We start from the raw sequence: 60,948 nt of genomic DNA on the forward strand, positions 1-60,948 counted from the left end.
AGGGGGAAATAGCAGGTATTTTCATTGTCTTTGAAGCATAAATCTTTATTGATTTATTTTTTTAAAGCCAGCTTAGCCAGGCCACAGTGGCACGCCTGTAATCCCAGCACTCAGGGAGGCAGAGGCAGGCAGATCTCTGAGTTCGAGGCCAGCCTGGTCCTACAAAGCAGTCCAGGACAGCCAGAGTTACACAGAGAAACCCTGTTTTGAAAACAAACAGATGAACAAAGCTTAGTTTGTGTCTTAAATATTGCATGTGGCATATTTGTAGAAGTATGTCGTGTGTGTGTGTGTGGTGTGGTGTGTGTATATGTGGGGTGTGGGTGTGGTGTGGTGGGGGTATGGATGTGTGGTGGGGGTGTGGATGTGTCTGGGGTATGTGTGTGGAGTGTGTGGTGTGGTGTGTGTATATGTGGGGTGTGGGTGTGGTGTGGTATGCATAGGGGGTGTTTGTATGTGTCTGGTTTGTGTGTGTGTTGTGTGGTATATGTGTGGGAGTGTTTGTATGTGCCTGATGTGGGTGTGTGGGTGTGTGGGTTGGGTGTTTGTGTCTGTGTAGTGTGTGTACATGTGTATGTATGTGTGGTATATGTGTGGAGATGTTTGTGTGTGTGTGATGCGTATGTGTGTGTGTGGTGAGGTATGTGTCTAATGTGGGGGTGGGGGGTGTGGTGGAGGTGTGTGTCTGATGTGTGTGTGTGTTGTGGTGGTGTGTGTGTATGGTGGGGTGTGTGGGGGGATGTTTGTGTCTGATGTATGTGTGTGTGTGTGTGTGTGTATGGTGAGGGGGTGTATGTGTTGTGTGTGTGTGGTGGGGGGTGGTGGGGGTGTTGATGTGTGTGTGTGGTGAGGGTTGTGTGTGTGTGTGTGGTGGGGTGTGTGTCTGGTATATGTGTGTGTGGGGGGGTGTGTGTGGGGGGCGGTTGTGTTGATGTATGTGTGTGTGTGTATATGGTGAGGGTGTGTGTGTGTGTGTGTGGGGGGTGTGGTGGGGGGTGGTGGGTGTCTGATGTGTGTGTGTGTATGTGTGTGTGGTGAGGGTGGGTGTGTGGTGTGTGTGTGTGGTGTGTGGTGGGGTGTCTGTTGTGTGTATTGTGGTGGTGTGTGTGTCTGGTGTGTGTGTGTTGGTGTGTGTGTGTGTGTGTCTGGTATATGTGTGTGTCTGGTGGGGTGTGTGTGTGGTGGGTGTGTGTGTGTGTATGGTGAGGGGTTTATGTGTGTGTGTGTGGTGGGTGGGTGTGTGTGTGTGTGGGGGTGTCTGATGTGTGTGTGTGTGTTTTGTGTGTGTGTGTGTTGGTGGGGGGGGGGTGTCAGATGTATGTGTGTGTGTGTATAGTGAGGGTGTGTGTGTGTGTGTGTGTGTGTCGTCTGTCTGATTGTGGGAGGGGGGTGTAGAGCGAGAGAGGAAGGATTGTCAGTGTCCTGCTCTGTCCATCTCTACCTTGTCCCCTTGAGGCGGCTCTCTGATGAACCTGCGGCCAGCAAGCCCAGACCTGCTTTCTCAAGCCCTCCCAGCCGTAGAGTTAGGTTACAGCCACAAGCAGCTATGCCTAGCTTTTATGTGAGTGCTGGGAGTCAGGACTCCAGACCCTAAACTAAGTTTTGAAAAGCCGCAGTACTTTGCATGCAAACCTTGGTGGTGTGGAGAAGCAGAGGCTGGGCCTGGCATGTTGTGTCTTCTGCCACCTTCTCTTTTCTGCCCCGGGGAACAGAGTAGCTGAGGTGACTTTTTCTGGGGTGCTCTAACGTGCTGCTCCTTTAATGTTATAACTGTGTCTTACATTCATTCTCATACCAAATTTGTGGCCCCTCACAAGCATGACCTCGTGGTGGAAGAGTCCTGGCTGGTGGCAGGGTGGAGGAGGAGCGGAGGCCATACCAGCGCATAGCTGGTATGCCGCTTGCATGGTAGGCTGCGAGCCAGCGTTCCCTGTCTCTAAACGCAGGTCACACCTGAAAGATGAGCAGGCTACAGCAGAAGAGGAGACGGACCGCAGCGGCAGCGTGCAGAAGGCCGTGAGGTAACGCCCATCCAGAGGCTTAACCAAGGCTCCCCATTTGCTAGGAGACAAACAGACAGGATTGCCAGGGCCCAATCGGGCACAGAGAAACGGATCCCCCTCCCCCACCGTGTTCTAACCGCATCGATAAAATAGTCTGACCAAAGCGAGTCAGAGGAGGAAGGGTTTTTTCTGGCTTGCACTGTAGGTTCGTTGCTGAGGGACGCCAAGGTGGGAGCTGGAAGGCATGCCTGCTTGCTGTCCTCACATATGACCTCTCACCGGAGAGGTCAAGAAGTGCCAGCAGGAACCCTAGGGAGCACTGCTTTTGGTGCTTTCACAAGCTTATGATGCTCAGCTTTCTTAGGCAGCCTATGATCGCTTTCCTAGGGAATGGTGCTGCCCGTAGTGTGCTGAGCCGATTAATAATCAAAACAAAATCCAGTCTTATCTGGTCAAATCCCTTAGCTGAGGCTCCCTTCTCAATGAGGATGGCCTGTGTCAAGTTGACAGAGGTAGCTAAGACACACCTCCCTCCAGAATGTGCCTTTCGGTGACAGCACCCCAACCTCAGGACTACCGTGCCTTTCCCAGGGTTCGCGCTTGTAACGTGTGACGATAGAAAGGAGAGAGCGGGTTACAGTTAGCGCAAAACATGGTCTGCTGGGTGTTGGGGGGAGATGCATGTAGACTGTGTTCTTCCTGTCACCCTGACCTCTCTCAAGACTGTGTTTTCTTCCCCTGGGGTTTCTGGCCACCCTGCGACAGGTGTCACCACCACCAGAAAACAATGGCCAAGGAGCTGTTGAGGGTCGAGATGGCACCAGGGGCCTGAGAAGGACATTGAGAGTAAAGGTGAAGGCAGATCTGAAGGGAAATTGTGGCTGGTGAGAAAGTTGGGAATTAAGAGGAGGAAACCATCCCTGGAGAGGAAGTGGAGTCCATCAGAGCGCTGCCCCAGGAACAGATGTGGAGTCCATTGGAGAGTCCATCTCAGGGTCAGAATTGGAGTCCATCGGAGAGGCTGCCCCAGGAACAGACGTGGAATCCCTCGGAGGGACTTCTCCAGGAACAGACGTGGATACATGGAGGGACTGCCCCAGGAACAGACGTGGAGTCCATCGGGAGGGACTGCCCCAGGAACAGACGTGGAGTCCATCGGAGGGGACTTGCCCCAGGAACAGACGGTAGAATCCATCGGAGAGGCTGCCCCAGGAACAGAAGTGGAGTCCATCGGAGAGGCTGCCCCCAGGAACAGAAGTGGAGTCCATCGGGAGAGGCTGCCCCAGGACCAGAAGTGGAGTCCATCGGATGAGTGCGCCCCAAGGAACAGAAGTGGAGTCCATCGGAGAGGCTGCCCCAGGAACGGAAGTGGAGTCGGTCGGAGAGGCTGCCCCCAGGAACAGAAGTGGAGTCCGTCGGAGAGGCTGCCCCAGGAACGGAAGTGGAGTCGTCGGAGAGGCTGCCCAGGAACGGAGGAAGTGGAGTCCGTCGGAGAAGAGGCTGCCCCAGGAACGGAAGTGGAGGTCCGTCGGAGAGGCTGCCCCAGGAATGGAAGTGGAGTCCGTCGGAGAGGCTGCCCCAGGAAACGGAAGTGCACATCAGTGGAGAGTCCACACCAGAATTAGAAGTTGGAATCGATTGGAGAGGCTTGCCCCAGAATTGGACGTGGCCTCCATTGAAAAAGGCCATCCAAGAAATGGACTTGGAATCCATTGGAGATGCCACACCAGAAAGGGAAGTTGACTACGCCGGAGGAGGCCGTCCCTGAAGGGGAGGTGGGATCCATTGGCGAAGCTTGTCCCCGAAGGGGAATCAAGAAATTGTTGAGCTAGGGCAACCTGAAGAGACTGTCGTCTCTGAGGCGGGTGAGAGTTCTCTGAAAGGCTCGCCTCTCTCGAGGAGTTCACCTACTCAGATATCAGTCCTGGGAAATGACTTCAGAGGAAGCCAGTGCTGCCTATCTGTATGACCTACCCAGACCCGAATCTGCTGACACAGCCAAGCAAGCCCCAGGCACGCACGAGATGGCAGAAACACATAGAGAAGGCAGGGTGAGTACCCCCTCGGTGTTGTGCAACCTCTTTCTTCCCATGTGGTCCCTCGCCTTGTGACAGGAGCTTCAGAGCCTGCCACCAGGGTCCTATCTCCAGGGTAAAACACCGTGATCAGAAGCCTCTTGGAGAGGAAAGAGTTTATTGGCTTTACACATCCTGTTTCATAGTCATCATGAAGGGCAGTCGAGGCGGGAACGTGGAGGCAGGAACTAAAGCAGCTTGCTCCCCTGGGCTTGCTCATGTTGCTCTAAACAAAACCAAAGCCGGTACCTGCCAAGGCTAGTGCAGTAAGTTTGCTGGGCCCTCCCCCGCCCTCCCCCACCTCCCTCCCCACCCCCGGCCCCACCCCCGGCATCAATCATTAACTGGAAATGTCCCACAAACTTGACTACAGGCTAATCTGATGGACTGATTGATTTTTTCAAGTTGCCAAATGCTCGGCTGGGGACATTCTGTAGCCACTCTCCGTGCACATGAATGCATCCCAGCCTTCAGTCTTCCAAAGCAGTGTAGCCCAGAAAGGGTCACAGATTACAATGGGTGGGGGGAGAGTGGGGGCTCAGCCCATGAGCTCATTTTATGAACACTGGAAATATGAATAATGAAGGAAGAGGACTTGAAATTCTTTTTTAAAAGACTTATTTATTTTTATGTGTACAGTGTTCTGCCTGCATGCACACCTGCAGGCCAGAAGAGGGCATCAGATCACATTATAGATGGTTTGAAATTTATGTTTATCAAAATTCAGATTAGGCTGGTGTACCTCTTTAATCCTAGCTCTTGGGCAGCAGAGGCAGGCAGATCTCTGTGGCTTTAAGGTCAGCCTGGTCTACAAAGCAAGTCAAGGACAGCCAGGACTACAAGAGAAACTCCATGTCAAAAGAAAAAAAAATTAAATTAGTTGGCCATGATAGCACCCCCCTTGTCATCCCTGCACCCAGAAGGAAGGCTGAGACAGGGAGATTCTGAATTCCAAGCCAGCCTAGGGCCTTAAACTTTCTAGACCAGCACCAAAATTTAAAGCAATCACAAACTTACAGGGAGGAAAAATGAAATACAATAAAAAGCATATTTTATTCTTTTAGGTATCAGAAGTAAGTTTCAAATCTGATTTATCACTTCCAAATGCTTTTCTGTTTCTCAAAAAGCATCGAGCGGCCTTTTCCTGGGGGAAACTAACAAATGTCTCCTGGCCCCAGACGGTGAGCCAACAGCAGGCAGAAGTAATGATCCACAAAAGTCCAGTTTGGAGACACAATGAGTTTTCCTAGGGTCACTTACAGGAGTATGCAGGTGTCTCCCCAGAAAGCACAGTTCAGCATCCCTGGGGCACCCTGCAGGACCTGTAGGCAGCCATCCTTCCCCAGAGTTGATGCTCCGCAGCTAGTTCTATTACCGTTACCGTTACCATTACCCATATAATTACCGTTACCATTACCATTACCCGTATCGTTACCGTTACGTTACCATTACCTGTTGTTACCGTTACCATTACCCATATAATTACTGTGACCATTACCATTACCTGTATCGTTACCCATATAATTACCGTTACCATTAGCATTACCGTTACCGTTACCGTTACCATTAGCATTACCGTTACCGTTACCGTTACCATTAGCATTACCGTTATCCCCATACCAGTATACCATTACTGTTGGTGTTGTTGTTGTTAATACTGATGCTGCTACTCGACCTCATATGCGACCTGTGGGGCCTTGTGAGTTCTACAAGTTTCAGCCTTCCTGAACTGCTAAGTTTCGTTACCTTGGTGAGTCTCAGAGAACCTCCCCGCAGGAGGGATGCTTCAGCTCTGAGGAAATGGCTCCATCACAGAGAGCTAAGAATGGCCAAGCCTTTAGAGGTTGAACTGGGCCAGGTGTAATGAAGGCTTTCCTACCAGGGTGGAAGACCTGGGCTGGGAAGTCTGGCAGGTTCTACCCACGTTTTCCTTGCCGAAGGTCTAACGATGACTCCCGGTGCCTTGAGTGGTCCTTTAGCTACGCTTCCGTCTCCCCCTGACCTTTGAGAAGGCCACAGACCACTTGCAGAGTGGCCGTCTGTGTGGGTTTCCCAGCAGTCTCTCAGAGACTGAGCATCCCAGGTGGCACTGTGTCCCTGCTCTGCCTGCCTGGCATGCTGGTGAGTGACAGCCAGAGAAAAGGTAGAGAGTAGCTTGGTCAGCACTGGTAAGAGATGAGGAAGGCCGGGCCACCCTCATGGCAAAGCCACTTTTTACCCTTTTGGATCCATACACATTTTCATGGGAAAACATTTCCATTGCTTAGAAAATAAAATGGATGGTTACGCCCGGCATGGTGGCACACGCCTTTAATCCCAGCACTTGGGAGGCAGGGGGCAGGTGGATATCTGTGAGTTCAAGGCCAGCTGGTCTACAAAAATGAGTCCAGGGACAGCCAGAGCTGTTTTTACAGAGAACACCCGTGCTCTCAAAAAAAGAGAGTGGTTAGAATGAAGGAAAAGTCACAATTACTACTATTTATCTGTAGTCTCTCATCTTCTGCCGAGCGATGTGCCACGCAACTTATCCCTGAGTTAATCTCTCAGTTTTGTTGTTCTGAGACTGGGTCTCTGAATGCTGGTCCTGGCTATCCTGGAACTCAGTGTATAAACCAGGTGTTTTTTGGTTTTTAAAAGATTTATTTATTTATTATTTGTACAGTAACACATTCTGCCCACATGTGTGCCTGTCCACCAGAAGACGGCACCAGATCTCATTATAGATGGTTGTGAGCCACCATGTGGTTTCTGGGAATTGAACTCAGGACCTTTGGAAGAACAGCCAGTGCTCTTACTTCTGAGCCCTTTCTCCAGCCCCGGCAGGTTTTTTTTTTGTTTGTTTGTTTTTGGTTTTGGTTTTGGTTTTGGTTTTTTTTTTGTTTTGTTTTGTTTTGTTTTGTTTTGTTTTGTTAGGTGTATTTTTAAAAGCTTCCAAAATAAAAATAAAAATAAAATCAAAAAGTAAAAGCTTCCATTTTATTCGAAGCTTTTACTCTCTTCCCCGCCCCCCCGTTGATTTTTAAAAAGCCACCTTATAACCCTTATGTTGCTAAGCTCCCTACTCTTTACAGTAGCCTGTTTGGAGAATCCAGTCTTTTCTTTTCTTTTCTTTTCTTTTCTTTTTTTCAAGACAGAGTTCTCTGTGTTATCTTGGCTGTCCTGGACTCACTTTGTAGACCAGGCTGGCCTCAAACTTACAGTGATCTGTCTGCCTCTGCCTGTGCAGGGATTAAAGGCACACGCCACCACGCCTGGCTGAGAACCCAGTCCTTTTACAAGGATATCCTTCCTATGAGAACAAGAGTGGCTAGCTCCCTCCTCCCTCCACTCCTGTCTGGTTACCTGTTCTTCCTTCCCAACCTTGGCCAGCAACCCACCCCACCCCATAGCATGACCACTGCAGGAGCGTGAGAGCTGTGTCCTCTGCTCCCCAGCCCTCTGGAGGATGTTCCCATGGGGGCAGGGACGGGACCTTCTATCGGTTTGATCCATTCAGGGGACTCCTTCATCCTGAATTTTTCAGGTGCGATGGCTTTTTGTTTTTTGCCATGAAACAAAATCAGTTTGGGTTTCTCGGGGTTTTTTCTGTACTGTATGTTTTCTGTATTGTGTTGCTGAAATGATTAGAGGGGGCTTGTGTGTTGCTTGTTTTTCTAGTTTGTTGATTTGGTAGATAATACTGATAGGTCTTGTGTGGTGTGTGTGTGTTCACGAGTGCATGTGCATAAACATAGGTGTACACTCACGTAGCTTGTGTGCATCCAGTGCACCCAGGCATGTGACAGCCAAAGGTTGATGTCAAGGTATCTTCCATTACATTTCTCCATCTATTTATTTATTGATTGTGGCTGACTGATTGAGACAAGGACTCACTGTGTAGTCCTGGCTCACCTCAATACCTTATTATTTTTTTAATTTTATATATTTGTTTTTATGTGCATGGTGGGTTGCCTGCATGTACGCCTGTGTGCCATGTGTACACCTGCTTCCTGTGAAAGCCAGAAGCTGGTGTCTGGTGCCCCTGGGACTGGAACTACAGACAGTTGTGCACTGCTGTGTCTGTGCTGGGTACCAACCCTGGGGCTGTCTGGAAGAGCAGCCAGGGCTCTCAACCCCTGGGTCATCTCTCTGGCCCTCACTTTATTTTTTTGATGCAGAGTCTCTCACTGGACCTGGAACTGGCCAGCAAGCTGGTCCTGTGACTGCCCAGCCAATGCTGGAATCAACAGTATGCGCGTGCACACCTGAGTTCTTACGAGGGAGCCGGGGATTGAACTCACGTCCTCCTTATGCTTGTACCACGAGGCCTTTACAGGCTGCCCTCCAGCCTCCTGGTTTTCACGTGGGAAAGCAAATCTGACGTGTGACATGAAGCACATTGGGACCGTTTTGATGTCTGACACCTCACTGACTCATCTGTCTGCATGGGCTGTGCCCCTCTTCATTTCCTGGGTTATGCCCCTTTAACAGTATTTATGTCTTTATGCTCAAATGGTCCTCACTTGGCCAATGGGAGCACATCCTCTCTGGCTTCTGTGGCCTTAGGATGCTACCCCCCACATCCACACACCCACACACATACACACACACATCCCCCACACACCACACACCACACCACACCACACAGATACACCACACACACACACACACCACACACACACGGTACACACACACACACCCACACACAGATACACACACATACCACACACACACACCACACACACACACAGATACACACACAGATAAACACCACACACACACACACACACACACACACACACACACCACACATTCTCCAGCCCAGATGCCTCTGTTGGAGCACCAGGTAGGTTAAGAGAAAATCAGTTCAGAGATGAAGACCCGCGTGCAGGGGTGACGGCTGCCGCTGGCGTGCCGCTGTCCCCAGGTCATCAGTCAGAGATGAAGACCTGTGTGCAGGGGTGACGGCTGCCGCTGGCGTGCCGCTGTCCCCAGGTCATCAGTCAGAGATGAAGACCTGTGTGCAGGGGTGACGGCTGCTGCTGGCGTGCCGCTGTCCCCAGGTCCCTCTACAGTCTGGATGCAGACACATGTGAAGACGTACATGTATGGCTGTTTCCAGGAACACACATAGTGGGACCCAACCTGGACCCATTCCCATCCCAGCACCATGGAGGTCTCCCCTGGCCCCTGCTGTTACTTTCCTCTCCTCGATGCCGAGAGGCCTCTCCCTGACCTCTGACAGTAGTTTCTCTTCTTATTTTTGTTTTGGTTTTTTTAAAGACAGGGTTTCTCTTTTAGCCTTGGCTGTCCTAGACTCGCTTTGTAGACCAGGCTGGCCTCGAACTCACAGTGATCTGCCTGCCTCTGCTGGAATTAAAGGCATGGGCCACCATGCCCGGCTCCACCCTCCGCCCTCCCATCCCCCCTCCCCCACAGGCTCTACCTCAGCCTCTCTCCAGGCCCAGTCCCTGCTGGGCTTTCCCTGTGAATTGCTCTGGACGCAGAGAGGGGAGGGGGAAAGATGGCAACGGTCTCTAAGCATCAGCCCAGGGTGTGCACAGTGTTGTCCAGACAGCAGCCTTGTGGTCTCCACTGTGCAGATGAAGAAACTGGGAGGTGGGCTGGAGAGATGGCTCAGTGGTTAGAGCAGTGGCTCTGATGCAGACCCTGGTTCAGTTCCCAGCACCCACATGGTGGCTCGCAGCCACCTGTAACTCCAGTTCCAGGCGATCTGACGCCTTCTTTTAGCCACCATGGGCACTACACACCTGTGGTGCACAGACACACGTGCAGGCAAACACCCAAACACACGTGGTGCACAGACACATGTTCAGGCAAAACCCAACACACGTGGTACACAGATACACGTGCAGGCAAACACCCAAACACATGTGGTGCACAGACACACGTGCAGGCAAACACCCAAGGTGCACAGACATATGTGCAGGCAAACACCCAAACACACATGTGGTGCACAGACACATGTGCAGGCAAACACCCAAGGTGCACAGACGTACGTGCAGGCAAACACCCAAACACATATGTGGTGCACAGACACACGTGCAGGCAAACACCCAAACACACGTGGTGCACAGACACACGGGCAGGCAAACACCCAAACACACATGGTGCACAGACACACATGCAGGCAAACACCCAAACACACATGTGCTGCACAGACTACGTGCAGGCAAACACCCAAACTTTGTTTTTTTAATTAAAAAGAAATTGAGAGGTAAAGGGGATTCCTTGCCCAGGGTTTCACTGCTGTCATGGCATATAGTCGCTTTTCCTCTGAAGCCGCTGTCCTGAACCATGAAGCAATGTCCTGCCTTCTCCCCAAGCCCATGAAAGCTGAAAGAGTTCCGAACTTTGGAGGTTAATGGGATTCCATGTGTGAGCGTTTGTTAGGCTTAATGACCAAACCCACTCTTAGCGGCTGTGCTGCGCTTCTGTGGTAAAGTGCCCGCCTGGCTGCTATGGGGACTTGGATTCAAACGACAGCGTGGCGAACAAACATGTTGTGAATCCGGTGAGGCGAGCAACAGCTGACCAATGCCTTCACCTTTGTGTGGGTGACCTACGCACGGCTTCCAGGCCCCATCCTTGGGTCTAGTTCCTAGAAAATTCACCGAAATGAAGGTTTCAAAGATGATCAGCAAGAGGGCAGAGGCACCTAAGAAAGTCATGCTTGCCTTCTGCCGTCTGGCTTTCAGTCTACAGAAATACAGACAGTGTTGGATACAGATAGGATGAAGCCAGCGGAAGTCTTGGGTTCATTGTATGCATAAACACCCCGTTATAGACACCCCGTTAGCTTCTCCGTAGAAGCCCTTCCTGGAGGCTTTGGCCTCTGAGCCCTCCGTAATGTCCCTCAGGATCTGGGTTCCTCGGAACCTCAGAACCCAGAGGTGTGGTGGGGAGAGGGCGTGGCCTGGGGTTTGAGGCCCTTAGCCTTTAGATGATGCCGGCGCTTAGGCGAACTTTTTCACTTCAGTGTATCTGTTTCCCCTCCCCTGGTTCATGTGGACGTGGAGCTCATGGCCAAAGAGGATGGTCACACTTTGCTCCTCATAAACAGGCCCGTGTCTCACCAGCTTCTGGGCCAGCGTTTACCTCAGCTGCTGCCGCAGGATGCTGGTCCATCTCAGCAACCATGGGAATCCCTTCAAATGCTAAAAATAAAGCCAAGGAGGGGTTAAAGCGCAGGCCTATAATTTCAGCTCTCAGGAGGCTGAGACATGAAGGTTGTAAGTACCCAGGCCAGCCTGGACTACAAAGCAGACTCTATCTCAAGTGGGGAGGGGGAGGCTTGGGGGGGGGCCAGAAACCAGACATCTTTATCAAGGCAACGTATTTAGAAGGAGGAGGGAGGAGGAAGTGGTCCCCCTAGAGGGCCCTGCTGGCAGCGCGGAGTGAACGCAGGTTCCTATGTGGAGTGTGTTCAGGACACGCTTCCAGCCTCTGACATACGGACAGCAGAGAAGAGGGTCTGTCCACGCAGAACCCTGGGCAGGAGGGGACACAATTAAACCGTAACCAAATCACAGTAGCCCTCATTCGTTTGTTTCTGTTGCTCTGTCTGCAGCCAAGACCCCCAGAGGGCCCCACCCAAAGAGCCTTTCCCATGGGGACACGACACCGTCTCAGGCTGAGCATGGTGGAAAGTGTGGCTTCCTCAGATGTCGATGACACAGAGGAAGCTCCTGAGGAACAGTCAGGTAGGATGCGTCTGCCAGGGTTGCCCTGGCAACAGCCACGCTGGCTCTGTGGGGCATCTACCATGCTGCCTCCGCTAGTCCTCACACCATCCCATCGAGGTCACAGCCATTCTCCATTGTGCAGAGACAGACCCCAGGATCCATTTCGTAACTTATTTCAGATCCAGTGAGGTCCCAGCACCCAGGGGCCCTGACCTCATCCACTTCCAGCTGCCTCCTGGTCTCCAGAAGTGGCGGCCTTTGACAGCCCCCCCCCCCACACACACACACATGCACCTCTGCTGAGTGTGAAGAGAACACCTCTGTCCTCATCTGACTGTGTGCACCAGGGACACTATGCGTAACCTCCAGGAAGCAAACGCATGTGTGGTTAGGTTCACAAAGCTCCATGTTAGCTTTGAGTGACAATAAAATACGGCAGGTATGGCCTACTTAAAAATAAAAAAATAAGAACAAAACTCGGGACAGCAGTTAGGGATGCAACTCGCTGGTGGAACTTGCTTGGCTCACACAAGTCCAACAGTAAGGAGCCCCCTTCTGTTGCAGTCTTCACATGTAAGCCTCGTCTGCGGCTAGGATGTGGCTCCTTTGTTCGACGGCTTGAGTCAACGGTGGTTGACACCATGGATGAGCCTGAGAACCCGCTCTCAAGCTCTCCTTTCTGATTTCCAATACATCCTGCAAGGGTGGGGCCAGCCTCGATGCCGGCTCCCCCAGAATATGACAATCAAGTCTTGCTGATTTTTGCTGTGTCTCGGATTGGCTATTGCAGCTCAGCCCCCACCCAGGCCCCAGGAAGAAACCCGGATTCGGTTTCTAGACCACGTCCAGACCCTCAGCCCTGAGGAAGAGGCCCTGGTCCAAAGAGCGGCATCCGAAGGTAGTGACGAGGCAGATGACGAGGGTGCCCAGCTGGTGGTTCTGGACCCGGACCACGTAAGAAAATGGCCTAGGGTTTTGCTTTGCTCCCTGCGCGGGAGGGAAATGACCCGGGGGCCCTTTCTGCATCCAACCAACTCCCGATGATGTCTGCTTCGCGGTGTTGCTCATTAGTTAGGCCTCCTATTTTGTTTGCTGGATGTGTTCATTTATTTTCTGTCCCTGTGAGAAGCAATGTGACCTGGGGAGGAAAGGGTTTATTTCTGTGGACTGTTAGAGTTCAGCATGAAAGGAAGTCATGGTAAGAACTCAAGGCAGGAACCAGGAGGCAGGAACCAGGAAGCAGGGGCTGAGTAGAAGCCAAGGAGGAGTGGCTTGCTTGGTTTGCTTTTTTTCTTTTTCTTTCTTTCTTTTTTTGTTTTAGGGTTTTGATTTTTTGGTTTTTGAAGACAGGGTTTCTATGTGTAACAAGGCCTGGTTGTCCTGGACTCACTTTGTAGACCAGGCTGGCCCCCAACTCACAGCGATCCACCTGCCTCTGCCTCCCGAGTGCTGGGATTAAAGGCGGGTGCCATGCGCGCAGCTCTTTGTTTGCTTTCTTCTACACCCCAGGGCCACCTGCCCAGGATTTACACTGTCCAAAGTGTGCCAGGCCCTCCCACATCAGTCATCTATCAACCAATGTCCCACAGTCTTGCCTATAGGCCAGTCTAATGTGGGCATTCCTTTTCAATTAAGGCTCCCTCTTTTCAGATGACTCTAGTTGTGCCAAAATGAAGAAAAAAAAAAAAAAAGAAAGAAAGAAAAAAAATGAAAAACAAAAAACAAACAAACAACAACAAAAAAAAACTAACCAGGCCAAGGCTCTTGACTCTACTGTTTTTGGGTTTTTGTTTTTGTTTTTGTTTTTGTTTTTTGTTTTTGTCTTTTTTTTTGTTTTTGCTTGTCTTGTTTTGTTTTTGTTGTTTTGTTTTGAGGACTGATTGTCCTTTGTAAAGGATTTCCGTCCTATAGGCTGTTGAGCCTCCACTCTCCACTCACTTCTTTGTCCTGACAACCAAAATGTATCCAGACTATGCCAGATCTTGGAGAGAGACAGGGGTAGGGTCACCCCCTCTCAACTGTAGCCTTAACTGTGTCAGCCACACTGAGGGTCCTCGTCCCAGACCTGCAGCACAGCAGAAGAAAGGCAGATTTGATTTGAGTGACACATTTGGAGAGCTGCAGTTTTCCAGGAAACTCAGAAGGAGCCCAGAGCACACTGGGAAAAAAATCCCCTGAGCCCTCATTTGATGCTGGCTCAATGGTTGTGCTTAACCTTACTGTCCTCTGGTGAATCTAGACAGACAGAAACACACACGTGCACGCACACGCGCACACGCACACACACACACACACACACACCGCCTCAGCAGCCACAACCTTGCACCAAATCTCTGCAGTGTCTCTCATGGACCAAGAGGTTCCCAGGACTCGTGGCTTCCACAGTAAAAGTCTTGGTTGGGATATCGTCTGTGTGTCCATAGCACACCCCATCCACGCCAACTCCCACAGACAGACAGACAAACCACCAGCCACTGGCTCCCTAGGCTGAGCACCGCTGCCTGGGACATGAAAGTGACTGCTGCTGTGGTTTTCTGTCCTTAGCCCCTGATGATCAGATTCCAGGAGGCTCTGAAGAGCTACCTCAACCGTCAGATGGACAAGGTGAAGCTGGACATCGAAGAACTGGTGCGTATGGGCCTCCTGTCCTCCTCCCAGCCTGGGGGGCACCCGTGGACCTGCCTCCTCAATCCTCCTCCTCCCTCTGGTACAGGATGTGGCCACCAAGCAAACCCGAGTGCAGAGGCAGGAGCTGGGCGTGAACCTCTACGGGGTCCAGCAGCACCTGGCTCGCCTGCAGATGCAACTGGAGAAGAGCCACGACAGGCACTCCCTGGCCGCCTGCGAGAGGCGCAAGAAGGAGGACGAGCTGCTGACCACCCGCGCCCTCTACAGCAAGACCTGCGCCACCGCCAACGAGGAACGAAAGAAGTGTAAGGCATCCTGTGACCCCTCCCATGGCTACTCCCCACCCCATCCCCGAGTGTCCGCGTGTCCTTGAACATACTGGCAAAGCAAGTACGCGTCCACCTTTCTTAGGAAAGGAATGCCCAGCGGTGCCGCTCACTGGGTAGAGCAGCAGAGACTGAGGCCAACAGGGGTCAGGGGCAGAGACTCCAAACTGGAAGTGTGGAGGGGCTGTGGTGGTCCAAAAGATAAATCCAGAAAGGCTGCAGAATGGGCAGGTGGGGCTCAGAGATGGGACAGGGCCATGCTGCTGGGCACCAGAGCTGATGAGGACAGCACCCCAAGCCAGCCAGCAGCAGCCCAGAGGGGCTGAGGGACAGCTGAGAGGAAACCAGGTAGCCCGGGATCGCGTGAGATGGGCCGCACTTGTGTACGTCATAAGCAGGGTCCCCCACGAAGCCACGCCCCCCTCAGGACCAGAAGGAGCATCGCGCTCCCATCTGCCACGGCTCACATGCGCTTCTCTCTCTGCAAGGGCTGACCACACCTTTATCTCCCCTTTGACATATAATAGACTATAGAGTAACACTGAGGGGCACAGCATGGGAGTTGTGCAAGAATTCACGTTTTCAGGACACAGGGCACTCTCATCACTTTCATGAGCCAGCCAGCAAGAGACCGACACTGGGGAGATAAGCAAGCGCTCCCAAGCAGGAAACCGGCTTCAGGGCAGTTAAACTGTGAAATCAACTCATGCTCACTAACACCTGAAGGGATAAAAACGTAGAAGAATAATTAAAATATGGACTCAGTTACTCACGTGGGAAAGATAAGGTGACCTTGGCACACTCAGGAAGTGTGTGATACACACCCTTGCTCACTCAGGTGGGAGCGAGAGGTAGCCTGCTTCAGTCCCCACTCTGAGCTCCTAGCAGGACTGGGTCCTCCTAGGCCCTTCACATCTGTAGTGAACAGAGTTTTCTCCCTGTGTCCCCCTGTGGCCATCACTCTGTCCTAGAGCCGAGGACCACCACAGTGACCACATCCAATCTTGTTAACCTCTAAAGGCCTTGTGCTCAGACGAAGGTGTAGTCAGGCAGCACTTGCCCCCAGCGCACGGTCTCCACCCACCTTTTCCACTTGGAGAAACAACTCCTAAGTGAGGGTTGAAACGGACAAGTTCTCTGAATAGAAATTGCCCCAACCTGGGCCCGTTCACCCCTTCTTAGGCAACCTGGTGGTGCCATCCCCCGACCCTACCCCAGCTCCCGAGAGGTCACCATATTGATGCCGAATGTAGTGCAGACAGACATCTGCAGCCCAGAAATCCTGGACTCAAGCGATCCCAAAGCATGTTCCAGTGGTGCAATCGGTTAGCACGCGGTACTTATACAGAAATTGCCCCAAGTAAATCAGACAGAGGCAGGGGAACCCATGAACTCTGAGCTCCTTTGAGTGACCTCACACATGTGTTAGGCAGACAGAAGACAGGATAGAGAGAGCAGCCGAAATGCTTTAAGACATCACAGATGAAAAGCTTTCACACTGTTAACTGTGACACATGGGCCCACGGAGCTCAACAGAGGCAAAGCCCCAGATGTACAACAGGCTCTTGGCAGGCAAATGACTAAAAGCTGCCACAAAGAAAACCCCAGCAGCCAGATGAGCCCCTGGTTGTGCAGAGACAGAGGCAGAAAGCACCTCAAACCAGTTCCAGCCTGGCTCTCTCCTTCCTAGGCCCCCTCCCATCTTCCCTTCCAAGGCGTGCTCCAGTGCACCAGGGTTTTCCATCTTGTTTTTTGTTTTTTGGAGGTTTTGTTTGGTTGGTTGCTTGGTTTGGTTTGGTTTGGCTTTGGTTTTTCGAGACAGGGTTTCTCTGTATAACAGCCCTGGCTGTCATGGACTCACTTTGTAGACCAGGCTGGCCTTGAACTCACAACAATCCGCCTGCCTCTGCCTCCCAAGTGCTGGGATTAAAGGTGTGTGCCACCATGCCCGGCTTCATCTTGTATTTTAAGACTCTTTCCCTTGGGCTGGAGAGATGGCTCAGCGGTTAAGAGCACTGACTGCTCTTCCAGAGGTCATGAGTTCAATTCCCAGCAACCACATGGTGGCTCACAACCATCTATAATGTGATCTGATGCCCTTTTCAGCACTGTATGCATAATAATAAATAAATATTAAAAAAGAAAAAAGACTCTTTCCCTCCTCAAGCCTAAACTGCGCCCTTTGAGGATACCTGAGTCCAACAGTCTTTACCCAACAACTGACGTGCAGTTCAGCTTTCTGTGTAAACCCATCATCATTTGAACAGGCAACGTTCTGGGCTACTGCCCACATCTTCTATCTATTTATCATCCGTCCATCTGTCTGTCTGTCTCCTGGCTATCTATTCATTTTTTCTTATTTTTGAATATTTGTTTCTATTTTATGAGTATGGGTGTGGTTTTTTGTTTTGTTTTGTTTTGAGACAGGGTCTCACCATGTAGCTTTGGCTGGCCTGGAATTCACTAGGTAGATCTGGATGGCCTCAAATGAGTGGAAATCTGCCTGCCTCTGCCCCCTAAGTGCATTGAGCTTGCCTTGTGAATGAGTGTTTTGCCTGTATGTATGTGTGTGCACTGTGTTCATACCAGAGCTCACATAGGTGAGAAAAGGGCATTAGGTCTGGAGTTAGGGGTGGTTGTGACCTGCCATTGTGGTGCTGGGCGCAACTGGACTCAGGGTCTCTGCCAGAGCAGTGAGTGCTCCTAACTGCTGATAAACTGTACTTACTCATCAGAGGTTATTTATTAGTTTATTATTTATGACCCATGGCTCTTTTCTTATTTATGTTTGCAGTGCTGGGGGTGGAGCCGGGGCCATGCACACGTTGGGCAGGTGCTTGCGGCTGAGCTGAACCACTGCTGATGGGAGTGTAGCTTCCTCAGTACCTACCTCATCTCCCCAGCCTCACAGCAGTCCCCTGTCAGTTTTGTTAAGGAGATCCACTGAACTGTAAGTGATGTGGCTTGTGCCCCCAGGAGGTTCTCTCCCTGAGGGCAGCCGCCATCCCCAGCCTCACCAGCATGGGTCTGTCCGTGCGGGTTTCAGTGGCCCTAAGCTGCCTGATGAGCTTAGGGCTCTTCTGGGGGACGAGGGAGACCTTCGGGTTCTGCCTAAGATGCCTCACTCTTAACTGGTAAGAACCTGTGAGATGGGTGCGAGGCCTTATCTAGCGCGCGTGTGCGTGCACACACACACACACACACACACACACACACACACACACACACACGCTTTTTTGAGACATGGTCTCACTATGTTGCTCTGTCTGTCCTAGAACCTGTGACCCTCCTGCCTCTGCTTCCTGGGTGCTGGGATGGCCGAGCTGCACCTCCATGTCTGACTGCAGTCTTGCTCCTTTCTGCCCTCTGATTGTTAGGAATCCTTTGGCCTTTATAGTTTATGCACCACGCGGAGGCTGAGGACGCAGCTCAGCGGGTGAGGCGCGGTCTATTCAAGCTTGAGCGTCTGAGTCTGCGTCCCGGGTGCCACCTGAGAAGCCGGGCACAGTGGGGTCTAGATGGGAGAGACAAGGACATCCTGAGGGCTTGCTGGCCGGCTAGTCTTGCCAAATCTGTCAGCTCCAGCTTCTGTGAGTGATCTCCTCAAGCAATAAGGCAGGGACTGAGAGACTGCTCAGGAGTTAAGAGAACTGCCTGTGTCAGGCGGTGGTTGCTCACACCTGCAATCCCAGCACTCAGGGAGGAGGAGGCAGGCAGAGCTCAGTGAGTTTGAGGCCAGCCTGGCCTTCAGAGTGAGTCCAGGACAGCCAAGGAGGCACAGAGAAACCCTGTCTCGAAAAAACAAACCAGAAAGAAAAAAATGAAAAAAAAAAGAAAAGAAAAAAAGCACTGGCAATTTTTCACCCACATGACAACTCACAACCATCTGTGAATCCAGTATTAGGGAACCTAGTGTCCTCTTATACTCTATGAGGGCACAAGGCATGCATGTGGCACACACACACACACACACACACACACACACACACACACACACAGAGGCACGCACACACACAGAGGCATACACATACACAGGCACACACACACAGAGGCACACACACACACACACACAGGCACACACACATGCATGCAGATATATCATCCATGCATATGAAGGAGCGGGGGTGCAGAGGAGAAGAAGAAAAAAGTAAAAAGCAAGTAAGGTAGAGAGAGAGGGGAAACAACTAGCCTCTACCTCTAACTTCTGTACACGTGAACACATGTGGGTACACACACACAGGCACACACACACACACTCACGCGGAGGCAATCCCTAGTTTAGATGTAGTGGCACACGCCTATAAATCCTAGCATTGGGAACGTGGTGGAGGCAAAGCCAGTAGTTTGAGAACCAGCCTGGGATACAAAAAGACTCTCTCAAAAATCAAAAATGATGAGACTCCGTCCAAGCTTGGCGCCACAGAACTTTAATCCCAGCACTTGGGAGGCAGAAGCAGGGATCCCTGCAAGTCTCAAGCAGCCCAATCCGCATAGCTGGTTCCAGGCAGCCGGGGTCACAGGAGTCTCCAGTTTCTCCTCAAAGGAGGGCCACGTGCAGGATGTGGTGCCAAGGGTGGACTTGCTGACCGGCTCCCTTCCCCACAGTGGCGGCCCTGCAGACTGAGATGGACAGCCTGGCTCTGCACCTCTTCTACATGCAGAACATAGACCAGGACCTGCGTGATGACATCCAAGTAATGAAGCAGGTGGTGAACAAGACGGAGACTGAGAAGATCCGTGCGGAGACGGAGAAGAAGAAGCAGGTATTCCTGTAAGCAGGTATTCCTGTAAGCCAGTACATAGCTCGTCGCTACAGAAGCTTTGCCAGCCGCAAGAGGTGCTCGGCCTCGCCAAGCTGGTGGAGAATCAGCCTCCGCTGTGGACAGCTCCTTACCATCCCCTGTCTTTTTCCTCAGGACCTGTTTGTGGACCAGCTCACCGAAAGGGCACACCAGCTGGAAGAAAGCATCTGCCTGTTTGAGGCTCAGTGCTTGTCCCAGGCTGAGGACACTCGGATTCTCAGGAAAGCAGTGAGTGAGGTAAGAGCACCTCCCTCCGAGGCCAGCTCTGGAGCAGAAGCCACGCTCCCCTTCACCTACACCTGGCCTGGCAGGTTCAACCAGACAGCACCAGTCTGTAAGCCACGGCCACCAGCGGTGTCTGCAGCTAGTCACTAAGGGGCTTGCACATCTGCGTGTCTCCCGCATCTGAGAACAGCTGGCTGTTGCCACTGGGTCCAGGAGAGACAACTCGTTGGTGGTCAGTGAGTGAGTGGGTGGCAGGGCCTGCAAGGTGGTCAGATATGGTATCCTCTCCTGTACTTATGACACCATGTAGTTCCGGTGTGGCCTCTTCCTTAGAGGACTGAAGTCTCGGTGACAATTGTCAGCAGCGTAGGCAGCATTGTTCCCAGGTAGCACCTTCTCTGCCCTGTGTAGAAGGGACAATGGAGGAGCTACTGCAGGCCACCCCAGAGTCACAGTTACCAAGGAATATCCTGGGGCCTGCAACCAGGAGCAGAGGCAGCACCCCACCTGAGTGTCAGCCATCCACATTTCACAGTGTGTGGGCAGCACAGGTGGGAAGGCAGGCTGTAAAAAGGGGCAGAAGAGATGACTCACTGCGACAGTCCTCCTGCCTGCTCCAGCCTGTGAGCCTAGCTCATCAAACCTGTGTGTTCCAATCCAAAGGTCCAAGCAAACCTGTCATCTTTAATCTTGAGTTTATATGGGAATCTCCAAGGGAGGGGAGGGGAGGGAAAGAAGGGCAAGGAAGGGAAGGGAAGGGAATGGAAGGGGAGGAGAGAGAAGGGAAGGGAAGGGAGGGCAGGGGAGGGAGGGAAAGGAAGGGGAGGGAAGGGAAGGGGAGCAGAGGGAAAGGGGAGCGGAGGGCAAGGAAAGGAGGGAAAGGAAGAGAAGGGAAGGGAAGGGAAAAGTCCAGCTATCGGGTTTGACCAGAACCAAAGGCTTCCTAGAGATGAAAGGGTCCCTGCCAAGCTAGGATAGAGCTCACACATACCACAAGGCTACAGGCACTGTGCTGCAAGGTGCTCCTAGACCTAAGAATAGCCGGGCAAGCCGCAGCACTCCAGAGATCCCCCAGGCAGCCCCATCAGCACCAAACCTAGCTGCGGATGGAACTGTGCTCCATGGTTCTGGGGCCTCCGTTAACCACTTGGAGAAAAGTTTAAATCTTTCCCCTCACCAACTACTAAAGTAAATACCACATGGGTTCAGAGGTTTAAGAAGGATGCACACTGGGCCGATGGCTCCGTGGTTAAGAATGCTGGCTGACCTTCCAGAAGACCCCGGCTCATTGCCAGAGCCCACACGGTGGCCCATGACCATCTCTAACTCTAGTCCCAGGGGATCCAGTGCCCTCTTCTGGCCTCTCTGGGCACTAGGCACACAGGCAATGCATAGACTGGCAGAATACCCAGACACAAAATTCAGAATAACAGTAATAGTAGTGGGATGGGTGCTGAGGGAGAGTTGCCAGAAGAAACAGGAAAAATGCATTCCTAGCCCTGGGCCTCGGAGGCCTTTGTGTACACTCCACCAGGTGGGGCTGGGTGTGCAGCTCCGTTGGCAGAGCATTCGCCCAGCATGCACGAGGCGTGGCTTTGATCTCCAGCACTGCATACACCCAGCGTGGTGATACAGGCCTGTAATTCCAACCCTTGGAAGACAGACACAGGACTGTCTGGAGTTGAAGCTCACTCTCTGCCACACGCAACTCAGACGCACGAGATGCTGCCTCAGAGAAAAGGTGCAGGATCTGTAGAGAAGGAAGGGTCAAGAGGTGGCAGACCACATAAAGCACGGCCACCAGCAGAGGGAAAAGAGGACAGGACACCCTCCCACCCCCCCCACCCCCCGCCACACAGCCACTGACAAACCAGGATAGCTCAGTGGTACAGCCTTGGAAGCCGTCCTTGGCTCATGGTCTAGTACAAGGGCGGGTCACGTCTGGAGCTGGCCTGCTTGCTGGCAAAGTCTGAGGTGAGAATAGGGAGAGAGTATGACCAAGCCAAGCGGAGTTCTATAGGGAAAATCCCCGTTAGTTCACAAATCACCCCAGAGGACAGGTTCTAATGGCCTCTTAGCGCCCGCCTGGCTCCTCCTCCCCAGGGGGACTTACTCCAAGGAGAATTGGAAGGAATAAGTTCGTCCAGAGCACAGCAGGCTTGTGACAAGGGTCCTCGGCCAGGGAGAAATGCCTGTGGGCATTGCTCTAGGATGGCAGGTGACCTCCTCCCCCCGTGCTCCCCCCCCCCCATCTCCACCTTCTGTTGGTGGCCCTGCTTAATCCATTAAGGTCTTATGACCCGTCCAGCCCAGACTCCTCACACTTCCCTTTACAGATCTTGCTTTTTCTTTGAGACAGGGTCTTATGTGCCTCAATCGGCCTCAAACTTGCCCTGTAGCTGACGATGACCTTGGACTCGCCCATCAGGGCTCTTCCCTTCCTTGGCTCGCTGACTGGCACCTTTGCCCCTGTCCTCAGCAGAGTCCCGAGGTCTGTCCAGTTTTTCTCAGCAGGCAGACATTGGGAGGCCTGCAGCCACACACCTGGTCGCTGTTCAGGTGAACCAGTGAGGAGCTGGGAAATGGTTAAAGGCAGGTCACTGCCAAGGACGACCCAAAGGGATGCCCGACCCCCCCTGTGACTGTCAGGGCATCAATCCAGACCCCTTAGCCGGTCCACTATTTGAACTTCATTTCAAAGTAGTGAGTACAAGGCGTGCACACAGCGTGTGTGTGTGTGTGTGTATGCGTGCGTGCCTGCATATGTGTGTGTATGTGTTAAAAATGTGTGTGCGTGTGTGTGTGTGTTAAAAATGCCAGACTGGCCAGGAGAGATCATCAAGGCAATGAAATGCTATGCCGCACAAGCCTGAGGATTTGAATTCGATCCCCCGTACTCCAAATCGATCCCCCGCACTCACATAAAAGTCTGGCTGCGTAGCGGCACGCTAGCAGTCTCAGTGCTGGGAAGGCTTGCTGGTCAGACTGCTTAGACTAATTAGAGAGTTCCAGGCCGGCGAGGCCTTAAAAACAGGTGGATGGCTCCTGGAACCTTAGGATGCCCTCTGGCCTCCACAGGATCCTCCCTCTGGACCTCCTTCCCCACCTGAAGGCTAGTTCTACATCCTGGTCCCCAGCAGAGGGAGGCGCACTCTTCCAAGCCAGATGCCTACCCTGGGCAAGAGTCCATCGGGGGCAGAGGTGTGGGCCCTGTGGGGCCCCCCTGCCTGAATGACCCCAGCCCCATCCATGACAGTCACTAGGTCCTACCTTGGCATCAGTGCGGAGTGGGCATCCTCTTCTACCTGACAGAGTCCGTCTCCTCAGCTCCCAGCACTGAGCCCCAGAAACTGCCCACAGGCTCCTTGGCGGGCCCAGGCCTCTTCAAAGCTGTGTTCCCTACCCTGCTGCCCCTCTGCTGATTTGTTAAAGGGCCAGGAATGCTGGCGAACACCTTTCATTTCAGCAGAGACGGCACCTCTGAGTTAGAGGCCAGCCTTGTCTACACAGTGAATTCCAGGGTGGCCAGGCTTACACAGAGAAATCTTGTCTCCAAACAAACAAACAAAAGAAGAAGAAAATAAATGTCAAGGTGAACTTGGGAGGAGAGGCAGGCTGCAGACGGTGGCTCCCACCGTTTCCCACTGTGTCTGTGTCTATCACCTGCCCTTCAGGCCATCACAGAGATCGACACCATTGCCGTGGAGAAGAAGCGTATCTTGCAGCAGTGGACAACCAGCCTAGTGGGCATGAAACACCGTAATGAGGCGTACAGGACCGTGCTGGATGCACTCAGGTACACCCCCCAGGACAGCTGCCAGGGAGACCCTGGTCCAAAGACGCTAGGGCGGGAGAGTGACCAGCAGGACCACTCCTTCAGTGTCACCAGGACTGGGAGAAGCCAAGCCCTCAGGTCAGGTTTCCAGGCAGCTTATCAGAAAGAGTCACTTATCTGTGGGAGACAAAGGTGTCTCTTTGATCAGCAGTTTTCGCGTCCAAGCAGGGAACCGGCAGCCCCTTCCCAGGTTGTTCTGGGTTGTTCTGCCCTAGGGCTGCAGTCCAGCCAAAGTCCTGTTGTAATTTCCATGAAGGGAGATCACAGCCAGCATCACACACGTGAGGGGCTCCTGGCTCCTGCGTAGCCCCCACAGAGGCTTGATCCATGTTGGAGAGTCACTGCCTTACTAGGTGCTAAGTGCTGGAAGATGGCTCAGAAGTTAAGAGAGCGTGCTATTCTTTCAGAATATCTAAGTTCCGTTCCCAGTGCCCACACCAGGCATCTCAGTACCACCTCAGAACTCCAGGAGACTGAACACCGTGCAAGGCTGATGATGACCTGTGCCCTGTGCGAGTTCTCAGGTTTCCCCAGGTGAAGGTGCTACCTCAGTGGCAGTCCCTTTTTTTTTTTTTAGCTCTCTTGCACATCTGGAACCCCGTGTGTCCTGTGTAAATAGCCCACCCTTTGCCTTGTCCCCCAGTCATCCCCACCTAGTTTGGTTATACCCTTCTTGTCTCTTTTGAAAGTGAATGTTTTGAGGAAACAACAGCACCTTGATTAGAAGCACCGGAAAGCTGGCTCCTCCTTCCAACCTTTAGCCCGAGTGTCCTCCCGAGCACAGCCTCAGGTGTCCGTGTACCCCTCCGCCCCCGCCTCCGGGCATGGATGCACATGTCTGCGTCTCCTGCCTTAAAGCACAGTATGCTATCCTGTGCCTTCCATCTCTGCCCCTGAATCACCTGAGCAGCCCCCAAGCCACTCAGTGTTTGCTGTGAGGCTCCAGGATGCTTCCCGCCCAGGCGCTGGGGCAGGGGGTGGCCACACTTCATGACTTTAGGCTGCTGTATAGACAGAGTCTGGGCTTGTTCTGACTCTGCTAGGGGCTGTGCGACTTTTCCATATTAGTATCAAGGAAGGAGCTTCTGGTTTCCAAAGTACACACCTTCATAGGCGGTGCAAGGACTGTGATGGTCACACCCCTCCAGGGGCTTCGAGAAGCCCCTGGCATGTTGCATATTGTCACCTGTTAAGATCAAACTAGTTAGACTGTGGGGAAAGTAAATATCTCATATTTTGTGTTTTTGCTTGCTTGGTTTTGAGACAGCCACCTCCCTGTCCCCATAGCCCTTGCTGTCCTGGAACTCGCTTTGTAGACCATGCTGGCATTGCTCAAACTCAGAGATCCACCTGCCCTCTGCCTGTTGAGTGCTGGGATTAAAGGTGTGCATCACCACGCCCTGCCAATACTCCGCGTTTTAAAATACGCACTCAAGGAATGACGAGTGACAATTTCAGCAACACATTTGCACACTTGTACATGTAACTAATAAATGAGCCTCTGCCTCCAGCTGTAACTGACACGCCGAAGCCCCAAAGCTGGGGGGTCATCTTTTGACAGGGTCCCTTGGGCCTAGGAATCCAAGGCCAACCTGGGCATCATAGTGAGAGTCTGTTTCCATAAGTGACAGAAACAAACAAACAAAAAAAAAAAAAAATACTATGAGCCTGCCTGGCACGACACCAAAATGTCATGAGAACTGCTCTCTACGGCTGCGCCCAGAAGATTTTAAAGGAATTCTGGCCAGGCATGGTGGTGAGTTTAAGGTCAGCGAGTTACACACATAGTGAGTTCCAGGCCAGCTGGGGCCACATAGTAGGGCTCTCAAAATTCTTGTCTTAAATAAGAAAGGAAAGACACTGCCAGTGGAATTCTCAGGATGAAGGGGGAAAGTTTTACACACAAATAAATTCAACTTCTGTGTCCAGGATATGATCGTTAAGGGGGTTGCTTGTTAATTGTGAGCTTCCCCACCCCCTGCGGCCGTGTGCCATAGGAGACAAAGAAGTTACGCTGGGGGTGGGGGGCCACTGTCGTCCCCAGGCACGGGGTTGAGCTGTCTAGAGCAGGGAGCATCACCATGCCGGGCAGGTGACCTTCCCGGGAGTACCTGGCCCTTGGATTCCTCCCCGTCTCTATCTTTTTTTTTTTTTTTAAAGACTTACTTATTTATTATGTACACAGTGTTCGGCATGCCTGTCAGAAGAAGGCACCAGATCTCATCATAGATGGTTGTGAGCCACCACGTGGGTGCTGGGAATTGAACTCAGGACCTTTGGAAGAGCAGCCAGTGCTCTTAACCTCTGAGCTGTCTCTCCAGCCCCTCCTCCCCGTCTTTTTATCCCTATCTCATCCATTTCCTTTCACAACAGCCAAGACTTGTAAACTTTGATTCTCAACAGGTTCCAACAACAGTCCTGTTGCTACACTAGGAAATAACTGTCTGCAGCCAGAGAGATGCCGTGGTCAGTAGCTCGTTAGTCGGGCTGTAGAAGCGCAAGTGACCTGAGTTCAGTCCCCCAGAACCCATATAAGAAAGCCAGGCACCAGGGTTTCAGAGACAGGGTCTCTCTGTGTGGCCCTGGCTGTCCTGGAGCTCGTTATGTAGACCAGGCTGGCCTCAGGCTCAGAGATCCTCTGCTTCCTGAGGGCTGGGATTAAAGATGTGTGCTGGGGCTGGAGAGATGGCTGCTCTTCCAGGGGTCCTGAGTTCAATTCCCAGCAACCACATGGTGGCTCACAACCATCTATAATGTGATCTGATGCCCTCTTCTGGTGTGCAGGGGTACATGCAGGCACAGCACTTGTATATGTAATAATAAAAAATAAATAAACCTTAAAAAAAAAAGCTGTGTGCCACCACACCTATTTATCATAGGTAGGTGTTTTGCCTACATGCATGTATGTATATGTATGTGTATGTATGTATGTGTGTGTATGTATATGTATGTATGTGTATGTATGTGTATGTATGTGTATGTGTGTATGTGTGTATGTATGTATGTGTATGTATGTATGTGTGCATGTATGTGTGTGTATGTGTGTATGTATATGTATGTATGTATATGTGTGTGTATGTATGTATATGTATGTATGTGTATGTATGTGTATGTATGTGTATGTATGTATGTGTGTGTATGTGTGTGTATGTGTGTGTCTGTGTTGTGTGCGTGTATGTGTGTGTATGTCTGTCTATGTCTGTTCTGTCTGTCTGATGTCTGTATGTCTGTGTGGTGTCTGTTGTGTCTCTGTATGTGTCTGCTGTGTATGTGTGTCTGTGTGTCTATGTATGTATGTGTGTCTGTCTCTGTGTCTGTGTGTCTGTCGTGTTGTTGTCTGTATAGTGATGTGTTGTGGTTGGTCTGTATTGTGTGTGTTGTCCTCATGTGTGTGATGTCTGTGTGTGTCTGTGTGTATGTCTGTGGTGTGTTGTGTGTGTCTCTGTGTGTGTGTGTGTGTGTATGTATATATGTGTGTATGTGTGTGTATGTGTATGTATATGTGTGTATGTGTGTATATGTATGTATATGTATGTATATGTACCGTCTGTTGTGCAGCCCCATACGTGCACTATACACAAAGGCCAGAAGACACCGGATCCCCTGGCACCGGAGTTATGGATGGTTGTGAGCCACCACATGGGCGCTGAGAATGGAACCTGAGTCCTCTGGAAGGGCAGCCAGTGCTCTTAACCGCGAGCCACCTCTCCAGCTGAGGGTGCCACTTATATTCCAGGACTGGGGAGATGGGGCTCCCTGGCCAACCAGCCTAGCCATGTCACTGAGCTCCAGGTTCAGTGAGAGACCCTGTCTCAAACATTAAGGTGGGGCCAATAAGATGGCTCGGAGGGTAAAAGACACGTGCTACCAAGTCTGATGGTTCAGGTTCAGTCCCCAAGCCCCACATGGTTGAAGAGAGCAATGACTCTCCCCAGAGGCTGTCTTCTGACCTGTACACATGCCGTGGCGTGCACGCCCGGCCCTGTACCAAAACTCACGGTTTTTAGTTTTTCATATAAAATGCAAGCCAGCTGTAGTGGCAAGTGCTGGTTGGAAATGCTGAAGAGCCAGAGGCAGGAGGATCACAAGGTTGAGACTAGCCCGGGCCACACATTTAGACCACAGATATGCCTCAGTAGAAAAAGATACAAGTTGTCCTCTGACCTCCACACATGTGCCGTGACACACATGCACGTGCGCGCACACACACACTGATAATACATTTTTTCTTTTTCCTTTTTTTAAAAAATATTTTATTTAACTTTAATCTGTGTACATTGGTGTGAGGGTGTCAGACCTTGGAGTTACAGACAGTTGTGAGTTGCCATGTGGGTGCTGGGAATTGAACCCAGGTCCTTCGGAAGAGCAGGCAGTGCTCTTAACCACTGAGCCACCTCTCCAGCCCCAATAATACGTTTTGTTTGGTTGGTTGGTTGGTTTTTCAAGACAGGGTTTCTCTGTGTAGCTTCGGCTGTCCTGGACTCGGTTTGTAGACCAGGCTGGCCTTGAACTCACAGTGATTCGCCTGCCTCTGCCTCCCGAGTTCTGGGATTAAAGGCGTGCTCGTAATAGGCGGAAAGTGACTCAGGAAGACATACTGCCCCATTGGGTTTTCTCAATTTGACATAAACTAGAGCGGCCGCCTGGAACTTCAGCTGGAGCATTACTTCTATCAGACGGCCCTGCGCATGTCTGTTTCTTGATTAGTGACTGATGCGGGCGGGCTGAGTCCACTGTGGACCTCCCCCGCCCGCCCAGCGTTGTGTGAGGAAGCTGGCTGAGCTTTAGTGCCTGCCTCCAGGTCCCACCTTGGCTCCCTTCACACCTTAACGGTGCCAGCCAAACAAGCCCTTCCTCCTCCCCAAGTTGCTTCTGGTCAGAGTTTTATCACAGCAACAGAATAGCAAACTAGAAGACACACACACACACACAAATAGCACTTAAGGTAAGGGTTTGCACCCAAGTTTTTTGTCTCTGCGTGTGGGATCCCCTCGGTGGGATTCTTCTGAGTGGAGGACAGCCGTGTGCCCGTTTCTCTGGTGTCGGCTCGCCCAAGATGCTCTTCGCTCTTCGGGCTTTTCAGGGAGTGCGAACATCAGGCCAAGTCCGTGGACGGCGAGATCGAAGCCTACAAGCGGTCCATCATGAAGGAGGAAGAGAAGAATGAGAAGCTGGCCCGCTTTCTGAATCGCTCGGAGACAGAAGCCACCCTGGTGCAGAAAATGACCACGCAGTGCTTAGGCAAGCAGGAGGGCCTGCAGAGCGAGTTTAACACCTACCAGCTCGCCCTGCAGGACACGGAGGAGATGCTGAACAAGGGCTATCTGGTGAGGCATGGGCCCCCATCCTCTGGCCGCTGCCCTCGGCCAGCCCGTGGGAGGAGAGCCACGGGCACGCCCTACGCATGCGCACATCCTACACATTGGCTCTTCCTTCCCAGGAGCATGCGGCCGTCTTGAGCGAACTCCAGGTCGCCCGGCAGGCTGTCCAACAAGAGCAGGAGCTACGGCAAAAGATGGATGCCTCCATCCTGGACAAGCTGCAGGAACATGGGACCTCCAGCAAGATGACCAAGTACTTCCAGCAGCTCCTTCGGAAGCTGCAGAAGGAAAACACCAACCTGGTAGGTGGACCCCAGCAGGCAGGGCAGGGCCTGAGGCGTGTGAGCAAAGGAGTCTGTGATGGCTCATTACCTTGTTTCTAGCCATCAAAGCAACACTTTCATTTTTTTGTTGTTTTGTTTTGTTTTGAAGACAGGGTTTCTCTGTGTAGTCCTGACTGTCCTGGACTCACTTTTTAGACCAGGTGGGCCTCTGCCTCTGGAGTGCTGGGATTATAGACTTTGAGACTGGGTTTCTCTGTGTAGCCCTGCCTGTGCTGGAATTTGGTGTGTAGACCAGGTTGGCCTTGGACACAGAGATCTGCCTGTCTCTGCCTCCCAAGTACCAGAACTAAAGATGTGGGCCACCACACCCAAGCTTATCATTTATTTTAATTAATTTAGGTTCTGTGGTTGGTGCTAGAGGTTAAGCCTAGGGTCCAGCACATGCCAGACAACTGCTGTGCCACTCAGACACCCTCACTCTTCTCTTTCCTGCTACTGCACATGAGACAGGGGCTCATGTTCCTCCAGCTAGGCTCAAACTCACTACTATCTACGTGTGTATGTGAGTGTGTGTGTGTGTATAAGAGTGTGTGTGTGTGTGTGTGTGTGTGTGTGTGTGTGTGTATATATATATATATATATATATATATATGTATATATATATGAGACCTTGAATTTCTGACCATTCTGTCCCACCTCGTAAGTGCTGGAATTATAGGCCTGGGCCACCACAGCCAGTTGATTGGCCCTAGAGATGAAATTCAGGAATGGGGTTGGGGCGGGGTGTGAGGAAGGAGAGAGAGAGCACAGGAGGACTGTTCCTACCATCCAGGAAACCCTTCCAACAACACACACACACACACACACACGCACACACACACACACACACATACACACGCACACACACACACATGCACACACGCGCGCGCACACACACATGCATGCACACACACATGCGCACAACGCACACATGCACACACACGCGCACACACGCGCGCACACACACACACGCACACACACACACACACACACACTGCATTCTTGTTGAATATCTGGCTTCAGGTCCATTCAATTACATTTTCATTAGTTCCTGTTGAACTAAGACACTGAGTGAAACGTGCACAGGCATTAAGTATGGAACTCGCTGAATGTCTTTTTGATTTTGCTTTTCGTTTTACTCGACAACATCCAAGGCACCTGCCCTTGCCGCAACCCATTCTTCAACAACGTGGACCCTCATTTTTTGCATGACCCTCACCATAAGAGTGTCCCACTATGACTGCCAAGTGTCTTGTCAGACACTTCAAGCTGTGTTTGATCAGCTCTGCACGGACAGCGTCTGCAAGCCTCTGTGCTCTGAGGCTCTGAGGACAAGCTGCTAAGGCACCAGTCCTGGGCAGAAGCTGCCACCCAAGAGGCTGCCCTTGACCTCCAAGGCCTGGGGCACCCTGCAGCTGAAAGTTCACTCAAGGGCCTAGCTCTCTTTCCAGCTAGCTGCATTGTGAGACTTCTATATTTCTGGTTTTGAGCCTAACCTGTAACGGCCATCTCCCTGGCTCCAGGGACCCAGCTAATGTGCATTACTCCTGTCAACTGCCCCATAGCAGATGCACTCCCTGCATTCTTGGCTCTTGATGTGTGATCCCAGCCCAAACTCTCTGGTTCTGTCCTGGAAATTGGGAGACAGGGGACATAGGGGTGTATCTCCAGATAAGACCCGCCTCTAGATCATTGAGAACCGGGGCCTCAACACTGCATCTGGCTAGGGCCCTGGGCTGTCAGCTGTCTCTCTTGTCGCCTCTAAGGTAGCAGAGGATTGGACCTGCCCAGGCGCTAGTCAGCCATCACTCCTGTCATGGGGGCTACTTGCCAACAGTGAACACGCTGTTGTCACTGGCCTCCTGACAGGACACGCTTGTCCAGCACCCCCCACATTCCCACTCCATCACCCACACCATCACACACACCCAGGCAAGAACGGAGCTCACCTCTACCCTGACTGTACTAGGGAAGGGCATGCAGCTGGCAGCAGCTAATGCAGAGGCCAGCTCGATCTCCTTGGAACGCCCTTTCCCTGGGAGCAGGGCAGGCAGCAAGATCAGGTGGCCCTAGGTGCTTTTGAGACACTAGGGAGCCTGGTGAGTGTGAGGTAGCCTGCCTGGCCCCACTGTTGCACAGGCCAAACCTGTCCCCTAAGGGCGCTGTCACCAGGTCTCCACCCTGTCGGTCATGGAGTAGCCATATATTGTCACCAGTTCCTCCCACCAGGGGGCAGTAAAGAGCCTTAGGCTGTCTATCACCATGGTTTTCCAACACAAGTAGAGCCCTTGAGAGGGAGCACCTGATACTCAGAAGCCCTGTGCACTGGTGACAGGTGGGGCAGAAGCGGCCTGTGTGGAAAGAGGATCAGAGGATGGCAGACACGTTCTGTCTGGAGCTGGGATAGAGGAAAGGGTGTCAACACAGAATCTCATTATAAACTCAGAGGCAGAGCTGAGCTCCTGGGGTCCCAAAGAGGCCTGGCTGCTCCCGCAGGTTGCAGGGGGTGGTGGCAGAAGCATTGTACTCTGCATGAGCACAGTGTAAAAGGAAGAAAATGCCAAAGTCTGAAGGGGTCCGGAAACAGAGTCCCACTGTGCATTGCACAGCCGTTAAAAAGTGCATAAGAGGAGGCTAGGCGTGATGGCGCACGCCTTTAATCTTAGTGCCTGGGAGGCAGTGGCAGAGGGATCGCTGTGAGTTCGAGGCTCGCCTGGTCTACACAGTGAGACATTATCTCAAAAAAAAATTTTTTTAATTATGTAAGAAAATGAGACAAGATCTGTCAGACTACAGAGATCAGTGCACTGTGGACCCCATGTGCTCACCTGAGGGACACAGGAAAGCACACAGTACACTGTGACAGGGTAGGGCTCTAGGTAGCTCTGGTGGCTAGCTTGTGACAGAATCTCCCATGATGCATCACTCCCCCATCTGCATTTGTGCCCAGCACTGACAGCCTGCTCTTTCCTCGCCTCCACCCTCCCCTCCTCTTCCCTCCTCTCCTCTCCCCTCCCTCCCTTCAAGGTCTTACTGTCTAACCCTAGCTGTCCTGGAATTCAGTATGTAGACCAGAGTGGTTTCAAACTCACAGTGATCCACTTGCCTCTGCCTCCCAAGTGCTGGGATTAAAGACATGAGCCAGTCAGGAGGCAGAAGCAGGCAGATCTCTGAGTTGGAGGCCAGCCTGGTCTACAGAGCAAGTTCCAGGACAGCCAGGGCTACCCAGAGAAACCCTGTCTCAAAACAAGGAAACAAGCCTGGCGTGGTGGCGCACGCCTTTAATCCCAGCACTTGTGAGGCAGAGGCAGGCAGATCTCTCTGAGTTCGAGGCCACCCTGGCCGACAAAGCCAGTCCAGGACAGCCAAGGCTACACAGAGAGACCCTGTCTCAAAAAACCAAAAAGACAAAGCAAAACAAACAAAACCCAGCATACTAGCCCCAATCCCCTTTCTTGAGAAAGAGAGGGACAGAGAGTGTCTTTTGTAGCCCACACTGAGCCTCAGCTGCCCGTGTGCTGGGGTCACCCCGCTTTCTTCCGTAAGAGCCATCTCCACTGGGAGAGCAGGCCACTTGGAGGTCCTGGAGATCCAGGGCCAGCAAGCTTCCTCCTGATTGCACGCAGGGCACGTGCAGGCTGTCGAGGAGTCAGCCGTGTAGCCCGTTCACACGGCAGGGGAAAAAAAACCCGCTCACACCGATTGCCCTCCGTGCCCTCAGGTGACACACCTTTCGAAGATTGACGGCGACATTGCTCAGGCCACCCTGGACATCACCAACACCAACTGCAAGGTAGACATGCATAAGAAGACCCTGGCGGAGCTGGACAAAGAGGTGAGGAGGGTCAATGACCTCATCACCAACAGCGAGAGCGAGATCGCCAGGCGCACCATCCTCATCGAGAGGAAGCAGAGCCTCATCAACTTCTTCAACAAGCAGCTGGAGCAGATGGTGTCCGTGCTGGGGGTGAGGCTCCACCCTGGGCTCCCAGCCACGTGCCTGTGGCCCCTCTCCCTGCCCCTCCCCATCCCACTAGTGAAGTGGCCACTGCGCATGCTCAGGTGGTCCCGCAGCCTCAGCTTGAGTGTTGCCGAGTGCTACCTCACCTGGATCATTTTGATTTTAATGGCTCGTGAGGCACACAGACACCCAGACTGACCGCCATCTGCTGCAGTAGGTTGCGGTCTAAGGAGTCTGAGGGCTCCGCGTCTTACCTATCTCCCAGGCACCCGGAACCTGAGGACCCACTATGGGCTTCAAGTCCCCAAACAGACCAAGCTGTCGGGGAGGGCCTGTGCTGGAGAAGCCCTAAACTTTGACGGTCTTGGGTCAGAGGATGGTATACAAAGTCTCTTTGCAGGCCAAAGACTGTGCCCTCCAGGACCTAGGACCTCAGGGCCTGTGAAAAGATGAGGCACTTGGGGACTCCTGAGGACACTCTGAGCCCTTGGAGTGGATGCTTTAAACCCAGGCTACTCCATAGCCCACCTCAAAAGATGGCCTGAGGTGGGCTAGCTCAGTCGGCAAAGTCCTTGCTCCGTGATCATAAGGACCTGGGTTCACCCCAGTACACAAGTAAGAGCCAGGCATGGCACCTGGGGCCTGAAACCCCAGTGCTGGGAAGGCAGACTCGAGGGTTGCTGTGGCCTGCGGGCCGGCCAGTCTGACCAGTCAGTGAGGTCCAGGGTCTCCACGAGAGCCAGTCTGAACAAAATAACACTCGACATGTATACAGCACATATAAGTAATAACAAACACAGCAAGCCTACGGATCCCGGATCCCGAGGCTCACGCTGCGCTGTGGTTAAATCCCGTCCAGGGGGAAGAAGCTGGACCCCTGGAGCTGGAGATCAAAAGGCTGATGAAACAGTCAGAGGAGCTTAACTCTGGAGTGGCTGAGGCACAGATGACCTGGCTGCGACTGCAGCAGGAGCTGGTCCAGGTCACGCACGAGCGGGAGGAGCAGCTTGTGTCCCTGGGCCAACTCAATAAGGAGCTGCACATCATGGAGCAAAAGAAGCTTCGCATAGAGAGTGAGCCTCAGGGCACCCTGGGGAAGGGGCGATGCAGGGCTAAGCTCCTCCAGCCATGAGACTGCCAGATCAGGTGCCACAGCACACCTGAAGCCTATCCCAGACCAGGTGCCACACACTGTAACCCCAGACCAGACCAGGTGCCACACACTGTAACCCCAGACCAGACCAGGTGCCACACACCTGTAACCCCAGACCAGACCAGGTGCCACACACCTGTAACCCCAGACCAGACCAGGTGCCACACACCTGTAACCCCAGACCAGACCAGGTGCCACACACCTGTAACCCCAGACCAGACCAGGTGCCACACACCTGTAACCCCAGACCAGACCAGGTGCCACACACCTGTAATCCCAACTCAGACCAGGTGCCACACACTGTAACCCCAGACCAGACCAGGTGCCACACACTGTAACCCCAGACCAGACCAGGTGCCACACACCTGTAACCCCAGACCAGACCAGGTGCCACACACCTGTAACCCCAGACCAGACCAGGTGCCACACACCTGTAATCCCAACTCAGACCAGGTGTCACACACCTGTAATCCCAGACCAGACCAGGTGCCACACACTGTAACCCCAGACCAGACCAGGTGCCACACACCTGTAATCCCAACTCAGACCAGGTGTCACACACATCTGTAACCCCAGACCAGACCAGGTGCCACACACCTGTAACCCCAGACCAGACCAGGTGCCACACCCCTGTAATCCCAGCTCAGACCAGTTGCCACACACCTGTAATACCAGCAGTCAGTGGGCTGAGGCTGTAAATTTGAGGTTAGCCTGAACTACATAGTAAGACCCTGTTTCAAAGCAAAAGCAAAGCAAACCACAAAAATTCTAAAGTCATTTAGTTGTTCATGCCCTGGTCACCTGTGCTATTGAGCTCTGTGAGGGATGGGAACAAAACTCTCCTTCAAGGGAACTCTGTGGTCTAAGGAACTCAGACAAATGCAGCCAATCTCCTCAGTCCCTGCCACTGAGTTTAAGCATTTTGTTCCTACCCCTCATGGACCTCAGAAGCACAGGTGAAAACCCTTAGCCTCCAGAGCAGTGGGTCCCACAGAGTTGTCCCCGTGCTCAGAAGCCTCACCCACTCCATCTGAGACCCAAGGCCCTCTGTGGTGTCTTTCCTGGGTCACCACCAACACATAGCACCCTCCTGGGACATCCTGGGTCCCACAAGGTCCGGTTAGGCCTTCTCGGGAATGCTGTGTGGAGGTCTGGAGCTACCGTGCCTGCCCACTTCCCAGAGATCCCATGGGGTCGCTTCTCAGCCTTTGGCTCCATGCAGCCACCTACCGGGAAGGGTCAAGTACAGAAAGGTTGCCTGGCAACAGGAGGGAAGAGCAGTGTGGAAGGTCAGAGCTGGCAGAATGCAAAGCCCCTGACGTGGATGGGGTCAGCTGCGACAAAGATAGCCACCACACCCAGAGACCTGGCCCTGAGCCAGCCAAGGACACTGGTGTGGGAAAGGCCAAGGACCCAGCAGACCTCAGGACTGGGTCCTGGGTCCTGCACGCAGCTGTTCTCCCCACCCATCAGAAAGTCAAGAACGGCCTTTGTTTTTCTCCTTCCCACCCTGCCCTAAGGCCAAGTGGTGAAGGCAAAGGGCCTGCTCTCCCCAGATACCTACAGCATCTAAGTTCCATCCACCCCTGCTCCCCCCCCCCCCCCACCCCTGCTCTCTACCTGTGCCTCTGCAGCATAGAGTCCTTGCAATTCCCTCCAGGGACCAGACTTTGGGAAAGAAGGGTCCAGAAAGAGACTCAGCCTCCTTTCCGCGGAGGGTCACAAGACTGAGTCAGCCAGGGCAGGAAGGGGGAGCCGCAGAAGGGCCCAGCGCGCCCTTCCATCACCCCTCCACTTGCCCTTCCTCGTCTGCAGACAAGATCGAGCAGGAGAAGCGGGAACAGAAGGAGATCACCCGCCACATGAAAGACCTGGACAACGACCTGACCAAGCTCAACATGCTGACGGACAGGAACCGGTGCAACTTGGAGCAGCTGCAGCAGAGCAGCCTGGTGGTGGAGACAGAGTTTGTGCGCACGTTGAAGGTTGGCACTGCCCACTCGCACCCTCTGTCACCCTCCCTCCTGCAGGGTTTGATGAAGGGAGGGCCAGTACTCTCCAGGCACACACATTCCCTAGCGTGGCTTGCAGAGGGATCAGGATGTTGTCGGTCTGAGGCCTTGCCAGTCCTGAGGGGACTCCAGGGTCACAGCCCTGAGCCTTCCTCACAGCTTTCCTTGGTCCCCACAGGATGCAGAAAGAGAGACCATCCAAATGCAGGAAAAGCTGGCACAGCTCCGTGAGGAAAAGGCCACCCTCCTCAATAGCCTAGTGGAGGCGGAGTGAGTAGGGGGGTCCGGCTGTGAGCTGGTGCTAAAGGTTACCAGGCTTGCCGAGGGTCTGTGGGGATGGCCATCAAACATTGGCACCTTGGGCTGGAGGGATGGCTCAGCGGTTAAGAGCACTGGCTGCTCTTCCAAAGGTCCTGAGTTCAATTTCCAGCAACCACATGGTGGCTCACAGCCATCTATAATGAGATCTGGTGCCCTCTTCAGGTGTGCAGGTGTACATGCAGGCAAGAACACCGTATACGTAATCAATAAATAAATCTTAAAAAAAAAAAAAAAGCATTGGCACCACTGGGGTGTGTCTGAAGGTCACCTCTGTGGACCCCAGGAGAACCACAGAAAGCCACCATACGGATCTGTAAAAAAAAATTCAGCGGCAACCACCTGCCAGGCCAGTTACCCCTGGGTAGCAAGTGGTTTTCTTTTTTCTTTTCTTTCTTTTTTTTTTTTTTTCCCCTTTTGGTTTTTCGAGACAGGGTCTCTCTGTGTAACAGCCCTGACTGTCCTGAAACTTGGTTTATAGACCAGGCTGGCCTGGAACTCACAGAGATCCAAATGGGCTGGGGTTAAAGGTATGCACCACCATGCCTAGCGTGAGTGGTTTTATGAAAAAAGTAGTAATACATAAACCCAACGCTAAGCATTTTACACTGTGACAACGTATTAAGAGTAGAAAAAAACAAAACAAAACAGGGAGATGGCTCAGTGGAAGAGGGAGCCATGCAAGCAACGAGGACCTGCGTTCACATTCCCAGCATGCATGTAAGAAGCCGGGCAAGGCCAGCGGTGCCCATAGCCCAAGCAGGACGGAGCTTGGTCTGGCTCTAGGTCCACCGAGAACCCTTATTTCCTGCGTTAATACATGCACACACAGTGGCTTTATGGCAAGTGTTCTGAGTCACATTTTGACCAATCACATGTACCTTCCCGGTCCTTAAGTTATATAGCCCTGTTGCGCCCCACCCACCCACCCCACTAGAGTTACGATTAATAGCAAACCACCGAGTGGACGCTGGGAACAGAATCCAAACTACCCCACCTGGGCAAGAGGCATTGTTCTTAACTGCTGAGCGCCATCACTCCAGCCCCTGTCTCTCATCTCTCCCCCGTTCAACTCTTCCCGTCTCCTCCTCTCTCTTCTCTCTCTTTTCCTCCCCTCCCTGGCAACCCATGTGCAGAGGTCTGTCTGCCCCAAGAGCTGCGGTTGGTTTTGTAAGGACCCGGAGTATAGATTTTTTGGTTCCGTGTGCTACATCCCTGGGCAGGGGAGGGGGCTGCGCCACCCTGACTCAAACTGTTCTGGCTCTGACACTGCCTCTCCTGCCTCTCAAGGCACCAGATCATGCTCTGGGAGAAAAAAATCCAACTGGCAAAGGAGATGCGCACCTCAGTGGATTCCGAGACCGGGCAGACAGAGATCCGTGCCATGAAAGCCGAGATCCACAGGATGAAGGTGAGTGTCTCAGAGTTGTGGGCACGGGTTATCGGGAATGCTGAACACCTGGCCACGTTGGGAACCACTGAGCCACCCTGCCTGTGGTAACAGCTCCTGGGGAGGGCCTGCTGCTGCACAGTGACTGCATTCCACCAAAGGTGGCTGAAGCTCTGTGCTGTCACCTCCTCTTGCGCCTGACTTTCGTCTACACTGTGCAGAATAACCCCAGGACAGTCAGGAGCTATGGTATGTGCAAGTCACCTCAGAAAATGTTGTTTTCTCTTGACTGCAAGCTACCAAGGCCCTCTGATCTTTTCAAATACTGATTGTAAAGCCCTGTTTCCTAGCCCATTAATCCCAACATGAGACCAGAAGAGCCTCCTGTGGGCTAGCGTGGCGGGCACATCTTTAATGCCAGCAGTTAGAGCAAGATCCAGGCTAGCCAGGGTGACGTAGTGAGACCCTGTCCCAGAAAACAACTCATACACTAAAAGGTTCAGAGAGTAGCTCATGCCATCGCTCACACGTATGAGACTTCACTGACTATAGAACAGTTACAGCACTGTGACCACCAATTTAAGGTTCGAGACCTGAGGACAAAAATAAGAGCCATTAATGGCTGGAGAGATGGCTCAGTGGTGAAGAGCACTGGCTGCTCGTCCAGAGGACCCGGGTTTGATTCCCAACACCCACATGGCAGCTCACAACTGTCTGCAATTCCAGTTCCAAAGGTCAGGTGTCCTCTTCTGGCCTTCTCGGGCACCAGGCATGTACATGGTGCAGAGACGCCCATATCCAGAGAGCAAGTGTTTAAGTAGAACAGTTATGTCAACTGATCAGTGACATTGCTAATCAGAGTGACATCACTTTTCCAACGTCATTCACCGTGTAAAGGCCTCTGGCTGTTGGCTGCTCTTCAGCCCTCAAGCGTGAGCTGAGCCAGGGTGTAGCTATTAAAGTGCTGGTTTAAGTGTTCAGGGCGCAGGATTTGATTCATGGTCTGTGGTCTGTCAGCTCGGCAGCACTACAGTCACCTGGACAACAGTGTCTGGGCACAGCTGCAAGGTGTCCCCTAGAGTAGCTGAGCCCGGGGCACAGCTGCGAGGTTCTCTAGGTTAGACCCACTGAGGCTGCTACAGTCTCCTGAGCTGTGGGCCCCCCTGTTCCGTGGACTACAGTCCTGGACTCAGCCGAGGACAAAGGGAGCCAAGCACTGGCATTCGCTGCTGACTGTGGATGCAGAGTGACCATCTGGCCACGCCCTGTTCCCTTCCCTGCCTTAATGGACTGTACCCCTTAGAACTGTAAGCCAGAGTAATTCCCTCTCTCACTTAAATTCTTTTCACCAGGATACTCTGTCACAGCAAGGACATAAGTTACTAACACACCAATCCTTTCACAACCTCTCCAACCCTGGGATTATAAGCGTGCACAGCCACACCTGGCACTTTGGTATGAGTTCTGAGGGTCTTCACACTTCTGAGGCAAAAGCTTGACTGACTGAACTACCTCCTGAGCACCCTGACTGCCCCCCCCCATTTTAAAGAAAGCATCTTCATTCATTCTAACCTTTCATGAATAAAGTATGCTTACTTCAACCAGCTACAATCTTCCTGTGACTCTGGACAGTTCTTGCACCCTGTGGTGCATGCTCACAACCTCCAGCCTCAGTCCCCAGTGTCAGTGTCTTGTCACATGGAAAGAGCTAGTCATGACACTGCTGACCACACCTCAGTCTCCAGACAGAGTCTGCCTGCCCTCTCCACACACCTGGCACAGAACCTGGCATGCCCGTCTCCTTCCCCGCCCCCGCCTCTGGCTGTCCCTCCGTACTCTTTACGAGAACATCCGTGCCTTCTCCAGAAGTGTGTACTGTCCCCCAGACTCCTTGTGTCCCTCTCTGCATGCCTGACACCTCACTGGCCAGTGTCCGACAAGCCAGGGAAAGAGAGAGAGTCAGCCACCCTCAGTTAACCGCGTTCCCAGGTGAAGCACGGGCAGCTGCTGAAACAGCAGGAGAAGATGATCCGCGACATGGAGCTGGCCGTGGCCCGCAGGGAGACCATCGTCATGCAGGCCGAGGGGCAGAGGAAGCTGGACAGGAAGACTGTCACCAGGACGGACTTCCACTACCAGCAAAACGAGCTTCGAAAGAAAATCAGGGACACTCACAAGGTAAGGCCTGCTCTTCGTCAGCTTCCATGACCCAGTCATGGTCGGGAGACGAATTCCCGCCCAGGCAGCATGTATGTCTTGCGGGGGAGGGGGGCGTGCAGGCATGTTAGGGCTCAGAGCCCCCCTCACTGCACAGGGTCAGTGTGCACATCCATTCCTCCCCATTGGCTGGCCTGACGCACCTGCTCCCACCTTGTCACACCAGCAGGACACAGAGAGTGGCCACCTGCCTGCTCTGGCTTCTTCACTCCACTGTGAGGGGCATGGGGGGGGGCAGCAGCAGACACTGGGTCACGGTCCCGAGAGCCCTTCCATTCCCATCTTCCCTTCTCCTCATTCCTGTGGGTTGAGGTCACCTGGCTCTCCTCCGTCACAGATGGTACAGATGGGACAGAGGAGAGACAGGGGAGGGAAGACCGAGCCCTGGGTCTGAGCAAACCATTTCCTCTCACCCTGGTGGCGCACACTGCTGTATCTCCTGGGCCCTGGGCCCTGTCTGGGAAGGGAGACGTGTGTCCTGTGTGGCAATTTCTGCCCAGTGAAGAGGTGGCACCTGTCAGTGTCTGTGCTTCCAAGCACGCTGGCCACAGCTGTTCTCGGCCTGTCACTGGGAGTTTGTCTTGGGTCCAGAAGACTGTCCACACCGGGCACCACCCAGCCCTGCAGGAGGCCACGTCCTGCTCACAGAAACAGACCGTAGAGATCCCAGAGGGACCTTGAAGAAAAACCTCAAGTACTCAAGAGGAGGTGGGAAGGCAAGCTGATGGGAATGTGGCAGCTTGCTCCCTAAAAGAGGATGAGAGGCATCACCACTCAAGGCCCACAACCCCAGCAACCGCCAGACCAGAACTCTGGGATGGAAGTTCCCAGCTGTCCACAGCCTGCACTAATGGGCTCTGTTTGGCCTTGGGCAATTTGGGACCTTTTACCTCCCGCTGGGAGAAACAGGAGCAGTACTCACCTCGCGGGCCTGATGGTCAAGTGTAACAGCAACTAACTATACACAGTGTGCTGGCATGAAGGGCATCTGGGAATGTGCCTCGGCACACCATTCTCCACATGACGGGGGCACATTGCCTCACCTGTGTGCCTCAGTTTACTCATCTGTGATGTCCACCTTATAGAGCCATCCAGAGAACTAAGCAGAGTGCTGGGGCAGCCTCCGTAGGAGCATGGTATATCAGACACACCTGTGAGTCCACCACTCGAGACAGACACAGGAGAACTGCCTCAAGTTCAAGGCCAGCTCAGGCTATATATAAACCCTGTCTCAAGCTGGGCGTGTTGGTGCACACCTTTAATCCCAGCACTCGGGAGGCAGAGGCAGGTGAACCTCTCTGAGTTCAAGACAGCCTGGACAGCCAAGGCTACACAGAAACCCTGTCTGGAAAAAAAGGGGGTGGGGTGGGGAGACATCCACAACTTCCAGTTAGCTTTCTCAGCTTCATGATTTTGGTATGAGGGTGTGAGGTGCCCTGCCTCTGCTCTGACGTCACAGGCTCCTATTCCTCTGGAATTGTAAGCCCAAATAAACCCGCCCTTCTCTAAGTGGCCTTAATCATAGTATTTTAACACAGCAATAGAAATGTGGCTGCTACAGGAATTTCCCCCAGAACATGTACTCTGAGGCACGCGGCTGGTCCTTAGCCGACGGCCTCAGTCTGCTAGGTGTAGTGTATCCAAGAGTCGATCCGCTCCTGTGTCTCTCCTAGGCCACAGAGGAATGCACGAAGACCATCTCAGAACTGGAAGGATCTCAAAAACTCCTCAGCAACACCCTCCAGGAGAAGCAGCAGTCGCTTTCAGACATGCAGGAGGACACAGATGCTCTCCAAGGGGAGATCAGCCAGCTCACAGCCCTCAAAACGGCAGGTGAGCACCTCGGGGGAGGTCCCTGGGTCTGAAGCATCCAGGCGGGGCGGGCCACCCCAGGAGCAGCCCCCGTGCTTCTAGATGAAGATCTCAGGAAGGCGACTGGCCACACCTTAGGCTGGTAACAGCACCACCTGCGTCCCTTGTGATTCGGTCACAACGCACATTTAGACCACCATTCTGGATGCCAAGGCAACCAAACAAAGCTCCCAGCTGTACTGAAGACTCCATTCTTGGGACACCAAGATGGAGGATGTCAGGGCCTCTGAGTAGACCCAAGAGGCTGAGTTTTTGAGAGGAACAATCCAGGAATGCAGTGCGGGAAAGACACTTTAGCCGAGGCTTCAAGGAGGAAGCCATTTAGGTACGTGGGGCAGCCTGGCCAAGAGGAGACTGTCCACACTGTACCAAGCCTCATGAGGAGCAAGGCGCTGCTGACCTTGGAGACAGGGAAGAGCTCTAGGATGACCTAGGATCAGGAGGCTGCCCCAGGCCCTGGGGCAGCTAGGAATAGAGCATCAAGCATAGACTTCGGGGACATGGCAAATGTAAATCCCGGCATCAGTCTGCGTCTGCAGGTAATTCAGAAGTGGCTCCAGGGTGCTTTCCAGCTGGGCCGGCTGTGGTGTGTGTGTGCCTGAGAGAACCGCAAGGTTTCAGGGGCGCATCTAGCACGGGTCCTGACACACAGCAGTCAAACACCTCCTCGTGATGGATGAGCTGGCCTCCTTCCCCGAGTCCCACACCTTGGCTGTTCTCTCCTCTCCTCTCCTCTCTGGTGTCCCCTCCTGTCTGGGCTGGGGACAGGAGTCCTCTTGACTTCTGAGGACTGACACAGGCTCTCTTTCCCACCCAGAACCTTTTAGATATCGTGACCCTGCAGACACGGGCCAAGTACCTGCAGGCGGCCGTTGAGGGGAAGTATGTGTTCCTGTACCGCAGCATCAACTCCCAGCTGCTGGAGCGCAGGGTCCTGGACAACAGGCTGTCCCAGTTGAATGCCATCCTCTCCCAAGTGCAGAAAGACTACCCCCAGTTCCATGAGGTGCTGCAAAACATTCAAGAGAAGATCGCCAGCAAGCTAACGTTCCCAGAGCCCTCCTAGACAGCACGCGGCCTGTGCCTGCCAAGCCCACCTAGAAATCATCCCGGGTTCTGAAAAGCCATGTGTCCCCTAGAATGACTGCCCTGCTTAAGAAACACTGACAGGCCAGACTCACATGATTCATAGCCACTCTGCTGTTCATACCAGGTGTGCTACAGCGTTCCTGACACACTCCGGTGAAAATCCACTCTCCCCTGTAGCCATCTAGGTGAGACCACTCTGTTGGCACTTCTGAGGTCTGCATCAGGCCCTCAGTTTTGTGGAGCAGGTAATGGAGAGAGGGCCCCCCCCCCAAGAGAAAACCAGGAGCAAGATAGCCTGCTTCAGCCGTGAGACGCCTGCTCCAGCCTGTCTGTAACCCACATGAACCCCTATTCTCCACCCCACAGAAAGCTCAGCCTTTGCCTGCCCCCACCTCCTACAAAGCACTAAGTTAGACTGAAACCCAAAGATGAAAGCCGAGGACCCCAGGATTGCAAGGAGAGCAAAAGTCTGTGGAGGCAGAAACGACTTCAGTCAGGGGGTCCAGGGGGTACCTGTCTCTCACCCACAGGCCTCTCTTTTCTCTGCCTCCCCTTCCCTGAATCTCTGTGCACCAGTTGTGCTTGCATATACCCAAAATGGAAAATGTTGTGAGGAAGAATTACAGCAGAAAAATAAAGTTTACAAAAGTTGCTTCTGACCACAAGGCTATGTATGACGTTTATCCTAACACTGAAATATAAAACAGCCAAGTGGCTAGGGACACCCAGCCCTGCCTACTCTTCACACACACACACACACACACACACACACACACACACACACACACACACACACCCTCCAACCCTGGCCCTGCACACCAGCCCCGCCCACCCCACCCTAGACACACCCACTGCCAGCCTGGACCCCTTCTGAACTCACTGTGTATTCATCCTGTTTAGCAAGTGAAGGCTGCAGGGTTCCGCTCACCTGCCTGTCTGTGAGCACTGGCTTTGCTGGGCTAGAGCTTCTTCTCTGACCCTGAGTCTGACAGCCCTAAGAGACTACGCTCCTGTCCTCACTGCCAACTAAAGAGACAACAGTGACAAACAGAGGAAAGCGTGGCCTCTTCGGGAAGTGGAACAAATGATGGACCGATGGAGGGTCCTCATTGTGCAGGAGATCTGTAGGGCTAATATTCTTGGTCAAGGTATGGTCCCATCTGTTAGGAGACCCCACACAGCCAGGGGTCCCTTCAGACATGGACTCGGCCCAAACCACACCCAAACACCTGTTTTCACAGAGAAAGCCTTTATGAATCAGGGAAGACAAGTCAAGGTGGCTGCTTTCTGACTCAGGCTGGAAGACAGCAGCAAATGACCTCGCGGGTCCAGGTTTTCCGAAGAGAATCAAGGGAGGGCTGTGTCAGACCAGGGGGCGCGGTGGTGGGTTCTGACTGGGCATGTTACCTGGGTGAACCAAAAGACGCTTTGGTTGCTGCACTTCAGTACTTTGGTAGCTGGACCTTGGCAGGCAGCCTCAGAAGGAGGAGGTGGCCAAATATGGGACTAGACCTTGGTGGCTAGCTTTAGGGATGCAATTGGGTGGTTTTCTTTCTTCAGGAAGGCAGAGGGGACTGGGATAAGGGCAAGGTTGCCAGAGCCAGGCTGGCCACACTCAAGGCGGGCAGAGACCCTGCGCAGTCCGTCACTGAGCAGTCCTCTTGGCTCCAGTCACCCCTGCACTGTGGTCTGACAAGCTGACAGAGCTGCAGGCAGTGTCTCCCCAGGACTTTCCCCTCAACCAGCATGGAATGGAGGGAGGGTTGGTTTTAATTTCTTGGAGTCCATTTTTTCAAAAGTCTGACAGCCAGAGGGCACAAGTGCTACATGTCCCCTCCTGGAAAAGTGGTCACAACACTACAGGGAGCGCCAGGCGTGGTGCATGCCTTTAATCCCAGCACTCGGGAGGCAGAGGTAGGCAGATCGCTGTGAGTTCAAGGCCAGCCTGGTCTACAAAGTGAGTCCACGACAGCCAAAGCTACACAGAGAAAGAAACCTGGCTGGTGGGGTGGGAGGCGTAGGGGGAGGAGGAAACTACAGGAAGCAAGGGCCTTGTACATTGTAGGCCACTGCTCTACCCTTAGCCACACCCCTGTCTGCCAACCAGGTGTCCTAGGTTGGCCTTCAACTGGCAGTCAATCAGTCAGTCCTCCTGCCTCTGCCTCCTGAGTGCTGGGATCCTAGGCACGCATGCGTGCATCCCCGCCCCGGGCTTATGCCTCAATTCATGACCCTCTTGTCAACCTCCTTGGGTTTTCTGTGTGATCACCCTACCTGTATTTGACTGTTTCCTACTGAGCAAGCTGACGGACCTTCAGGTCTGGGCTGGTTTTAATCTCTCACGGAAGCCTTTGCAACAATGTCCTTGGGCTGTCCAGACCCAGACTTGTGCCTTCCCAGTTACCTTGCGCCCTGTCGCCTGCGGCCACGAGGGGGCGCAGCGAGAACACGCGCCTGGACGCCGGCGCCTGCGCCAGAGGCCGTGTCACGTGGTCCGCGCGCTGGGGCCACGCCCTCTGGCCACGTGACCCGTGCTGTTCCGCTAGGCTGCGGGGTCTGTGGCCAGGTGAGGTGGGCGTTTGCTCATTGAGCTGGTTGGTGCTGAAGAAGGCTGGATCGGGCCTGAGAGCACCGCGGAGGAGCTGCCTCCACCAAACAGGCAGAGCCCGCGGTCAGCGAGTTCCTGCTTGTGAGACTCGAGCAGAGAAACCGAGGTATAGGTGGGAGGGCCCCACCCCACCCCTGCAACCCAGGCGGTCTCAGGCGGTAACCTTAGTAACGCTCTGGGCTCCAGCAAAGTCCGGATTTAGTTCTTGTCCACAGTGCTAGGCTGGCAAAGCACTGTGTGTGTTATCATAGGGGGAAACTGAGGACCAGAGAAACCGAGACCTTTAATTTAGACTTCAGGTGTCTGAAAGCTTGTGTTTGGACTCAGCATCTCATCCTGCTGCTTTCCAGAAAGCACACTTGGGTCTCCAGGTCAGCAATGACCTCTGATCTTCTGTTCCTAAACCTAACTCTGACCTCTGTTCCTTCGCCATCTTTTCCTCTTAAGTCATGGAGCTGACCAAAGGGGCCCAGGCTGCCTTGTCCATTTCGTGGGCTTTGTTGGATGCCTGTGTGTCTCAGTTGTGCCCTGGGGCCTGCTGGGAAAGTGCCGGAAGAAGCAGATTCCCGACCTGCCCATCAGAGTCTAAGGCTGTTAGTGCCCTTGGGCGCTGAATCATGATCAGGGTCACATGTGCGGAGGCCAGGTGGAGCCGAGACTGCAGTATAGACAAACTGGGTGTCTGGTCTTCATGCCTGGTCCACACAGTGTCTTTCTATTGCTAATGTGGATGGAGGCTGGGGCCCCTGGTAGGTCATTATGGCTGCTGGGCACCTGAAGGACCAATGCATGACTGGAAGGTTGGAAATTGCAGCCCAGCCAAGCACCCCAACTTCCACAAGAGGCTGGAGGTGGCCCACCTACACCAGCCATGCATACGAAAGTCCTGCAGAACTGAACAGAGCTGGGTGTTATAATAACCAGTACCAGAAAGACCAGCATGTGGGAGGTGGGGAGTCACTGGCTGGAGGGAGAGTCATGTGAATTGTGGGTAAAAACCTAACTGTCAACCAGGAGAGCTCTGACTCCCCAGTGGCCACTGTTGAACACCATGTGCTTGTCAGAATATTCACTGCTGCCCCTTCTGCAAACAAGCTGCTGTCTCAGGAGAATGTCTGGTGACCCCGAGAACCTCCCATTGTGCTGAGTCCTGTCTGCCCTGCTCCCCCAATCCTGCCCCCACCACATCCTGAAATCAGCCCCGGTTCCTGAAGGCCTACACCCCACACTCCTCTGCAGCCGGTTGTAGCCAGAGAACCCTGTGACCTCTCTGGGGTCTTCACTGCAAACCCTTTCTTCTTCCCTGGGGATTAGACTTCAGTGTGGTGCCCCCCCACCCCCAAGCCTTCCACTCACTCTTTCCTCTCTCACACAAGGCCTCCTGATAAGGTCCTGGCTGCCTCTCACATCTGTCTGTACAGTGTTTTGGGGCCCATGTCTACAGCCAGCCCCCTGCCTCTTAGGAGTCTCCCGCTGTCTCCTGTCCTGTCTTCTGCTTTCCTCAGTATTGCTGTGGAGAGGGACACACTGTCTGCCTCCTTCCACGCACTGGCACTGATGTGGGTCCAGGACGCTCTGGCGAACCCACGTTGGCACTGGCTCCCTCTCTCCACAGGCCTTCAGGACCTCCCCTGCTGCCCCTGCCTCCAGTCTCTTAGCATGAACATAAGGAAGCCACTCTGCTCCCACTCCGTGCTTGGGCTCTGCACCCTTGTCTCCTTGTCCGTAGCCGTCCTTCTGGGTCACATCATGCTCCGGAACCTCCTGCTGTTTCCCCAAGACCTTCACGAGTCCTCCCCAGAACTGTGGAAGGCTTACAGACCTCACCATCAGGACGGTGGCCAGCCAGGGCCCCGGCACGTCCAGGAACGCCCTGACCAGCCTGGACCAGTGCCCACACGGTGTGACATACCACCCAACAGCCGCTTTGACTGTGCTCCTGACAAAGGCATCTCCCAGGAGGAGTGCGAGGCCCGTGGCTGCTGCTATGTCCCCACAGGGCGGGTGCTGAAGGGTCCACCCATGGGGCAGCCCTGGTGTTTCTTCCCGCCCAGCTACCCCAGCTACCGGCTAGAGAACCTGAGCACCACAGAGACGGGGTACACAGCCACTCTGACCCGTACCAGCCCGACCTTCTTCCCAAAGGATGTGCTGACCTTACGACTGGACGTGCTGATGGAGACTGAGAGCCGCCTCCACTTCACGGTGTGTGTGGACACAGTAGAACCTGGATAGAGCTGGGTCAGGCAGATAACTGTCCCAAGGACGGCCTATGCAGAGACAGTCCCGTGCAGACAGAGGGCACAGGCAGAGCAGTGGCTAGGTATATGTGGACAGGTGACCACTGTGTGGACATTGTTCCAGTGATATGTGTGGTCTGGCTGTGTGTGCACATCAGGTGTGGCCACAGTTGTGATAGAGGCTCTAGAAGGCAGGCACAGGTGGAGGACAAGCCATTCAAGAGAGGTGAGGCCAAACCTGTGTATACCTCGCACACATGCACACATACATGCACAAGTGCGTACAACTCACACATGCACGCACGCATATGGGTATACCTAATGCACAGGTAAGTTACATAAATGTAAAGTATTGAAAACTATTTGTGAATCCAGGTGGTGTTCGCAGCGCATGCCTGTAAATCCAGCACTCAGGAGGCAGAGGCAGGAGGATCTCTGAGTTTGAGGCTAGCCTGGTCTACAAAGTTATTTCTGGGACAATCAAGGCTACACAGAGAAAGCCTGTCTCAGAAAAACAAAAGAGCTGTGTGTGGGGCCTGACATAGGTCAGCAGTAGAGCCTGTGCTTGGCGTGTGTGAGGTCTGAGTTTGATGCCCAGCATGAAAAAGTGCGTCATGCTTGTACACAGCGTTTAGGAGGCCTGTAGCAAGAGAATCTGAGTGAAGTGTTAGCCGCGGGTTCAGTGAGTCCCAGGCTGCCCGGGCTGTAGAGTAGGAACTCACCTCAAAAGTAATCAAGGAACTTGAATGGTAAATAAAGCAAAGCAGACAGGAGCACACGCCAGCTGTTTACTGTTTCTCTGAAAAGCAAGTTTAGTGGATGTTCTGCATTCCACAGGCTGAGGGAGCACTCCTTCCCCGAGTTAAGTGGTTGAGGAAACTAAGGCTCTTAGTTAAGCACAGTGTGCAGCCGCCCTGGCAGCTGATCTGGCTGACTGTCCTGGAGCCTTGTCTATTGGAGGCTTCAAGGGAGGGAGGGCTTTGAACGCCACCATCTCTCCTCTCCTAGATCAAAGATCCCACTCACAAGCGCTATGAAGTGCCCCTGGAGACCCCGAGGGTCCTGAGCCGGGCGCCATCCCCACTGTACAGCGTGGAATTCTCAGAGGAGCCCTTTGGAGTGGTCGTGCGCAGGGAGCAGGATGGCCGAGTCCTGTGAGTTGGCTACCTGGAATTGTGGCCCCAATCTAGTTGACAGGGACCTGGTGGCCCCTCCGGGCCAGAGCTTCAGGAGGCAGCAAGCCTGTGTGCCTCCTCCCTGGCTCAGCTCTCAACCGACGTTGCCTTTTTCTATTTTTGATCCACTGCTGTGATAAACACCATGAGCGAAGCAACATGGAGAAGAAAAGGTTTATTTCCCCGCACAGGCCCCAGGTCTCTCCATCACACAAGAAGTCAGGGCAGGAGCTCAGGCCATGGAGGAATGCTGCTTGCTGCCTTACTTCCCATGGCATGCTTAGGGTGCTTTCTTATCCAACCCAGACCACCAGCCCTGGGGCAGTGGCACCCCCAGTATGCTAGGCCCTCCACTTCAGTCAGTCAAGGAAATGCCCCACGGGAAGGCTTCCAGGCCAATGTAATGAGGTGTTTTCTCAGCTGAGAGTCCTTCCCTCTTCTCAGATGGCCCTTGCTTGTATCAAGCTGACAGAGCCAAGCAGCACAGCTTTCTTCCTGCTCCTGGTCCACCAAGCGCATGCCTGCCATGAGTACTGTTGAGTGCTGGCCCGGGTCTAGGCTGGGTGTGTCGACACTGGGTGCCAAAGGTTACCTCTGTGGCTTCTCAGTGAACAGTAATACCCCCAGGAGAAACGTGGCAGTGTGTGGTGTCAGCTTGGTTGATAGGGACAGAGTGCTGGACACCCACAGTGTCCAAAATGACCCACCGCTAAGGGTGATCCATCCAAGTGCCAGTGGGACTGGGGAGAGACCCTGGTCCAGGCCACAGTGTCGGCCCTGCAGGTGGCATGCCTAGTGGCCACCCTTGTGTTTTACTCTTCAAGTATGCATCTCTACCTCACACTCTAACTCGTCCTAATGCCATCACCCTCGGTGTTATCGTAACCCTCTTTGGACTTTTAAGAACACAGGGCCAGGTGAAGGGCTAGCAGGGGTCTGAAGGTCCCTGCCATCAGCCTCTCTTGTGCCTTGTGTTGCTCCAAGGCTCAAGTCCCCATGGCAGGTCCTCATGTTTGTGCCATGGTGTCCTCTGTCCTGCTCTGTGTCCCCCTGAGCATGCCTGCTCTGCCTTTTCCCACTGTCCTCAGGTGCTGAGCACTGCTGGGGTTATGTGGCATTGTCCCAGGGTTGCTATCCTGCTGGTGAAGTCAGACTGTCCCTGTCCAGCCGTCCCTTAGAAGGACCCATCATCCTAGGTTGTTGTGGCCTGGGGTCTAAGGGACTCTGGTGTCTCCACACAGGCTGAACACAACCGTGGCCCCCCTGTTCTTCGCTGACCAGTTCCTGCAGCTGGCCACTTCGCTGCCCTCCCAGCACATCACAGGCCTCGGTGAGCACCTCAGCCCACTCATGATTAGCACTGAATGGACTCGGCTCACCTTCTGGAACCGGGATGTGCCACCGTCGGTAAGAGATGGACAGTGGGCGGGAGGAATGTGGAGGCTGAGGTCCTGGGTGCGAGGTGCTTCTCTTGTCATCCCAGCAGGTGCCAACCTGTATGGGTCACACCCTTTCTACCTAGCCCTGGAGGATGGTGGCTTGGCTCACGGTGTGTTCTTGCTAAACAGCAATGCCATGGGTGAGTCACCAGATGGAACTGCTCAGTAGTCGCTTCTGTGGCGGAACTGGAGGCTGTGCCTGCCCCAGAGACTTCCCGTCTCCAAGGGAGAGTCCAGTGAGCAGAGGCCTCACCTCGCTCATACCCTTGGTACCTAAGGAGGTCCCGGGTGATTCTCCAGGCTCGTCTGCTCCGTGTTGTGTTCTTTGGGTCTTGCTGGGTGGGGCTCACTACAGCTGCCCCGTTCCCACCCTTCGGGCAACCCCCAGTTTTCATATGGCCACACTCTAGCCATCTGTCGGGGACTCCCGCCTGAGCCCAAGCCACTTTCCCTCCAGATGTGGTCCTGCAGCCCAGCCCGGCCCTAACCTGGAGGTCCACAGGCGGGATCCTGGATGTCTACGTGTTCCTAGGCCCAGAGCCCAAGAGCGTTGTGCAGCAGTACCAGGATGTTGTGGGTACGGCCTGCGCGGTGCCCACTGGCCTCAGAACCATGGCCCCTGCCCCAGGCCCCTGCCCTGTACCCACTGGCATCACACCACGGTCCCTGCCTTCTGCCCCAGGCCCCTGTCCCCTTCCCCCAGGCCCCACTAACATGCAGTGCTGGCCCGCAGGATACCCCTTCATGCCTCCATACTGGGGCCTGGGCTTCCACCTATGCCGCTGGGGCTACTCCTCCACCGCCATTGTCCGCCAGGTGGTGGAGAACATGACCAGGACTCACTTCCCCCTGGTGAGTGGGAGTCAGGGTGGGGTCGCCCAGCTTCCACACTCTTGACTCCGGATCTCAGCCTCAGCTCCCATCCCCCGCTGCAGGACGTGCAGTGGAATGATCTAGACTACATGGACAACCGCAGGGACTTCACCTTCAACCAGGACGGCTTTGCCGACTTCCCAGACATGGTGCGCGAGCTCCACGAGGGGGGCCGGCGGTACATTATGATTGTGGTGAGCAGATATGGCTGCAGCCTGGGTGCTTCCCGTGTGGGGCCGCGTCCTCCTGCCCGAGCGGTTGCCCTGGACGTCCCCTGAGTCCTCGATGCTCAAGGAACACCCAGACGTTTGCAGGCTTGGTGTCTGCTGTCCATGTTCCTGGAAGTACCTCTGTCATGCTCAGGGCTCCTGGTCAGCAGGCAGCAGCTGCCTAACTGCTTGAGCAGCCATAGCTCCCAAGGCAGGACCATAGCAGCTGATAATGGCCTCAGACGTAGCTGGAGTTTGTGTGTCTTTTGGACCTGGGTCTCCCTCTCGCCAGCGATTGTCATGTCCTATAAGTCATTATGTAGACAAGGCTGGTCTCCAACTCAGAGAGATTGGCCTGCCTCTGTCTCCCATCAGCTGGAATTAATAAAAGGCATGAAAAGCCGGGCAGCGGCAGTGCACGCGTTTAAATCCAGCACTCGGGAGGCAGAGGCAGGCAGATCACTGTGAGTTCCAGGCCAACCTGGTCTACAAAGTGAGTCTAGGACCCCCAAAGTACACAGACAAACTCTTCTCGAAAAACCAAAAATAAATAAATATAAATAAATAAAAGGCATGCACCACTATGCCAGCGGACGTTTTTTAAATCTGTATTTTCTTTTTTTTTTTTTTTTAATTAATTGGGAGCCAGAAGTAGTAGTGCAGGCCTTTAATCCCAGTCTTGAGGCAGACAAGCAGGTAAATCTCTGACTTCCACGCCAGCCTCATCTACAAAGAGAGTCCTAGACAGCCAAGGCTACACAAAGAAGCACTGTCTCAGATAACAAAAATAAGTAATAAATAAAATAAAAGAAACAAACAAAAAACGGTTCTCTCCTAACTCTGGAAGTGGAAGGTTGGGACAATCACATGTCCAGACTCACCCAGCGGCGTCCAGTAAACTCCTCACACCGGCTGACTGTGCGCCATTTTCCTGTACCAGTCTGTCTCTGCCTCACCCAGGGGCTGGCACCAGGGCTTTGTCCTCTTCTTTCCCCAGGATCCGGCCATCAGCAGCTCAGGCCCTGCTGGGAGTTACAGGCCCTATGACGAGGGTCTTCGGAGGGGCGTGTTTATCACCAATGAGACTGGACAGCCACTGATTGGGAAGGTAGTGTGGGGATGGGGACTGTGGTCAGGGGACAGGTAGCTGTCCAGGGCCAGGGTCAGAAACCACCATGTCCAGTAGACACAGCGGGGCTGGGGGAGGCCTCAAAAGAGAACTCCTGACACATACCTTGGACTTCTGAAGTGGAGATGTGTTCTCGGGCATCATGAGCCGCTGGGCCCAGCTCAAGCCTAGCGGACCTATGTGAGGATTTGGGGTTTCCCTTGTCCTCCTTACCCCTGAGGGCTCTGGGAGTTCTGAGTCCCAAGCATCCTCTCCTACAGTGTTCCTGTGAGGGAGGGGCAGGCTTAGGGGCCTGAGTCTGATGGTGGGACCTCCAGTGGGGTTCTGCCAACTTCTTCCCAAAGTTTTGGTCCCATGGCTCCTCTGCCCCGTGGCTTTGTGTGTAGGGCTGGCCTTGGCTCTCCCAGAGCAAGAGCCCTCCAAACCCCTAGGCATTGTGGGACCAGCTTGTTTATTGTTGGGCTTGGGGTTTGCTGCGGTATGTCAGGGTTGACTAAGATTGAGGCTGCTGCTTTGCTCAAAGCCAAGGCCAGACATCTACTTGGGACTGTTCTCCATTCTTGGCTCTCTTTTCAGGTTTGGCCTGGACCCACTGCCTTCCCTGATTTCACCAACCCGGAGACCCTTGACTGGTGGCAGGACATGGTATCAGAGTTCCATGCCCAGGTGCCCTTTGATGGAATGTGGATTGTAAGTGTAACCCCTTTCCTCCCTGGGTGCACCCCCAGTTCCTGCAGACTGACCCAGCTTATATCACCTCGGCCCCTTGTAGGACATGAATGAACCATCCAACTTCATTAGAGGCTCTCAGGACGGCTGCCCGAACAACGAACTGGAGAGCCCACCCTATGTGCCCGGTGAGCCCCCCACCTCGCCTGCCTGGAATAGGAACAGAGCTGGTTTAAAGCAGGGAGCCCCCTTCTGTGGTTTGGAAGATGCAAAGTTCTCGGGGTTTGGCAGTCAGTAGGCAGAACAGCCAGCAGCTCAGAGAGGAGAGAAAAGCCAAGGGGGAGGTCCTGCAAAGAGTGACATAGACACTGTCATATGTGCACAGTGCCTCAGGGGAAGGAGACTGGGTTCGAATGGGCAGACACTTAGGATGAGTCAAGAGAGGTGGGTGTGGAGGCCATGGGTCCGCAGAGGGTCGTCTTTGGCCCCACCTGCCTGTCTTTGCAATAGCAGAGGTGAATAGTGATGTGCCCCAAGCCCCGCAGGGGAAGAGGGGTTAGCGTTAGGAGGCTCTGCCCTGGGCTGAGCCCAAGGAGCTGACAGTCTGGGCAGCAGAGGAGGCAGGCACCACATGGAGCCTGGAGGAAGTTCCTTATTAAACTAGTCCTCCTCTGGCCTAGGGGTGGTTGGCGGGTCCTTGCGGGCAGCCACTATCTGTGCCTCCAGCCGCCAGTTCCTCTCGACACACTACAACCTCCACAACCTGTATGGCATTACTGAAGCCATCGCCTCCAGCAGGTGAGGGTCTGTCCTGTGCAGCCCACAGCCTGCACAGTAGTCACAGTGGAAACTAAGAGGGGGCGGCTCCTAGCAGGGTCACTGAGAGGGGAGGAGGCCACCCCAGCACCCTGGGTTCAGTGATGCATGCACACACCCACAAAACTGTTTGGTGCTCCTGACCTCTGCTTGGAGCTGGCTTCTCTCACACATCATGCGCTGGACATCCTAGATGGTAAGTGGGTAGGGGTTGGTACCTAAGGGACTCCATGATCCGCTAAGGCTCACTCACAGGTGACATCTGACTCACTGAGGCAGGGCTGACTGTGCCTGGCATAGTCTGGCCCACCCATTCTGTTCTTACCAGTTTCCTCTCAGAGCCCTGATCCCCTTGCTACTGGCCCCTGGTGCTGTGCTCCACCCGACGAGGACATGTAGGACCCATGGGAACCCAGTTCTCTGTGTTCTCAAACCACCCAGGGCCCTCGTGAAGATTCGGGGAACACGACCCTTTGTGATTTCCCGCTCAACCTTTGCTGGCCATGGCCGATACGCTGGCCACTGGACAGGCGATATATGGAGTTCCTGGGACCATCTCGTGTACTCTGTGCCGGGTAAAGTACAAGCTGCCCGGAGGGCTCTGGGTCCCCTCCGGGGGGCTGTGGGTTCTGGGCTCGACACTGCACATAGTACTGAGACCGCCTGGGGATGTCTGCCGTCTGTGTGGGATGGGATGCCTCCAGGCTCCTCCTCACTTGTGCACGTCTGCTCAGCCGTCAGCCGCTCACGCGGCCACCTTTCTTCCCAGGACCCTGTGTGCACTTCACTCTGCCTACTGCCGGAAAAGCCCTCAAAACCTCATCTTACGCAGTTGTCTGCTGACTCCGTCCTGAGATGCAGGCCATCTGCTCTACTTGCCCTCAGCCTTGTAGACTGCAATGGCTGGAAGCTAGGAGCCAGACTTAGAGCTCCTTGCAGAGCTGGGGTCTGGACTTCCTCCCTTCTCTTTTGAGTTAACTACAGCTGAGGAGCCCTTTCTGTGGAATTAATGTAACAGGAATCCATCCATGACAATGACCAGACCCAGGGTTTGCAGGGCCACACCCCTGTGCGCAGAGGTGTAGCTTGGTGTCCTTGCACAGTCTTGGCAACCCCAGAAGGGAGGGACTCATGGTCCCCTGGGCATCTCACTGCATTGCTGCGGCTTCAGCCCAATCCTCCCAGGACCACCTCCCCGTGTGACTTAATCTCCACATGGCATCTCCTCAGGACCACACCAACCACTTGACCTTAGCACCATTACATTTGGAAAGCTCTTATTTCCAACAAGGTCCCAGGCCTACACCCTGTGCCTCTGAACACACTGGGCTCTGGTCAGCTCTGCTGGTCCCAGGCCATAGGAAGTAGTTGCTGACCCCAAGTGGAAAGCATAGGCCAGTGGGCTCTTGTGCATCAGGCACTGATGGTGAGTCTAGGTTAGACCTTCACAGCAGGTGTCTGTCCATTTCCTGTCTTGGGTAACCTCCTGCTATTCTGCCTCAATATTCAGAAATCCTGCAGTTTAACCTGCTAGGCGTCCCCCTGGTCGGGGCAGACATCTGTGGCTTCCTGGGAGACACGAGAGAAGAGCTGTGTGTGCGCTGGACCCAGCTGGGTGCCTTCTACCCCTTCATGCGGAACCACAATTCCCTGGATAGCAGGGTAGGATGGGGCAGCAGGGGAGTCCCCACCCCCCAAGACCTTGCCCTGGTAAATCCTGTACCTATGGGGAGAGCCCAGTCCATGCTGGCTCCACACAGGATGGCCAAGGAGCTATGGTTCTTGGGGTGGGCATTCTGTTGACCCATGGCCTAGGAGCCCAGAGAGCTGCTGTTGTAGTGTGTGTTTTCTCTCCTGCGATAACACTATGACCAAAAGCAACTTGGGGCAGAAAGGGTTAATTTCATCTCCAGCTTCTAGTCCATCATGAGGGGAAGTCAGGGCAGGACCTAGAGCAGCAACCATGGAGGAACAGTGCTCCCTCCTCACAGCCCAGGACCACCTGCCCATGCGGTGCCACCTATTGTGGACTGGGCGCCCCCACAGCCATCCTCAAGTCAGGAAATTGCCCCCATCTCACCCCCAAGGCCAGTCTGGTGGAGGTGTTTTTCTCAAGTGAGGTTCCCTTTTTCCAGATGATGCCAGCTTGTGTCGAGTTGACAAAAACTAAACAGCTCATCTCCTTTGCCCTCTCTGCCCACACAGCCGCAGGAGCCATATCAGTTCAGCGAGGCGGCCCAGCAGGCCATGAGGAAAGCCTTCACTCTGCGCTACGCCCTTCTGCCCTACCTGTATACCCTCTTCCATGGCGCCCACGTCAGAGGGGACACAGTGGCCCGGCCCCTCTTCCTGGAGTGAGTCACCTGGGTCAGGGAGTGACAGTGACAGTCCGCATGTGTCCCAGGGAGGACTTACTGGAGGTCTTCCGGTGCCAGGGAACTCACTCTGCTGTGGGCTGTGTCCTACAACCCAGGCAGGCTGTGACAAAAGTGCCCTATGCTCTCAGGCCCCTAGACCTCAGGTCCGCCATGACATCCGGAGTGTGGACAACTGGCTGAGGTACCGCAGGCCTCCTGGCTGGTGAAACTTTGATGAAATGGTCATGAGTTGTGCATTTGGGGTGACTTAAGTGAAGAGGACAAACAAGAGAGGCCCCTTCCATGTCCCCAGACAGGACTGTTCACACAGGAGCATCCCCAGAGGACAGAGAGAGGATGGTTCTTGGGTGGAAAGGCAAGTAACTTGAGCTACAGATATCACACACACACGCACGCACACACACACACACACCACACAGACCACACACACACACACAGACCACACACACACACACCACACACACACACAGACCACACACACACACACACCACACACACACACAGACCACACACACACACACACACACAGACCACACACACACACACCACACACACACACACACCACACACACACACGGACTACATGGTTAAATAACAGTTGCACTGGGGCGATTGCTCAGTGTGTAAGGTGCCTGCCTTGCTGCCTGAGGACCTGGTCCCCGGTGCTCATGTTAGAGAGCTGAGCCTGAGGGAATGGTGGCGCTGGCCTTCAGTCCCAGCACTCAGCAGGCAGAAGCAGTTGAGTCTCTCTCTAGGTGGCCCAGCCATGTCTACACAGTGACTTCTAAGATAGCCAGAGCTACAGAGAGAAACCCTGGCTCAAACAAATAACAATCAAACAAACCTGGCATGGTGGCCTTCACTTAGGTCCAGCATCCCTAGGCCCTATTGGTTGCTAGCCTCTCAGCCTGGCCTCATCAAGTTTCAGGGACCCCGTGTGACCCTGTCTGTAACGACCAGGTAGATGACACCTAAGGGACATACTAGAGGCTGGCCTTGGACTCCACATGGCTGAACAGGCATGCACTTGACACCACCAGTCACCAATGTGTGTCCTCTCTCTCTCTCTCTCTCTCTCTCTCTCTCTCTCTCTCTCTCTCTCTCTCTCTCTCTCCCTCTCTCTCTCTCTCTCTCTCTCTCTCTCTCTCTCTCTCACACACACACACACACACACACACACACACACTTCACTTCAAGCAGATGTAATTTACCCAGAAGCACCTGGCACCACAGGAACGAGAGGAACCAACCATGGCCCTCAAGGCCGCTGTGGGGCAGGCCCTCAGCATGAGCATTCCACGCAGAAGTGTGAGGACACACTTGTGCACACTCAGGGTATCTTGGGCTCCCTGATGGATGCCTTAACTCCATAAATGGAAACTGCTCCCAAGCGGTCATCTGAAAAGCATCACGCTCTATCTTGTCCCTAGCACTGTGATTTTGCCACATGGTCAGAGCAGAGCCCAGAGGTGAAGTTAGCAGAGGACCCTGGGTGTCCTGCCAGGCATTCCTAGTGGCTGTTTGGTGGTGAGATTGTGGAGAACATGGATGCTTTCATGGACTCCACAGTTTTGACTGGAAGGATGGCATTGCTAGTTTGAGACTCAAGAAACAGTGACAGAACCACAGGCACCCCAGCGCCTCCTGTCTGAACCTGGAGAGTCAGCAAAGCAAAACTTGCTCTGGGCTCTGGCAGAAGCAGCCCAGATCCTCTGTGTCCTGGGTTTCTCAGAGCCTGTCTCTGCACCTGCACAGCTGACATCAGAGCCCCAGGCTCCAGACCCTCATGCCTGTCTCTCCTGTGAAGGTTCCCTGAGGATCCCAGCACCTGGTCTGTGGACCGCCAGCTCCTGTGGGGATCCGCCCTGCTCATCACACCTGTGCTAGAGAGTGGGAAAACTGAAGTGACTGGCTACTTCCCTGAGGGCACGTGGTACAACCTGCAGATGGTGAGTCCCAAGGTCCTCAGACCCAGCACTGGTGGGGACTAGAGCCGCCATGCCCTCCTGGCCTATCAGTGACAGGCTGAAAAGGTGCACCTGCCCTGAAGTCCCAGCTGTATGCTGAATCCTCACCTGGGTGCCGATGCCATGACAGCTGTGCTGTAGGTGAGGAGATGGAGGCTGACAGCTGACGTGGTTAGCTCCAGGGCCCCATAGCCACAGGCTGAGCTGAGCCAGGCGTTCATTCCTACAGCAGGTCCAGCTCTGCAGTCACAGCCAGCTTGTCTCAGGAGCACTCTTGAACCACCACACACAGCTGCGGGGGGGGGGGGGACAGGAGAACATGGCTCCAAGTGGCAGCGTGGTAGCATGGGTGCTACTCGGGACCCTTCTCATGTGACCCCTTCCTCCAGGTGCCAGTGGAGGCCCTTGGCAGCTTCCCATCTCCTCCGTCGCCCCTCAGAGCTGCTGTCCGCAGCAAGGGGCAGTGGTTGACACTGGATGCCCCGCTGGACACCATCAATGTGCACCTGAGGGCGGGCTATATCATACCACTGCAGGTACCCAGAGCCAGCAGCTCCAGGGCCCAAGGAAGGCCAGGGATGGGGACTGGAGGGTACTTGCAGGATGGTGGCAGGGAGCTGGCACAGGGCACTCCACTTTCCCTCTGGCAGGGTAAACCCGTGGCAGCGAGCGAGGAGCTGAAAGGAACAAATGTGGGTCTTTCCAGCTCTTGGCCAGGGTGGTCACCACACATCCTGGGCTACTCAACCCCAGGCCGGCCGTCACCGTAGGGAGGTATCCAGGGTCACAGGTGTGACATGTGCCCACCCTCTTCCCAGGGTCCCAGCCTCACAACCACGGAGTCCCGAAAGCAGCCCATGGCTCTGGCTGTGGCATTAACAGCAAGTGGCCAGGCCTGTGGGGAGCTGTTCTGGGACGATGGGGAGAGCCTGGGGGTCCTGGAGCGTGGGGACTACACACTGGTCACCTTCTTAGCCAAGAACGTGAGTCACAAGGCCCGGCCAGACTGGTGGGAAGAAACATGGGGTGGGGCTGTCTGACCTGATAGATGGAGGGCCTGGGCAAGAGTGGCCACCATCCCTGTGTCAGCACAGAAGAGGCCGTCCTGTGATGCATCTGTGAGTCCAGATGTGGAGGGCTCACTGTCACAGAACAATGTCGCTTCCTTCCCCCTCTATGTTACCAGAATACCATTGTGAACAAGTTAGTACACGTGACCAAGGAGGGGGCTGACCTACAGCTGAGGAAGGTGGCCGTCCTGGGAGTGACCACAGCCCCCACCCAGGTCCTTTCCAATGGTGTTCCTGTGTCCAATTTCACCTACAGCCCTGACAGCAAGGTAGGAGGGCAGGGTGGGGATTGCGTCTTTGTCCTGGGGGGGCATGAGTGAAGGGGGTGCTAAGGACTCCAGCCACTCACTTGGTCCAGCCATCCTCAGACACACTACTGGGAGGGAGACAGGGCACTTGGCCTCACAGAGGAACAGGGCAAGTGGGACCTCACCGCTCGCCATATCTACCTTGGGAGCAGTGATGATGGAGGCTCTGAGCCTCTAAACAGAACCTCGTTTCCAATGGAATCAGGTGCCAATTCTGAGGCCCTGGTCCCTCTGCCTTGGAGAGGGATGGCCTGGGAGCAGAGGCCGCCATCCCTGGGTTCGTCTCTCCTGAGAGCTGTGTGGTTCCTGGGCTCCCAAGACCCAGCATGCCCTTGTCTCTGAGCATGAAGGCCACATTCCAGGGCATCCGAGGTCTGGCTGTGGGTGGGAACCACTTGGCATCTGAGCTCTTTTCTGTCTTGCAGACCCTGGCCATCCCTGTCTCACTGCTCATGGGAGAAGAGTTTCAAATTGACTGGTCCTAGCAGACTCGCCTGTGTTTACGGAAGCCTCCCATGGAGGCCGCGCGCGTGGTGTGGGTGGTGGCACCTGTCAGGCCCTTAGTCAGGGTCTCCTGACACATCTCTGAGGTTTTTCCATCTGTTGCTCTTGTCCCCTTGAAGGACTGTGAGGAGAGGGGGGCTCGCCTCGCCTCCTGCCCCAGCTGTCTGTCAGACACTAGAGATGTCTGTGCCTGCACCAACATCAGACCATGCCACCACTGCAGCTGCAACCCTGCAAGCAGACAGAGGTGTGGTGGCACCAGGTTCAAGGGACATGAGCGGCTCTCTGTGAAGTGCACTTATTCTAATAAAAAGGCCGTTGGAACCAC

The 60,948-nt window shown here is 53.8% G+C and overlaps 2 protein-coding genes across 2 annotated transcripts; both read left to right on the forward strand.

Annotated features, from left to right (window-relative positions):
• The first annotated feature begins 11,717 nt into the window (after window positions 1-11,717).
• Window positions 11,718-45,763, forward strand: Ccdc40 (coiled-coil domain containing 40). The gene is made up of 18 exons (XM_051159298.1): window positions 11,718-11,781; window positions 12,554-12,717; window positions 14,308-14,391; window positions 14,477-14,696; window positions 19,323-19,480; window positions 19,634-19,756; window positions 23,419-23,540; window positions 28,663-28,906; window positions 29,020-29,202; window positions 32,945-33,190; window positions 34,044-34,257; window positions 36,153-36,322; window positions 36,528-36,619; window positions 37,958-38,078; window positions 40,047-40,235; window positions 41,948-42,107; window positions 42,974-43,183; window positions 45,636-45,763. The coding sequence occupies exons 1-18, from the start codon at window positions 11,718-11,720 to the stop codon at window positions 45,761-45,763; spliced, it is 2,892 nt and encodes a 963-aa protein (XP_051015255.1).
• Window positions 45,764-47,373: 1,610 nt separating this feature from the next.
• Window positions 47,374-60,718, forward strand: LOC127200737 (lysosomal alpha-glucosidase). The gene is made up of 19 exons (XM_051159174.1): window positions 47,374-48,048; window positions 49,092-49,237; window positions 50,500-50,663; window positions 50,739-50,837; window positions 51,155-51,274; window positions 51,431-51,549; window positions 51,633-51,764; window positions 52,777-52,887; window positions 53,485-53,598; window positions 53,681-53,765; window positions 54,258-54,375; window positions 54,835-54,968; window positions 55,904-56,055; window positions 56,599-56,747; window positions 58,579-58,720; window positions 59,128-59,274; window positions 59,557-59,721; window positions 59,925-60,077; window positions 60,542-60,718. The coding sequence occupies exons 1-19, from the start codon at window positions 47,401-47,403 to the stop codon at window positions 60,599-60,601; spliced, it is 2,958 nt and encodes a 985-aa protein (XP_051015131.1). The 5' UTR covers window positions 47,374-47,400; the 3' UTR covers window positions 60,602-60,718.
• Window positions 60,719-60,948: the final 230 nt, after the last annotated feature.

The sequence above is a fragment of the Acomys russatus genome, chromosome 16 (assembly GCF_903995435.1).
Source record: "Acomys russatus chromosome 16, mAcoRus1.1, whole genome shotgun sequence".
Taxonomy (NCBI): Eukaryota; Metazoa; Chordata; class Mammalia; order Rodentia; family Muridae; genus Acomys; species Acomys russatus.

Coding starts and splice junctions, on each gene's coding strand:
- Ccdc40 (XM_051159298.1), top strand. CDS start 11,718: ATGGTGGAAAGTGTGGCTTCCTCAGATGTCGATGACACAGAGGAAGCT. Junction 19,757..23,418: donor TCAGGAAAGCAGTGAGTGAG/GTAAGAGCACCT, acceptor CCTGCCCTTCAG/GCCATCACAGAGATCGACAC. Junction 38,079..40,046: donor CCGAGATCCACAGGATGAAG/GTGAGTGTCTCA, acceptor CCGCGTTCCCAG/GTGAAGCACGGGCAGCTGCT.
- LOC127200737 (XM_051159174.1), top strand. CDS start 47,401: ATGTGGGTCCAGGACGCTCTGGCGAACCCACGTTGGCACTGGCTCCCT. Junction 48,049..49,091: donor AGAGCCGCCTCCACTTCACG/GTGTGTGTGGAC, acceptor CTCCTCTCCTAG/ATCAAAGATCCCACTCACAA. Junction 51,550..51,632: donor CCAGGACTCACTTCCCCCTG/GTGAGTGGGAGT, acceptor CCCCCGCTGCAG/GACGTGCAGTGGAATGATCT.